We start from the raw sequence: 72,089 nt of genomic DNA on the forward strand, positions 1-72,089 counted from the left end.
AGAATAGAGGGTACCTTTCCCATTCAGGAGACCAATGGGGACACAAAAATGAAGAATATAAGCCCTTCAGCCCTACCTCATTTCCATGGTCTGACTACAGAAGATCCTGACACCTTCTTGTTTGAGTTTGTTGTCATCTATCGAACTTATGACTATGCTAAAGAAGAGAAAAAATTGAGATTGTTCCCTTCTACTCTTAAGGATGAAGCACTGTGCTGGTTCATGGGATTACCTGGCAATAGCATCACAACTTGGGCTCAGATGCAGTAAGCATTTAACAACAAGTATCGAGACTATTATATGTCAAAAGATACCAAAGAATAAATCTTCCAAATGACCATAACAAGTGATGAGTCCCTGGAAGACTATGAAAAGAGGTTCCAGCTCAGTTACAAAAGGGTCAGGTGTACACTTGACCTTGACTCTCTAAATTTGGTCATACTTAGGGGAATTCAGGAAGACCTTTTAGACACCCTCCATCTAATAGCCGAGGGAGACATCTACCAACTATCCTATGAGGACATAAAGATTGTTTTTAGAAACCATTCTGGAGCAGCTAGAAAGAAAGATAGGGGGAGCTAACCCATAGCCAGTACCTCTTCCTCCAACTCATCCATTAAAGGAGAAATTGGAAACATGATGGAAGACTTCAAGAGTGAGATGTTGCAGAGTCTTTCCATGCAAATGGATACCTTACATATCAAAAGAAAACAAGAGGAAGCAGAAAGGGCTTTGGCCACTTTTTGCCCTAGATGCACTAGGAGGCATCCTAGGAATGAATGCCCATTGAACTCTGTAGAGTTTTGTTCAGTCTATGAAGAAAATCATTCTACAGATAAGTGCCCTTGCTTGACCAAACTTAAAGTTGTATACCAAGGGGCCGAAGGAGTCATTGAAAAGCTCTATTACATAAACCAAAGGAGGCCACTTGGGCCTAGACCATACCAACAAGGGATGCAAGGGACATCTTAGGCATACTACAACCCCAAACAAGTCAACTCTATACCTTCTTGGGGCCCCCCTGCTCATCCTTCCTGGTCCATGCCTCCTCCTTGGTCCTTCACATCTCAATATCATGCCCAACTAGCCGCCCATTCATTTCAATCCTATGCTCAGCCACAACCTCAGTGGAATCCATCTCATCAGGGGTGGTGGCCCCAATACAACTCTCTTCCCGCACTTTTGCCTTCACCACCTGCCCAGCCACAATCGTTACCTTCTGCTCCACCAAAGCAACCCCAAATGCCTGCCCAGCCAAATCCGAACCCAAACAATACACAGGCTCAGCAAGTGTATAGTGGGGAACCATCATGCCCAACTTATGCTATGGAGATTCAAGAAATTCACTTGAGATCTAGGAAAGTCCTCCCAGATAGCTAGCCGCCACCCAGGGAGGTTGAGGAAGATAAAGAGGAAAGCGAAGCTAAAGCAAATCCACCCTTTCCTGAGATACTATTCATGATAGTCCAGCCTACACCAGAAGAGACTGAACTCCTAGGAGAATTTAAATATTTATGTGTAAAGATACCACTTCTCCAAGCCATAAAAGATGTGCCTATCTACAATAGGTTGATCAAAGAGAAGTTCTTTAGGCATCCAGGAAGGCGCAAGAGAGATGCCCCAACCATCAATGTCATAGGACAACTGTCTGACCTGATGTTGGGGTAGATAATCTGTCCAAAATATCTGGACCCTGGAAGCCTGGTAGTTGATGTCCACATCAATGGCACAATGATCCCGCATACCTTGATTGATCTGGGAGCTGCCATTAATGTGATGACAAAGGACACAATGCTCAAACTTAACCTCCAGGGCTCCTTGAGGAAGACCATGACAGTGCTATAGCTAGTAGACCACTCCACAGTGACCCCTGAGGGGATTGTGGAAGATGTGATGGTATCCATTGATTCTTGGGAGTACCCTGTTGATTTCTTAGTTCTCTAGCCAAAGGCAAAGCTCACCGGGTATCCTCTCATTCTGGGAAGACCCTGGTTGGCTACATTAAATTCCTACATCAGCTGTTGAGTTGGGAACATGACCATAAAGAATGGGCACATTTCTAAATAGCTAACATCGTATCCTCCTGCCCAACCCTTGCTTGAACATGATCTACCTCTCTGGTTAGAGGAGGAAGATGAAGATGAAGTTTATTCTACACCACTTTGTGCATTAGAAATCACCATGGGATGAAAACCGCAAGACGAGGATGATATGATTGAAAATTTGATTCAGAATCCACCTCTTAGCGTATCACCATTAGAAGACATAATAAGAGAAACCCAACACAACCCCTCAACTGGTCTCTGTGTGGTTGATCCTACTTCTCTCTATGTCAAAAATATAGAGTTCAGCCCAGAAATAACATTGAAAATCAATTCATCCTTATCCACTTCCCAGGAGAAGGAACTGTGCAACCTACTGAGAAAACATCTAGATGCCTTCGCCTAGAGTTATAAGGAGATGAAGGGAGTGCACCCTTCAGTATGTACTCATCATATATACATCAAGGAAGATTGCAAACCAGTCAGGCAGCCTCAAAGGAGGATGAATCCAACACTTAAAGATATTGTTAAGGAAGAACTGCAGAAATTGCTTGATGCAGGATTCATCTATCCCATCTCTGATAGTGAATGGGTCTCTCCTTTGGTGCTAGTGCCAAAGAAAAATGGTAAGTGGAGAATCTATGTCAACTATCGAGAATTGAAAAAAGCCACTAAAAAGGACCATTTTCCTTTACCTTTCATAGATCAAGTGTTAGACGGTCTGGCAGGGAAAAAGTTTTTCTCCTTCCTAGATGGGTTTAGCAGGTACAATCATATTCAAATCAACCTAGAACACCAAGTTAAGACCACTTTCACTTGTCCCTGGGGTACCTTCGCATACCAGATCCTTCCTTTTGGTTTGTGCAATTCTCCAGCCACTTTCCAAAGAGCGGTATTGAGTATATTTTCTAAACTGGTTCATGATGCAATAGAAATATACATGAATGACTTTACTCCTTATGGTTCTGACGAAGAACACTGAAACCTCATCTTCAGAAATGGTCCCTACTTCAAGGACTCGAGAGGTCTCTACCTGAATAGATGGTCTCCTAACTTCGACCTAGAAATGGACATGCCAAACACTGTCTCGGTCTGGGTTAGCTTGCCCCACCTCCCTCTACATTGTTGGGGAGATGAATTAGTTAAATCCATTGGGAACGCTGTGGGAAAATACATCGACAGATGCGAACCAAAGGATAACATGCATGCTTGCGCAAGGATCTGTGTTGAAGTCGACCTAGGGAAGGGCCTACCGGAAGCCATCAAGATCAAAGTCGACCAATGGACCCATATTCAGCAACCAGACTATGAACAAATCCCATTCAAATGTAAGGTATGCCACGAATATGGTCATTTTTCTAATAGATGTAGTAAGCTTAAAAAAAATGAAATGAATGAAAATGCTGAAGCCAGTTAAGATACATGGGAGAAAGTTAAAAAAAAAAGAAAACAAACTCCAACCAGTCTGGCCCTAAACCAAAGCCTCCCCCTGTTTCTCAAGCCACTCCCCCTCCCCTCCTTCCCATCTTGACTCTACCCTTCCCATCCTCTTCAATCCCCTTCGAATCCCTGGTAGATGAGGACCCTTCCTCCCCCCCTTCTTCTCCCTCAGCCACTGCTCTAGCAGTCATTCACTCCCCTTCTCAGATCCTCCCCTCCCCCCCTCCCACCATAGATCGTATCCTAACAAGAAACAAACTCAAAGAAGCAAGCATCAACTCAGAGCCACCAAAAAAAGCATGCAGGAAATCAAACAAATAAATAAGAGATGAAATAGCAACTAAAGAAATGGCCACGGGCACTCAACAACCAATGGACTCATTTCTGGCCAAGCAAAGAGGAAGTGGGGAAAAGACAAAGGAGAAGAGCGGGGCTCACCAAAAACCCAGTAAGCAATGATTGTGGTCTCTTGGAACAGTAGGGGCCTGGGCTCCCCTCTAAAATCCAACGCAGCCTGGGATATAATCAGTCAAGAGCAGCCAGACTTTTTCCTGATCCAAGAGACCAAAATGTCCAACCAAGACTTTCAAAAAACTACAAAAAGATACAAAAGCTATGCAGGAACAACAACAGACTCTCAGGGTGCCTCAGGAGGAATAGGCACATTGTGGAATAAGAGAAAATGGGACCTTATCAGTCAAAACTCAACTTACTGGTGGGTCAGAACTGACTTCAAAAATAAAACCACAAAAGAAGAATTTACTGTGCTCAACATTTATGCCCCAGATCATTATAGGGACAAAGCATACTGTTGGAATTCTATCAGTTCAGAGCTGCAGACATGTCAAAATAGGAACAAAATTCTGGGTGGTGATCTGAACTTAATAAGAAACATAGAAGAAAAAAGAGGAGGAAAATTCCTTGCTGACCCTTCAAGAGATGCTCTGGAAGAAATAATTGAAACTCACAAGTTCATCGACATCCCCCCATGCAACAGTATATTCACATGGAGAAATAAGAGAGCAGGAACGCACAAGATCAAAGAAAGACTTGACAGTATTTTAATCCATAAAGGTATAGCAGCAGGTTTCTCCTCAATAAAAAGTAAGATAGTCCATGCCATAGCCTCAAATCATAAGCCAGTGGTCTTGATCCTTGATAGAATAGGAAATCTCGGCCCAATCCCTTTTAAATACAATAAAGCATGGGACAGCAAGGAGGACTTCTACAAGATCATCAAAGAAAGTTGGGAGATGGAAGTCTTTGGATCCCCCCACTATGTCTGGGAATCAAAATTAAAATCAGCAAGATCAGTAATCAAAAAGTGGGCAAAAGAGAACGCAACAATAGAGAAAAATAAAAAAATCGAGCTACACAGAAAAATGGAAAAATGGAACCAGGAAAAGGAGGATCAACAAACTTCAAAGGAAGAGCAATCTCAGGAAAACGAAATATTCAGGGAGCTGTACAGGCAGAACAGAGTTGAGGAAGAGGAGCTGAGACAAAAATCGAGGTGCCTCTGGCTCAGTGCGGGAGACAAAAGCACCTCTTTCTTCCACAACAACCTTAAGCTCAGAAGAGCTGGAAATCAAATCGAAAAAATCACTGCTGAGGGTAAAGAATTAAGAGAACAAGAGGAAATCAAAGAAGCTGCCCATAATCACTTCAAATCTCTCTTAACTGCTGACTCCCAGTATATGGACAGTGTGGATTTCCTTCAACCAGTAGAATGTAAAATTAATGAGCAGCAAAACAACGAGCTGGATTAAGAAGTCTCGAAGGAAGAAATCAAAGACACTGTGTACAGTATGCAGCTGGACAAGGCTCCCAGACCTGATGGTTTCACAACTGCATTCTACAGGATTCATTGGGATCTAATAAAAAAAGACTTCATTAGGATGGTCAAAAATATCTTCAAAAAAACCAAGATGGGAGAAAACACAAAAACTTCCCATTTGGTGCTTATCCCTAAGGAACCAAATCCACTCTCCTTTGACTGCTATAGACCCATCTCCCTCTGTAATGTCTCCTACAAAATAGTCACCAAAATCTTGGCAAATAGACTGAAAAAGCTCTTGCCCACTCTCATCTCAGAGAATCAAGGAGGATTTGTCCCTAAAAGACAAATTACGGACAATGTCATTCTAGTCCAAGAAGCAATACACAAAAATTTACATAGAAAGGAAAGAGGTATGATCATCAAACTCGACATGGCAAATCCCTTCGACAGGGTCAATCATCAATTCCTAGCAGCTGTTCTCCAGAAGTTTGGAATATCCAACAAATTTATAAACATCATTATGGAATGCATATCAAACCCTTGGACAGCCCCCCTAATAAATGGTAGGCCCTGTCGCTACTTAAAAAGCTCCAGAGGTTTGAGACAAGGCTGCCCCCTCTCACACTTCCTTTACATCGTCATGGCGGAAACCTTAAGCATACATCTGGAAAACCTAAGGAAGCAAAAGGAGATAACAGGTATAAGCATAGCGAGAGGAATAAAAGAAATAAATCATTCGCTCTTCGCCGATGACACTCTCTTAATAGGAGGAGCCTCAAGCTTAATTGCAAGGAGATTCAAGAGAATCCTGGACTCTTTCCTGGCTGTCTCAGGGGGTTCACTCAACAACAAAAAGTGCAGAATTTACACATGGAATGTCTCACTCCAAGTAATGCAAAGAATCTCTATAATCATGGACATCCCAGTCCAAAGAAACTAGAGCCACTTCTTCTACCTGGGCCTTCCCTTGGCAAAGGAAGTTGTCAAGTCTGAGATTTGGAACAAACAGATTGAAAAAATGAGAGGGCTTCTTCAAAGTTGGGGGTTGTCGTGGCTAAACCTAGCGGGCAGGACCATCCTCATAAAGGCTCTCCTTTCAGCCCTCCCCATTTATCAGTATGCTGTCACTTTGGCCCCAGCTAGTATTCACAAACAATTGGAGTTAATTATGAGAGGCTTTCTCTGGCAGGGAGGGAAACAAGACACAAAAAAATTTAGTTTGGTTCGATGGGAACAGGTGATCCTCCCCTTCGAAAAAGGTGGCCTATCCATCAAAATTCCAAGCCTAACTAACAAAGCGATGGGCTTCAAACTTGTGTGGAGAATGCTAATGGAAAAAGGCAGTTGGTGGGTTGAGGCTCTCAAACAAAAATACTTCAATGGGAAACACTCCAAGGTTCTAACTGATTTTATTGTGGAAAGATCATGCACTCCAGCATGGAGACTCATTAAAATAATCATCCCCAAAATAAAAAACCATATCTCAAAGTCCCCTGGAAAAGGAAAAGACATAAATATCTGGACAGATCGAATTATGGGATCGGAGCCAAGAAACCTACTTTAGTAGTTCAGTCCCCTGAAAACCTGGATGGAGACTAAAAGTATTCATTCCTTATTTGACATCTCGGCTTGGGATCACAACAGTTGGTCTGATTGGAGGGACCTTCCTCTTCCAATCCATCTCAGAAACCAGTGGGCAGATCTGAAGAAAACGCTGATGGGAGCAACTCCAACAAGTAAATACACTCAAGACAGCTTCGTCTGGGACCCAAGCGGTGGAAAGTTCACTGTGAAAGCTGGGTATCAACTCCTCCAATCTAGAAACAATTTAGATAACTGGAATCTCCAGTCAGCAGTGTGGAAGAACGAATGCCTCCCAAAGATAAAAAATTTTGCATGGACCCTCCTCAAAGGGAAGATCCTCACTGCTGAAAATCTCAAAAAAAAGGGATTTAAGGTCCTTCAATTTGCTGCCACTGCTGCTCGGAGGAGGAGAGTAGCCAACATTTATTCCTCGATTGCCCCTTCACTCAACACTGCTGGTCCCAAATTACCAGCCCTTTGAGGCTTCCCAGAGAAAACTTCGATCAGCTCACAACTCTCAACAGAAACTGGGAAAAAAGCTACCCCCATGCAAGAAAAGGCAAAGCCAACATTACTCGATTATGGAAATGCATCCCTTCTGCTCTATGTTGGCAAATTTGGCTCTCCAGGAACAATTGCATCTTCAAAAACCAGAAACCTAACCCAGCTCGCACTCTAGCCAAAACTCTGGGTCTAGTAGCAGAAATGATAAGTGCCAACACTGTATTAAATACCGACCACTCCAATTGGCAAAAAGCTGAGGAAGAATGGTACAATAAATTGTAGTTGGTCTACTCAAAGGAAAAATAGTCCCCAGCAAAGTCAGGTAAAGGAAAAAAAAAAATGGAAACTCAAGGGAACTCAACAAGAAATAGACCAGTGGATTCACGAGCAAAAGAGCTTCACTCTCCAGTTCGATGGCACTTCTAAAAACAACCCCGACCAAGAAGGGGTAGGGTGAATAATCACAGATCAAATTGGGCAAGTCATCACCACTTATGAATGGGGATTGGGAAATATGACAAATAACATGGTAGAGGCCTATAAACTTCTCTCAGGTACCTGCATCCTGAGAAAACTTCAAGCCAAAAATCCAGTCATAATTGGCGACTCAGCAATAGTGATTGCAGCTATGGTTTCAAGGGGTGACTTTAAAAATCAGGCCCTCAACAAAATCAAGCATAGGATCAAGGACAATTCTAATCAACTGGGGACCATCCAATTCAAACATGTCATGAGAAACCACAATGGCAAGGCAGATTCTCTAGCCAATAGCGCAGCCACCAGACCCTTTTAGCAGGTCTGTGAGAACAACAAGACTTATGATAAATCAATCCCATAAGATGCCCCTCATCCCTGTCGGGCTCATGATCGAAGGCCCAAAAAGTCATCTCAAAAACAAGTCAGCCTCTCCCTCCATCTCATGCATCTGGATGTCCGATCCCCTCACCTCTGACAACATCCTCTTCCTCATCATACCCTCTGTCAAAGAAATCCTCAGGCTTAAGGAGAATCTGTACCGGACTATGGAATAGAAAGAGTCTTGTGATAATATTACTCAGAAGTTAGGCTCCAGTCATTTCCCAATCCCCAATGGTTGCACAAGAAACCTCAGAAATGACATCCGAGACAGGATTCCCTCTAAGCAGCACGATCCGCATTCAGAGGTCCTGATGCTTGAGTGGGCTTATAAACAGCCCGAGGTCCTTTAGTTCAACCAGTTCAGTGCTTCAGTTGCGCTCTGCTCTCCTGATAAAGGCTCGTGCTCCAGTTTCATCCAGCTTGTGGTTCTCTGGGTTAACAAGTTCAGCACTGCAGTGGTCCCCTGCTTCCTTGTCAAAGGCTCGAAATCGCGTTGTTCGCTCACGGTGCTCATCAGTCGAAGAAGCTCAACAAAGCCTGCTTGGCGAGGTATAGATTGTGTCTGTCGGAATTATATTTTCTTTCACTCTAACATTCCTGTTGTTCTTGTGAATCAACTCCTCTCAACTTTGTTAGCCACTGTCACGCAGATCTCGGTTTCCCATTCCCTCTGCTCCTATCATCGCGCTCTTCCCTCTGCTCCTATCTCCAGAAGCTGTTTTCTCCCTCTCTTTGCCACCCCCAGCATCCCGCCCCCTCCCCGTGGAGTCTCGATCCTCTCTTCTCTGATCTGCTCCCCTCCCTCCAACTCTCTGATCCGCCTACCTCCTTCCTCCAATCTATCAGTCCATCTTTTCTCTCTTCTCTATAGCAATCTAACCAAGCTCTGCCTCAAGATCACCAAGACTTCTCAAGACTCGACAACAATGTCTGAAAACCCTCTGGAATGTGTCATCTCCAACAACAGCTACACCCTCTGCAAGGCGCACTATTTCATGATTGCCCGCTTCATCAAGCACTTCAACGATCTCAAAGAAGAAGTTCATGCAGAGAATAAATCCAAAAAGAAGAAGCTAGAAAAACAAAGGGCGGAAATTGAAGGCTTCAAATAAAAATGCAACCACTTGGAAGAAGCCATCAACCACATTAGATATATGAATCAAAGCATGCAAGGGGAGGCCTCAACAAAGACCAGTGACAAAAAAGAACAGCCGCCTGATGATTTAGTAAACCAATTCTGGTAAAGCCGTCTTATGCATTGTAAATACTGTTTGGTCCTAGGTTAGTTCATACGGCAATATAGCCGTTATGCCTTCCAAGTTTTAAACTTCAAGCCTAGTGAATTGGATCAAGGGATTGTGTGCCCATTTTGGATCAATTCTGCTTCGCTTCCTCTACTATCTGTAACAGAACTTGTCTCTCTGCGAAAGTTTTATAATATATCAGTGTTCGATCGTGTTAGAAAAAAAACATATAAATGTTACTAATCTAAAATTAGTTGAATTTAAATAGTTCTCAAATTTAATTTCAACAAATATTTTTACCACATTAAAATTTTAAATTGGATCAAATTTCAAATATCTATTCCTTTTATTAAAGTCAATATCATTTCTTAAATCTAAGGAAAAAGACTAATTCAACACAAAGAATTGAAACTCTTGCTGTAAAATCTTTTAATTAAATATATGTATGAATCTTTAAAAAGAAAATCATATCCTATAATATGTTAAAATCTTTATAAACATAAATATCTCCAACTCAAAGTTGTCATAATTGAAAATATTAACTTGATGTCTTTTATTAGAATTTTAGTTATCACACTATGTAAAATAAGTCATTAAATATAGTTTTAATATTAAAAAATAATAATATTATTAAATCAAATATTCATATTAATATATTATAATATTAATGTAAATTTAAATTAATATAATATTAACTTTAACCAATATTAAATTTGTTATATTATAATATATTGATATATGAAAAGATATATTAACTTTAGATATATATGGGAGAGAAGAACAAATGAATAGAGTGGATAGAGGTGAAGAATTTGATGAAATAAATTTTGTGCCATTCTTTAGTTATGCTCTAATAATTTTATATAAATATTTCCAAAATAATTTAAAATACCTTATTTTAAAGACAAAGATCGGATTTTTTATTTATTTAATTATATGAAAACAAACTCTGCATTTAAAGATGTTTCCAACCAAAACATTAGTGAAAAAAATATCTGAAATGCCTTATCTTGAACGCAAAGATCGGAAAAAAATATATATATTTACATCAAAACCAATTCTGCTTTTCGATTTTTTAAAACTGAAAATTTGAATTTTCTATGATTGTGAATGATTCGAAGATTAGTGAATAATAAATATTAGTGAAGATCCTTCAAGATTCTATTATTACGAGGCTGAGTTTTACAGTACACGCACTACATTCGAATAAAATATTCACGTGTGCCGCTGACTGTCTGAATTATTGAAACCTCAATATCTTATATAGTAGATATTAGTGTCTATCCGTCAAACTTCTATTATTATACCCTGAATTCCAATAGTATTTACTTGAGCTGTTGATGGTCTTAATCTATGTTTCCAATGCTATAAGGAAAACATAGGATTTTTTTTTTTTTTTTTAAACGGCGTTCTCCAAGAAAATATCAAAAGTGGTCTTAATCTATTTTACCAATGCCATAACGAAAACGAAGGACTTTTGTTTTAAACGAATTTTTGTAGGAAAATATCAAAATCAATTTTTTGGTCTGCGGCATGTTGATAATGTTGGAATAATGTAGAAATGATAATTCTATGATAATGTTGGAATAATGTAGAAATGATAATTCTAGATAGAATTGTGTTTGAGTGTATCTGTTACTAGTTGTGTTTTTTTAATTTGTGTTATGAGTTGGTGATCCGAATTATTTGAATCTAGATTGTCCTAGACGCTGTTTATGTGTGGCTATATAATGTACTCTTTGTCCACCTATAAAATGTACTGGTTGTCCAAGCAATTTGATCAATAAAATTTGGTTTTATTCTTGTGTATACTAGTTGTGTTTTTTTAATTTGTGTTATGAGTTGGTGATCCGAATTATTTGAATCTAGATTGTCCTAGACGCTGTTTATGTGTGCCTATATAATGTACTCTTTGTCCACCTATAAAATGTACTGGTTGTCCAACCAATTTGATCAATAAAATTTGGTTTTATTCTTGTGTATCTCTCTGATTTTCTAATTTAGTATCAAAGCTAAATATGGTGTGAACTAAAAGATCTGTTTTCTAGAGATCTTGGAGGTTTGATTCGGTTGTGGTTAAGCAGTGAATAGGAGTGAAATCTGAGGTGCCCGCATAATTTTGACACAGTGATCTGTTGCGGTGTACTGTTTGTGCACGATCTGGATGTGATCGCTGATCGCAGAGAAGGGCCTCTGGCTGCTGGTGTCATGGCTGTGTGGAGGACAGTGATCGTTTTGTGTACCCTATGTTTAAAAGCCAAGTTGACTGTGAGATGCTGAGGAATTGTCGAATGAACCCTGTGTAAACCCTCGACCGGTAGTCTACATACTAATTGAAAGAGTTCACGACCAAAGTTGCCGTTGAATATTTCACTCTTCAATGTGAAGTAATAGTTTACCTTCTTTTTTCCTTTGAAATTGAAGTCACCTAGTGGTATAAAGATTTCATAAGGAAAGTTTTAAAGTTTTCATAACGAAAGTATTTTTGTGAACGTGTGTTTTTATATGGAGACACAAGGGATTAAAAGGGAAATTGAAGTCACTTAGTGGTATAAAGATTTCATAAGAAAGTTTTAAAGTTTTCATAACGAAAGTATTTTTATGAACGTGAGTTTTTATATGGAGACATAAGGGATTAAAAAAAAATATATGGTAAAAATATTTTGGGTGAAAATAATTCGTATCAAGTTTGTATTTGGAAAAAAAATTGGGTTTTTGGTAAAAAAGAGAAATAAAGAGTATTTTTTCTCTTTGATTTTTATTTGAAGCAATATTAGAGTTTTGTTTTTTAGATCCCGTGTATTTGGTTTTGGATCTAGTGAATTTGGATGTAGATTTGGTAAATTTGGGTGTAGATCTAGTGGATTTGGGTACATTTTGCTGATTGGAGACAATTTTTTTGTCATTATGTCAATTTTTTTGGCTGAAACTGATTTAAATGATTCCACAAGGCTTGATGGAGGAAATTATGCAAATTGGAATTTCAAGGTATTAACAGTTTTGGAGCGAAATAATTTGTGGCCCATAGTGAGTGGGGCAGAGCCCAAACCCACTGTTGCTACAACTATTCTAGATTGGGAAAAAAGGGGAAAAAACCAAAGGTGTTGCTACGAATGTCAATTAAGGACAACATCATTCCTCATATTCGGGATTGTAAAATGTCTAAAGAAACATGGGATGTTCTCAAAAGCCTGTATGGAACAGCTAATACTAATAAGATTTTGTTCTTGAAGACCAAGCTTTGGTCAGTTAAAATGGAGGCCAATGAAAGTATAAGCAATTTCATTTCCCGTGTCAAAGAGCTAAGTGATAAGTTAGGAGACATTGGTGAAAAGGTGTCCAATACTGACTTGGTCACTATCACATTAAATGGCTTAGTGCAAGATTATCAAATATTTGTTTCAAGTCTTTCAGCTAGAGAGAAGCCTCCTACTTTTAATGAATTGACAAGTATTCTTCTACAAGAGGAAGAGAGGATGAAGAACTTCAATTTGGGCTCAAACTGTTCAGATTTGGCATTGGTAACCAAGGGTAAGAAACCATACAAAAGCACGCCATGGGACAAAAGAAAAGGGGGAAGTTTCAATCAAAGCAAAAAGGTATGGCACAATCTAAATTTCAACTTCATGATAAAAGAAATGATGATTGTTAACACTGTGGCAAACCTAGACATCATGCTAAATATTGTTATAAAAGGAAATATAATGAGTCTAAACAGAGGAATAAAAGGCATAATGGGATTTTTGTGGACAAAGACACCTCAATCAATGATGGATATAAAAATCTCAAATTGTTTGTTTCTGATGTTGCATTGTCTGCTAAGACTGATGATGTGAATGCTTGGTTCATTGATTATGGTGCATCACTTCATATGTCTTGTAATAAGGAGTGGTTTGAACATCATGAGAACATTTATGGCACATGTGTTTATCTCGGAGATAACAGATCCCTTCAAGTTCAAGGATATGGAATAATAGGTATGATGTTACCTAATGGAAAAGAGAGACAGATCCATGATGTGATGTATGTTCTTGGCATTAAAAAGAATTTCATTTTTGTTTCTACTATTGTTGATTAAGATCTAAAGGTGGAATTTGTCAAATCACATTGTGCTATTAAATATATCCAAGATCGCTACAAGGTTATTGCCACAGGTATTAGAGTTGGAGGTTTGTATAAGTTGAATGTTACTAGGATAGGGTATCAAGCATTGACATCTACAACAATGTCAATAGAAAGGTTATGGCATCAAAGGTATGGGCATTTAAATCACAATGATTTAATGTTACTTCAAAGAAAAACAATGGTTGAAGGTCTTCCTATTATGAAGAATAATCATGTTGAATGTGAAGCATGGGCACTTTGCAAGCAACATTGAGAGGAATTTCTTGTAGATGAAGAAAAAAGGCAAAGAGAAATACTTGAATTAATTCATATTGATGTATGTGGACCTATGAAAAATAGATCTCTTGGAGGAGCATTGTACTTTCTTATTTTTGTTGATGATAGATATAGATACACTTGGGTCTATTTCATAAGAAAGAAAAGTGGTGTTTTTGAGTACATTAAGACATTCAAAAACATGGTGGACAAACAAACTGAGAAAGACATCAAAATTCTCAGATCTGATCACGGGGGAGAATACAAATCAAGAGCTTTTAATCAATATTGCAAAAGTCATGGGATTCTACAACAATTTGTAGTGCCTCATACACCTCAACAAAATGGAGTTGCTGAGAGGAATAATAGAACACCAGTGGAATGTGCACAGAGCATGCTTCAAGGTAAAAGTATCTCTAATAGTTTTTGGTCTAAAGCTATTAATACTGTTGTTTATTTGAAAAATAGGATTCCAACCAAAAGTTTAGATCTAAAGACACCTTTTGAAGCATTTTATGGATATAAGCAAAAATTAAATCACTTAAGAGTTTTTGGATGCAAAGCATTCGCACATATTCCAAAAGATAAAAGAAGAAAACTTGATGAAAAATCAATTAAGTGCACATTCATTGGTTATTGTGATGATCAAAAGGTATACAAGTTGTTTGATCCCACTTCACATAGATTGCTTGCAAGCAGGCATGTGGTGTTTCATGAAAATGCAAATGAAGGTGATAAAATGAATAACACATTTCTATGGCATGATATTGATGATTATGTCAAAATAGAAGAAAGTTTTGAATAGTAATAGGAAAAGGTACAAGATGAGGTACGGGTTCAAGAGACGGAAGCATCAAGCAGTCATGACACTCCAAGAAGAGAACAAGAGACTCCACAAAGCAAAAAGAAGTATGAAAGTAGTAAAACACTAAGGAGGTCAACATATCAAATTCAGCTACCTATAAAGTATAAAGATTATGCATTGATGTCTCATGTAATGAATGTTATAGAACCCTCAAGTTATAAAAAAGCTAAAGAATATAAAGAATGGAGACATGCAATGAATGAGGAATACAACTCTATAATGAAGAATGACACATGGGAATTAACAAAATTTCCTAATGATAAAGTTCCCATAGGATGCAAATGGTTGTTCAAACCAAAGTCTAATGTTGATGGTAGTATTGATAAGGGTAAAGCTAGATTGGTTGCAAAAGGCTATTCATAAAAAGAAGGCATTGATTACGAAGGTACTTTTACACCTATAGCTAAAATGAATACAATTAGAATGATGATTGCATTAGATGCAAAAGAAAATTGGAAAGTGCATCATTTAGATATCAAATCAAATTTCTTGAAAGGTGAATTAAAAGAAGAAGTTTATTTGGTTCAACCGGAAGGGTGTGTAAAGAAGTCACATGAGCATCTTGTTTGCACGTTAACGGAAGCTTTTTATGGTTTGAAACAAATACCAAGATCTTGGTATGTGAAAATTTATTCATTCTTTTATGAAAAAGGTTTTGTAAGAAGCAAAAGTAATCCAAACTTGTACATCAAGAGGGATGAAGATGGGTATATTTCCTTAATATCTTTGTATTTTGATGATCCTATCATAACAGGTAGTGCACTTAGGTTCATTGAAGAAATTAAAATTCATTTGTTAGAGGTATTTGAAATTAAGGATCCTTGTGAATTGCATTATTGTTTGGATCTTGAAATTTGGAGGGAATCTGGTAAGACAATCATCACACAGAGAAAATATGAAAAGACAATCCTTGAAAGGTTTCATATGATAGAATATAAACGAGTGTCTACTCCTTTGGAACAAAATGCCAAGTTGTATAATGATGATGGATCTAAAGAAGTGAATGGAAATTTGTATCATCAATTGGTGGGAAGTTTGAACTACATCACCACTACCAGGCCAGATATAGTGTATTTTGTCAGCGTCCTTAGTTAATTTATGGCTAAGCCTTGAAAAAACCATTCGAAAGCAGCAAAGAAAGTCCTTCGATATTTGAAGGGAACACTTTATTTTGGTATTTTTTTTATACTGATGAATCTGATGTTGAGTTGGCAGGTTTTTTTTATTCAGATTGTGCTGGAAATACTGATGATAGAGGATCAACCTCTAGATATGTGTTCAATTTAGGATCGAGGGTCACATCATGGAGCAGCAAGAAACAACCAACTGTCTCTTTGTCATCCACAAAAGTTGAATACAAAGCCTTGAGCAATGCAACATGTGAAGCTATTTGATTAAGGAGGATTCTTGAAGATGTTGGAGAAAAACAAAGAGGACCAACAAGCATCAAATGTGATAAAGAGAGTTCCATGACACTAGAAAATAATCCAATTTATCATGCCATAACTAAACATATTGAATTCCAACATCATTTTGGAGGGGAAAAGATACAATCAAATGAGATTCATTGAGTCTATTGTAATAAAAGTGAGAATGTAGTTGACATGTCTACCAATCCTCTTGGAAGGATGAACTTTGAAATATGTAGACAAGAACTAGGCATTGTTGAAAATCCATTTGTCCATTGAGGGGGGGTTTTGGAATAATGTGGAAATGATATGTCTAGATAGAGTTGAAGAGATGTGTTCTCGTAGTTAGTGTTTGAGTTTATCTTTCATGAGTTGTGTCTTCATAGTTTGTGTTGTGAGTTGGTGATCCAAATTATTTGCATCTAGATTGTCCTAGAAGTTGTCCATGTGTGCCTATATAATGCATTGGTTGTCTAAATAGTTTGATCAACAAGATTTGGTTTTATTCGTGTGCATCTCTATGATTTTCTAATTGTAAAGGGTTTTCCTAAATTTGAAGGACATTTTTATTTTAATATTATATTTTTTTAAAGAAAAACACCCCTATTTTTTCTACTTCAAAGATTATTGAGGGAGACATTGCATTTAGTGACACTTCTTGGATATGACCATGGTGTAGCTAGATATATATATATATATATATATATATATTATTTCATAACCTCGATTGGGGTGGAGGACTTTGAAATCTGTAATGAGGGCCAACAGGGAGTAATTCCATGTGAAGGACAATTTTTGCATTAGAGAGGTGGCTAGGATAGCTGTTGAATGGGTTGTGAACCTTCGAGAAAGTTTTTGCCTGTTATAAGGATAGTTCCTTGCCATTTTTTATTCTTTTGCCTTCTAGTTATGGGATATAGTGCCAGTGGTGCAAACATCATAGAGTATGCATGCATTATCACCCTGTGCATGCTCTCTTGTCTAAGAACTTCAATTTGAGTAGTTGTTGTTGGAGGTTAGGGAGTTGATCGTTTCTTTACCTGTGCTACATGTCGCTTCATTTGGAACCCTTGAGCTAAGTCAATAACAATCTTCTCTAGCGATTGGTTGTCCGAGCTGACGAGAATTGAAGTGGCCTTTTGGTTCGAGGTGCATAACAATTAGATGGACCTGGGCTTGTGGGGAAGGAATTTGGGAAGATTTCTGGGCTTTTTTGTCTACATTTGTATTTTCCTAGCCCTTCTCGTGGCAATGCATTTTGGTTGTGCTCCATTTACTTGCTTTCAGGTGAATTTTGGGTTTGGTGTATGCATAAAAAAATATGTGTCTGACTCTCAACATTTGGAGGTTGGAAAATTATTCTGTGTGGGTCATCAGTGCATGAGGGTCTTCCTTGGTTTGGGTGGCCTCCGCTTAGGGGTGGCTTTGCTACTCTAGTTGAGCTAGGGAACTCCTGCTGGTGTAAGGTGGTGGTTGTGTAGTCTTATTGGAGTGATGGCATCTTTCCTCGACTGCAAACTTAGACAGTAAATCCCATGTCAATTAAAGTAGACTATCCTTAGAGTGGGTGCTTGGGTGCGAGTTTTGACATGATGAGGCAAAGGGGACATGCCTAGCGAGGAGTATGGCCCCATGGTCTTTCAAGGGGTAGAGGTGACTAGGCGAGTGTGGAAAAAGCTACAGTGGTGAGTGGATTTAGTTGATGTTTTGGAACATCGTCAGACCCACTCCGCTGGCCATCTGGTCCAACCTGACACTTTGTAGTCCCTAAACTTGCAAATTCAACTTATCTTGACTACGTTGGAGTACATGGGTGGACAACACCTTCACAACTGGAATGAATTCGTTGCATTCCTCAATGATCCTCAACAAAATCAATGGGACATCCTTGATCACTTGGATTCTTTCTAGCAAGTTCATAGGCATACAAATGACCACTTACATGGGTGGACAACACCCTCACAGCTAGAATGAATTCATTGCATTCCTCAATGATCTTCAACAAAATCAATGGGACATCCTTGATCGCTTGGATTCTTTGTAGCGAGTTTATAGGCATACAAATGACCACTTAGATGACTCTGGTAGATGTGGAGTTCCATGGCCATTAATATTTTTATCATCCTATTCCTCTGGGTGCTAGTCAAACACCAAATTCTCCTCCAATCTTGTGATGTTGGTTGGCTATTTGTTTGTTTTGTGTGTTTTTTTGGCTATCTACATGACTAATTTATGGTCCTTTTGTAAAGCTTGGTGAATTTTCCTTAGATTTTGCATTGCTCTCCTGGCCAACAAATATGGCTTGGTTGAGGCTGGGAGAGCAAAGATCTTTCTTTATATCAAATGCAATATCTTGACAAATTAATAGACTTTTTTGAGTGACAAACAAAATAATATATTTATTTTATTATTATTTAATTAATTATTTTGAATGTAAATAATCTTAGAAAAATTATATAATGAAATTTATTAAAATAATTTTAAAATTTTAATCACGTATTTAAGTTTTAGGTGATTAATCTATTTATTTGTATATAAGAAAGAGAATAGAATAACTAGTTATAAATAATATTAAGTCTTTTTTTTGTTGACTAGCGAAATTGGCAATGGTGGTGGTATTGTACTCGCGTTACACGGGGTCGAATCCCATCGGCTACCACTATAACCTCTAGGAGGAACCACCCAGCCCGTAAGAACGACCCTTGGTTAAGATGAGACTCGAACTCGTGACCTGCACAGCAACACGGACAACTTAGCAGATCGTCCGTTGGCCACGAGACCAAACCTCTGCGGGAAAATAGTATTAAGTCTTATTTTAACACCAAAAGAAATATTTATTCTAGAAGAAATTCATCTTGGGAATAAAGATTTACTTAGGCTAGGAAGTGAGGTGCTTGGTGAAGGTGTAGCAAATTACATTGTTCACAATAAGTGACAACTTTTGGGACTTGGCCAAGTTGTATTGTGAATTAATGAAAACTATTATGTGAAAGTGGAAGAGGTGGACATAAGAGAAAATAGATGGCAAGGGAAGATACCACTTGAGGGCTCAGGGATTTGCTTAAGATAATTAAATGAATGAGAAATTGCAGGGTTTGAGAATGATTCTCTTTAAAGAAGAATAGAGATTGGATCCCGCAAATATAGGTTACACTGAATCACATCAATTTAGATACCTCTTAGTGGTGGAAATTTATTTGCAAGTGAAGATAATCATGGAGAAAGGAGAAAGTCTTCGTAGAAAAGTTTGAAGAGCAACTATGAAATATTTTTATAACTAGATGAGACACAAAGGAAGATAATCAATATGGACAAGAAGATAAACATATTGATCAAACACTAGGTAGCATTAAGTTAACTAAATCAAAAGCGTAAATTGATCCATGTAAAACCATTTAGGTAGATCCATGTGAAACCATTTGGATAGATTCCCCTGCAACCTAATACATATATTTTTAAAAAATTTTATTTTATTTTATTTATTATATTATAAACATAACCAATCATATAAGGTGGTACATCCATCAATCCTAAATAATAATATAAAAATAACATTTACATATTTTTAGCACATTATGAAAAAATAATAATAATAAATAAATAAATAAATCTTATAATTAAAAAAAAAAAAAAAAAACTCCTTATTGGTTTGATTTCCCTACCCATATTGTTATCTTTTACCTTTTCACATCATATAATACAAATTACCCAACTTTATATATTTACCTACTTCTATTTTATATATAAAATCATATATTACTTTTAATTGCAATTTAAAGTAATATATGATTTTATAATGTTATCTTTTCTTAATTTCATATAACGACCAATCATTACATACATAAAAGTTGATGTTCAAAAAAACGATCACTTATAATATTTAAAGTTAGTATAATTATAAATAAAAAATAAATATATCAATAATTTTAATGGTATTAAATCAATCACTTATAGGAATTAAAGTTAGTTTAATTATAAATAAAAATAATATATATTAATAATTTTAATTGGTATTAGCAATTAATTATTAAAGTTTTTATTGGCAATGGATTTTTTTGGTGTTGGAGCAATGAACCCTAATTCCCTGAACGTCGTCTCCCTTCCTTTGGTCGTCGCCTGGCCTCTGCTCGACCCTAACGTTGACGGAGGCGCGCGTTTCAGCCACAGGGCGCTGGTTCTTCCCTTAAACGGTGATCTGCAGGTATTTCATCATCTTCTGAGCGCCCCCCTCTCTTCTTTAGCTTCCGTTCGGGTTTCTGGGGTTGCCAGATTGCGGCCCTCTGTGGCTGCTTCTGGCACCCGTCGCCCCCCTCAGACTGCAAACGTGATGGCTAAGGATGATCAGGCGGATTATTCTCACGCTTCTCCTCAGATGGCGGCTAATGGGAAGACATTCTGTGATCCGGAAGGTTGCTCAACCTTATTATTACCTCCTCTGTCCCCCCAGAATAGCCAAAACTCTGGTTTTAATCTTCAGAATCCCCTCAGAACCCTGGATCTATCTGGATGGTCCATATGGAGGCTTGATGGAGCGGGATGCATCGACAGTCTCAATGACGATGGAATACCCCCACCATCTCCTCTCATGCCCCTGCGGCAGGTTCAGAAAAAGAATGCCCAGCAAAGCTCCTGCCTCCTCTCGTCTCAGATCTGCAGAGGAAAGAGGAACTCTGATCTTTTTGTCTCGTTTCAGATCCAAATCAAGCTCATCTCTGGCAAAACTCTGCTACAATGGGTGAACTCTTCGGATCTAGTGCAGGACCTCAAGCATGCTCTGGATCTCAAGTTGGGGATCCCCTCGGCAGCTCAACGACTTCTCCACGAAGGTAAACAACTTGAGGATCTCTACCCTCTTTCTTTTTACAGCATTAAGAGAAATGCTTCCATTATTATTGCCCTTCGTCTGAGAGGGGGAGCTGTAGGACAATCATCCTCAGCCAAGGCATTTTCATACAAAGATGCAGTCCATGCACAGAAGCAGGAAAAAACAGTTCCACCAGTTCAGGCTCCCAAACCTTTTCTGGTGGACAAACTGGAGGAAACCCCCTCCATTGAAATCGGGCATCCAACGTTGGATGAGCAAACCCAAAAGTATGCAGAGCATGGAATTATATGCAGGTTCAATGGGCTATGGCCACGCACAGCAGACCTCTACCAGTGGATTCACTCTAACTGGACCAACAATTGTCAGGTTCTGTTATGCTCAAAGGGCTTTTTCATTACAGTGTTTGCTTTTGATGAGGACTACCAAAGAGCTTTAAAAGCAGGGCCATGGTTTTGGGGCTCAGCAGGTTTATTCCTCACCCCCTGGTTCCCAGACTTCGATCCATCTACAGCAATCATCACCAAGCTCCCAATCTGGGTCAGACTTCCTAATCTCCCGGCCCACCTATGGCACTTTGCAGTATTCCAAGGGATAGGTAATTCTCTAGGTCGCTTTCTAGACATAGACACGTCTAGAGGGGAAAAGGGCCTATACACCTTTGCCAGAATCTGTGCAGAAATAGACATGAGCAAAGGTCTCCCTGACAAGATCAATCTCAAGATTGGAGACTTCCACTGGACTCAGAACTTGGATTACGAGAACACAGCCTTCCGCTGCCGCAACTACCATCACACAGGGCACCTTCAGAGCTCTTGTCCCTCGATGCCTGCCCGAAAGAAGAAAGCCAATCATAAGCAGAAATCCAAACGCTGGAAGCCTCATGACCCTCCCCCCATGGACGATTTTGATTTCAGCTCGGATGAAGAGGAGGGGAATGAGGAGGGAGTAGATGCAAAGATGGCACAGGATCCACCCTCGGCTGAGCCCGAAAACTTGTCCGTCCAGCCATTCTCTCATAAAAGAATTCATGAATCTTCTACCTCGGATTCGGATAAGGAAAACTCTCAGTCTGCCCAGCTCGGTTTGCAAACCATGCCAGCTCAACAATGCCCGCCTGAATGGATCAAAGTTGGTAAAAAGAAAGGGAAAAAGTGCCGAATAGTTGACTCTTCCCATGTTGGGTAGAATCCTATGCTACGCTTTCACTCCCTGGTTCTTCTAGTTACTTCTTGCTCAGCTCTACTCTCTTCTCTCTTCTTCTAGGAGCCGAGGTGGATAGCCTATCCTTTCCGGCTACCTGTGTTCTTGCTTCTCCTGGCTGTAACTTCCTGCTGTACTATACTTTCTATCAATAGATTTAATCTTTACCGAGAAAAAAAAAAATTAATTGTATTAAATTTTTAATATTGTATTTATTTTATAAAATTTAATTCCCTTTATCATAATTGTTTTTTATATTAAGATTTAGACTTTAAAAAATTATTATTAAAGAAATTAAAATATAAAATTGGATTTATTTTTTTGTATTTAGGATTTTCTTTGTAGATTTTTTTTTACACTTCAATATTAAATTTGATCAGTTGTTTTAAAGTTTGACATTCAATTTTTCACTTTTAATGTAATATATTATTTTGATAACTTTTTTAAAATTGTATTTTTACATTTTACAATTTTTTCTTAGCTATGAAATTTTATATTTTTATTATAATTTTTTTATAATTTTTATTTTTTTTTAAATATAAAAATAAAATTTAAATAATTTTTTTTTTTTTTTGTATTTTTCAATGTTACTAATTTTTTTTTTTTTTTTTTTTCAATGTTACTAAATTTTTTTTTCATTTCACAAAGAACGAAGGTCGGTCCAGCAACCGCCACCACCCTATCCCATTGCTACACTACCAATTAACCACTGGAGCCAAAGTAGGTACTCTCCATACCTGAATACGCCGAACACCCCAGAGAACGTAGCTCCACAAGCAATGGAAGCCTACTCCTTCCCTGCACCTCACACCCTCCCCAACACACCGCTAGAGCTCTTTGCCCACAAAAACCAGGTTTACCAACTCACCATGCCTTCCAACCACCAGCCCATCACCTTCCTCCAAACACAAATGCAAACACAGATGCAAATACTCCTAAAATATTGTACTATATTTTGTTTTGGATAAAATATATTTTTTTTTTTTTGTATTTTTCAATGTTACTAAATTTTTTTTTTTTTTTTTGTATTTTTCAATGTTAAATAAAGAAAATTTAATTTCAATAAAATTTAATCATCACTATTATTATGAATTGAAAATTAAAAATATTCCCTCACAGATTTATGTTGTATTACTACATTTGTATAATTACTAAATAATTACAAAATCAATATTACTACATCACACGTATGTGGACATGTTCATGTTGATGGGGCATGGGAAGTAAAAACACAAGGAGAGGATCAGAAGGTCAAAGGAAAAGAGGGGAAGTAGGTGGTGAAGAGAGCAAGGCCACATAAGGAAAGAGGAGCAAATGGCAAGAGGCGAGAAATAGCGGTGTAGTTAAAGAGAGTAGCAGTGGGGAGAAGGCAACCAAGTGGCTAAATTAGAGAGCAAAGGGAGAAGTTGGAAGTAACTACCTCTACATGCATGAGAGTAATAGGGGCGGGATCCCTATTCCAGAACTTCATAAGCGCCTGGACGGATCCCTTACGTTACAGTAACAAGTTCTTGCGACGGATCATAAATACAAATTTGAAGCAAACTCGCCATTAACATTTTTCATACTGATAAAATCACTCTACAAATCACAAAATCAACAAACCATTAGAACACAGATATCGCATAGACCCCACACTTGCGAACAAAGGAGTTTGACTTATTCGATTCCTTTCCCTCGGATTATAGAAACTAGAAAATTAATGTGAGGCGTTAGACTTTGGAAAATATGTAAGCAGATGAACCACCTCGCGCATGGTGGGTTTTCGGACACTTTGCTTTTTTATGCAGAGTAGGGCCACGAAGAATATATGCATAGCTTCCTCCATACGAACATTGGAGAGCCTTGGATCTATAATCCTCCAAACTTCTTCTTTGGAGGATTTAGTTATCATCTTCGCCCACCTTGCGATGTTCATGCCCTCTTCAAATTCACAATCGCCTACTGACTTCTTTCTCGCAATAAGTTCAAGAAGAACCACATCGAAGCTGTATACATCGCTTTTCTCGTCCACTTTCAAAGTGTACACATATTCTGGATTTAACGTCAAAGGAAATGGCAGTGATGAAATCAATACTTCTTTAAAACCCACCCCAAAAAAAATATCAAATCCAATAACAAGTCATAATCCTTCTCTTAATAATTATGCCATAAGGCATTACCTCTGAAATCAACTATCCTACCTGCCTCCGTGTCATAATCTGTACCATTAAATATTTTGTTAGACGATTGAGTTAAGATCCTCCGTCGATTTGAATTGCATGACGGTTGCTAGCTTTCCCAACTGTATAAACTACTCTGCTTTGTGAGTCATACCTGAGTCATACCGCTCTGGATAGTTACTGCTGGTGAGTCAAGCGTGTCCGTTGCAACTGCTCTGGATAGTTACTCTGGCCGGTGGAACTTATGCGCTCGGGCTTGTTGCATGTACTCAGTGTGCTTGAGATGGGCAATTTTTCAGAAAGAAAAGAAGGCATTCGAGACTACCTTGTTTGTATCTGTAGGCTGTCTCGATGTTGGAGGGAAATTTATAATCTTCCCCGAGGTGGATGTCCTCTCCCACGATCCTGATGCTCTCCAGGTCCCTCTGATTGTGTAGTTAGGCAGTACGGATAGGAAATCCATCTCTCTGGTTCAGTAATTGACTACTTGACTTCGAGGCCCGTAGATTTCAGAGCTCTTGTCTAATGATGCTGTGCTATCTTAATACGATGTGAATGCTAAGAAATCCAGACTGCGTAAAGAAACCCTGAATGAAGAAGCCGAGAAAATCTGCACCACTATTCTTTCCTGTCGGACCACTTAGTGGGGTTGCGTTATTTGGTTTGAAGAAAAATCAGTTGTGGATGAATAGAATTTTGTGCATTTTTAATTTTCAATTTCGCTAGACTTTTGTGCTTTTTCAACTTTTAATTTGGCTGGGTTGACTTTTTTAATTATAAATTCCAGGACAAGTTTTCACAAATTTATCCTTCTTCGGCATCAACCCAACAGCTTATTCTCTAAATTCCATTTCGCTAGAATTTTGTGCTTTTTCGACTTTTAATTTTGCTGCACTGACTTTTTATTATAAATTCAAGGACAAGTTTTCACAAATTTAGCCTTCTTCAGCATCAACCCAGCAGCGTACTCTCTAAATTCCTTCCTTTTTTGCTCTGTGATGTTGTTTTAGACTATTTTGTTTTATTCGCTGGATATTTATTTTAAATTCCTTCCTTTTTTGCTCTGTGATGTTGTTTTAGAATATTTTGTTTTATTCGCTGGATATTTATTTTAGATTATTGGACAATATTTAATTACTTGAAAAAGAGTTTTTAAGAAGGCTCATTTTGGTGGATTATTTGGCAGCTGATGCTTGTCATTTTTTAGAAGTATGGTTTTATTTAAATTTTATTTTTATTATTAAAAAATAATTAATCTTATTTTACAACTCAATATGAAGGAGAGGTGTGATTATATTTAGTAGTCACGCAGGAGATCCATCTCTCTGGTTTAGTAATTGACGACTTGACTTCGAGGCCCGTAGCTTTTTTAATTTCTAATTTGACTAAAATTTTGTGCTTTTTTAACTTCTAATTTGGCTGGACTGACTTTTTTATTATAAATTCCAGGACAAGTTCTCACAAATTTAGCGCAGGTGACCTCCACTAAAATACTAAAATTGAAATTAGACATGTATAAATTTTTCTTACCAGTTTTCTCCGATAAAAATATAATTTTATCACTAATATAAATAGTATTTTATTGTGTGGCCTTGCAAAGTCAACTTTACTTTAGGGTATTTCAAAAGGTATTTTTATGAAGTACTAATGAGAATTAGGTAAAGAGAATATATATAGAAGTTTTACAGATAACAATTTGATTGCATGATGTATATGGAACTTCAATCAAATTAAAAAGCAGTTTTGTTGCACTTTAAATGTTATGTTTGAGATGCATAATTTTTCATGTGACACCATAATTTTTTCTAACACTGGCAATATTAATGGCACAACATTATACATAGTAATTGAATTGTAATTGAATTTGGAAAGGCCTTGGGTATGATTCCTCTGATATAGATTGTAAATCAGTGTCACCATGTGTAGTGTATAGTCAAATAGGTCTATGCTTCAATCCCAAGTATTGTGGAATGCAAAATAGACCAAATCCATTATGTGAAGATCATCAAGTCCATTTGGGATCTGAAGCCATTATGTAATCTTTGAGGCTTTTCTTTGTTGTTTTTTTATATGACTACCATAGGCATAATCACAGACAATGCATTTGATTTTGAGGTAGAATTTTTTCGAGGATATGAGGTTTTTTAACTCCTAAATTTGGGTGTAGTAAGTGCTATGACATATAAAAAAATGTGATTTCTCTTATTATTCTTGATCCTCTTACTGAGAAGCAGCTCATCCATCGGCATCCTATGACCCCAGAATCTACGAGCAATCAATGATTCATAAAAAATATATCCCCTTAAGACCCATAGTTATGCCTTACGACATTTCCTTTGCAACATCTGATGCAAATGCTAGAATATCGAACTACTTAAGCTATACATTATCCTTACTATATATATATATATATATATATATATATATATATATATATAAAGTAATATAAAGCTCAATGTGTGTAGACATTTAAATGTTGGCTCAATTAATAATAAAAAATTAAAGCTGAAGTCAATTTTTTATATTTTGATTTTATTATTAACCTTTGAATAGGCTTTGTTACCATACTATGGGCCAATACCATGGCTTATCAATACCACATGCCCAAGAACCATAACTCATTTCACAATCAAAATATTTTATAATAATATGACACAATTCTTAACTATGGATATTCACCCCCATTTTACCATGGATATTATTAACATGTAAATATGCTTTGTTACAATACCTTGGACCAATACGATGGCTTATCAATACCACATGCACAAAAAACATAACTTATTCCACAATCAAAATGTTGTATAAACATTTTATTTTAGTTTAATTTTATAACATTTTTTTAATTAAATCTAAAAGGAAAAAGGTTATCATTACTTTTGACATATATATAAACCCTATATCCTCATGACTACTAAAAAAATTCCCTTAGAAACTCGATCAAGGTTTCAATAAAATAGAAAATGAGAATACTTTTATATATAAAGATGTGAAATATATGTAATATAAATAATACTACTAAGAACCAACATAGATCCATCTTAACTAAGGAACCGAGGATGAGAGCAAACAAATTAACTAACAATAATAGAGGAAAGACAGTACATGATTGTTTTAAGTTTTTCTTTATTGTATTTTCTTTGACATGATTGATCCAAAATATAGGTTTAATATTTTACAACCAATTGATTTTTTTTTTAGATACTTTCTTAAACATAATAACATGGAATCAAATTTAAGAAAGGGAGGAAGGGAGAGAGAGAAGGAGGGAGATAGTGAAAAAGATGGAGCGCGAAGAGAGAGAGAGGAAGACAAAGAGGAGGGGAGAGAGAGAAGGAGAGAGGGAGAGAGAGAGAGAGACGAAGTTGGAGGGGGACAGAGAGGGAGGAAAGAACAAAGGCATAGAGAGATAGAGGTGGATAAAGAGAGAGAGTGACAAGTGATAGATGGGGAGAGGTTGAGGGAGAGTGGAGGGAAAAGAGAGAGGAGGATAGGAGAGAGATAGGGAGAGAAGGGGAAGAGAGAGAGAGAGGGAGGCACTGAGATGGAGGGGAGAGAGAGAAGGAGAGGGAGGAAGATAGTGAAATAGTTAGAGGGAAGAAAGAGAGAGAGAGAGAGATGGGGGGGGGTAGAGGGAGGAGGGAGAGAATGACAAAGAGAGATAACTCAATAGAGAGAGAGAGAGAGAGAGGGAAGAGGGAGACGAGAGTGAGAGGGAGAGGAGAGAGATAGGGAGAGGGAGAGAGAGAAGGGGAAGAGAGAGAGGGGGAGAGGAAGAGAGAGGGAGAGAGATAGATATGAAGAGAGAGTGAGTATTTTTGGGGGGTGCGATAGAGAGATGGAATAAGAAAGAGACACATAGATACAAATATAGGTATTATATAGTATTATAGATGGGGAGAGGGTGAGGGAGAGTGGAGGGAAAAGAGAGAGGAGGATAGGAGAGAGATAGGGAGAGAAGGGGGAGAGAGAGAGAGGGAGGCACTGAGATGGAGGGGAGAGAGAGAAGGAGAGAGGGAGGAAGATAGTGACATAGTTAGAGGGAAGAAAGAGGGAGAGAGATGGGGGGGGGAGATAGAGGGAGGAGGGAGAGAATGAAAAAGAGAGATAACTCAATAGAGAGAGAGAGAGAGAGAGAGAGAGAGAGAGAGAGAGGGAAGAGGGAGACGAGAGTGAGAGAGAGAGAGGGAAGAGGGAGACGAGAGTGAGAGGGAGAGGAGAGGGAGAGGGAGAGGGAGAGGGAGAGAGAGAAGGGGAAGAGAGAGAGGGGGAGAGGAAGAGAGAGGGAGAGAGATAGATATGAAGAGAGAGTGAGTATTTTTGGGGGGTGCGATAGAGAGATGGAATAAGAAAGAGACACATAGATACAAATATAGGTATTATATAGTATTATATAACCAACCTAGATCCATCTCAAGAGTGATAAAATCTCTCAAGGTAAAACCTTTCCTCAAGTTTTGCATTCAAAAAAGAGGTTTGCAGATTAAGAGATTTGATCCCTCTCGACGCTTGATAGATCCGGGGTTAAAATGGATCTAAGTTGGTATTTATAGTTGTTATATTAATCATATTATTTATATGATATAGTTTGAATAGATTTAATATTCAAAATTATGTATTTATTTGAGATTAGAAGTTAAAATTTAAAGAGAATAAAATATGTGCACTTTTATAGATTTTAATAGCCAAATTGTTACATTAAAGAGATCCTTTATTTCATGTATGGTAAGATAATACACAAATATTTGAGTTCATCAATTAAAACTAAAATATTATATATTATTACTATTATTATTTAGTTTTTGATTATGTGTGTGTGTTTTTTTTTTCAAATTGTTTTTAAGTTTTAATTTAGTAAATTCTTAAAAATATGATTTTTGTAATTTAATATTTTAATTTTTTAACAATGATATTAAAATATTAGAATTTATATTTATTTATTAAATACAATATTTATAACTACAAATATATTATACTATTCTATATTTAATATAATGTATAATTACCTGCATAGATGTATGTTAATTATGAGTCTATCCACCATAATGGGTTGTTGGAAAGTGTGGCAAGGAGGGTGGGGGGAAGGCTAGCCACCCCGTCATCACCCTGGGGATCAAGAGGATATGTTGTGGCAAACCGACCCCATGCACTAACACATGTTCATGACTTATGATTATGTAGAGCATTAAACCGGAAAAATTTGCGACCGCCTTATTTTCCCAATGTTGTTGGAGAAGCTCTAATGTTATTTGTACCCTTTGTTGTACCATTGGGATGCTTGTAGAATTTTCTTCCCCTACGTCGACACTTTTCGTACGTAGATTGAGGAAGGTCGAATCCATCCTAGTCTCGCCTTCCATTACTCATTTTATGTTGCTGGTTGGACACTCTACAAACCTCAACTATCCACATTAATGAATGCAGTTGGTTTGCGCACTTGTAAGATTTTTTACTTAAGACCCTTCCCGGTGTTCCAGGTGGTATTATAGTTGTAATGTTGTCATTTTGGTTTTCTGGTTGAAGAAATTGACTTTGACCCTCCAACTAGTGACGATGAATTGTTGTATCTTGTAGGGAGGTTACCTAGCATTTATCCATTTCTAGGAGGGTTCTCTATTACATAGTTATGCTTCTGTCACTTCCCTATAGTTCCCTTGGTTTTTGTTGTACTTGACACCTCCCCTAAATCTGCCCCCCTTTACTAACTCATGATGGTCTCCCCTTGACCTTTAGTCCCTCGCCCTTCTCCTGTCTCCCAAGTCTCATCTAACTCGAAACTTACTTCTCTCTATTATGATGTCATGGTAATGCATGAGCCCAATGCATGGCTTTGGAGGCCAAGGCACTAATGATAGGCCTTAAGCCCAATCTCAAGCTCAAGAAACAAAATATCGTTACCATTCATCCCCCACCCCAAAAAAATGAGGATGAAATTTGGTTACTCAAAGCTCAGGGAGTTCGTGACAAGAACACCCAATCTAAATTTGAGATTTAGGCTGATGTTATTGATTAGGTTCTAGACCCTGGACACACTAGGGGTTATAGGAATCAATAAGTCCACTCCATTACTTTGTAATAGTAGATGAAAACAATGTTGGGCCACGTCATCGAAGAGAAGCATGAAGTGACCATAATGAAATCATTGTGCACTTCAACAATATTCAACAGGTCTCAAAGAATCTACACTCTTGAATAGTCAACCTCTTTGCTTAGTTGGCGCATATAGAGATTCATATTTAATGTGGGAGACATACTTCACTAGGTTCGAACACACCCCTACAACTTCTTTCCAGGAAGCTCAGGTTCACTATAATTTTATGCTTACGTTTTATGAATTCTACAGTTTCCTATGTGTACAATTATGGTCTCGCATTTATTAGTTATTATTTTGTAATATTTATGTTGGCATTGCAACATCTATCATGGTCTAGATATAGTTATGTTGCAACTATGATATTGGTAAGTTTAATATATAAAAGGACTCTGCAATATATTTACCATCGTTTCTATGGCTTCCCTTACAATAGGCCACAACATTAAGATTGATTTTTTATATCATTGAATTATGAATCAATTAAATCCAAAAATTAACAAAAAAATGAAAAAGAACTTCACCCTATCCATTTTCAAAAATCTAAAACTTGGAGAAAGGTTTGTATCTCAAGAAATTTGATTCTTCTTACATTTGAAATATCTATCATGCCTTAACTCCATGTTGATAATGGAAGGAATTAGACATGTCCTTCATGTTGATCAACATACTAATAAAATTTTATAATCATGAAAAAAAGTTTTTATTTCCATTTATTCTATGTAATATACATAGTTGACAATAAAATAGTTTACTCAACATGGATATTGAGGCACATTATTCGCATTTTTATTATCAGTGGTATATTTTTAAGTACACATCCCCCTCACACCCCCCTCATATTGAAAAGTAAAATGCTTATAATATTTTAGCTAATGTGTATATTGAAATATTTTATTTATACCACATATTAAAAAAGAAAATTGTTATTAATATTTTTGAAATGACACATATTAGCTAAATAATGAAAATTAAATAAATTATACATGTTATTGACGAGAGGGCTCATGTGTCAACACCATATTGAATAGTGAAGGAATTATATATCTAAAAAATATATATATAGATGGAATTAAAAACTTTTTACTTTCAAATGCTTTATATAAGATATAAAATTAAGGTAAAAATTGAAATAATTTATTTATATCTCATATTAGTTTTATTTTTATTTTTTATTTTTTAATATAAGTACTATTTTAGTGTTTTTAAATACCTCTCAACATCATAAATAATTATAATATTCTTATACCAAATATAACGTGTAACTATATTAATAAGAAATTAATTATATAATAGGATATTTATTATATTAAGCATGGTGTAGTCTTCCATGTGAGGATTATATAAATTGTGGACTTGGGGTTTTTACATCTGACGATTATGTTGTCCAACTATGGTGAAATCAGATTGAAACTCATGAACTTCAAATCTTCAGTGCAAAACACTCATAATTGAGCCAATCTGTTCTCCACCTGAATATGCATGTAGAGTAATAAATGTTGGAGAAACTAATTCCAACCACCTGCTAAGTGTCAATCCATGTGTCATAATCAATTTGAGTTCTATCTAGTTCGGTTTAGTTTGAGTTGAATCTCACTCAAGTCATTAATTATTGTTCTCCTATGTAATCTATTTAGTTGTTGATAACATTGAGAAGAGAATTCTACTCCACGTTTTTTAAACTTAACATGGTATCAAAGCCTAGTCTGCATAACTCATTGAGAGCAACAAAGAGAAGAGGCGAGGTTGTAGAAGACTCCTTAAGAGAGCAACAATGTGAGCGAAGTGAGAGGAGCACTCAATTCTGTTGAAGTGTAGAGATCAAGAGCTCTAGCATGAGAACGAAGAAGGTTTCCCCTGTCAAGAAGCCTACTGGTGTTGTGAAGCCATTGAAGGGTGGGTATAAAGAATGTTGGGCAATTGACATTGTCTAATTGATTGGTGGCACTTGGTATGTTGGCATTAATGTCAACCGGACTAGCATTGAGGCATATTCCAGGTAGAGCGTTTGAAACCATGTTTTAGGTAGAAAATGGGCTCAAAGACTGCATCAAACCTTCTCCACTAGAAAGTTCTTTGAAAAATATTTCCAATGGTATGTGGAAGTCCATGAATGGATCTCGGGATCAAAAGTTATTGTCAACCAAAGTAAGGATATTGAAGTCCTAAAAGCAGCCCGAATTTCATAACCAGAGGGGAAGGCCGAAATTTCAGAGAGTCGGAGTTTCAGAGGTAGGAGTCTTGAGACCTCGGAGGATTGCAAGCTCATGATGTCGGAAGGGCTGAATTTCAGAGGCCAAATTTTGGAACCAGGAAGCAAGTCACAATTCAAAATGTCGGAGAGTTAGAAATTTTAGAACCTTGGAAAGATGGAACATCAGAACCCTTCGAAAATTCAAAGTTTTGAGATTTCATAGCTCCTTACAAATTGCATTTCTTTGAAAATCGCCGAGGGTTGTGGGGAGTGATAAATACAAAGGAAACCATTTGCAAACCAAGGACCGAGTAGCTCCTTACAAATTGCATTTCTTTGAAAATCGCCGAGGGTTGTGGGGAATGATAAATACAAAGGAAAACATTTGAAAAATAAGGACCGAGGGACCCTTTCTCTTTCCTCTGATAGAACACATGACAACAACTGATTGGCCCTTAGGAGCTGACAGTGGCAGATGACATCAACATGATGTGGCAGTACATAGGACATGTGGTAGTTAGAATCAACATTATTGGGTGGCCTAATTGGGAAAATCTGGGTGACGTGTGTCACCAATAAGGCGACACAACATGGAAATGATGATGAGAGCATAACATTATCTTAGAGGTTGGAATATTGGAGGCCGGGATTTCGTAACTCCTTTACAATTGTAATTGTGAAAAAATTACAATGCGAGGGGCTTCCGATGTTGATTAACACTTGGTTGTGGAGACCAAAAGAACCAGGGCATAGAGAAGGCTTAGCACCTAAGTGCTATGGAGCATATTAGAGGTTGGAGATTTCATAGCTCTGCTATAATTGAATTTTGAGAAAAGTTCTGATGCCTGGGAGCTCCAATGTTGGTGGCACTTGTTAGTGGAAGCCCAAAGAACCAAGGGATGAGAGCAAATACACAAGGAGATAGGCCCCTAGTGGGTCTTGAAGGGCTTAACACCTAAGTGTTGTGCTGTCGATCACATCTCTCGGTCCCATGGAGGGAAAACAAGAAGGGGCTAAGAAAAAGGGGCTAAAGGCCAATCAAGATCTCGTAATATCGTAAGCTTATGTTAATAAAAAGTTATGATATGCGGGAGCTCCAAAATTGTAATACAGAGGAGTATGAAGCCACCGATCACAACACCCAATCCCGTGGAGGAAATACAATGAGAGGTTAAGCTAAAGGGGCTAAAGGCCAATCAAAATCCCGCGATTTCATAAGGTCACTGTAATAAAAGTTACAAAATGAGGAACGACAATATTGCAACATAGAAGAAGTCAAAGATGTATGAGTTGACAACTAAGGAGTAAATGCGTTCAGGAGAGTTGGTCGCTGGAATAAATGGTGACTGTCAAGATCGCTAGAGAAGTGTGTTGGGCCTATCTCAAAGTTGAAATAAGCTACCTCTGATCTCCTATGCATGCCTCATTGATTTAAATGAAGAACAAAGAAGCCATGCCGAAGTACCTGTCAAGCTCTGTGAGCCATTAATAAGAATGGAGAGCCTTGTTGGAGTGTGTAGGTTGACTGAGGATTTATTTCTCAACATGGAAACTCTCAGGAGCCCATTTCCAATGTTTAATGTGGCTAAAGAGATTAGGATGTTTGATGTAACAACAACATGGAAAACCATGTAGGAGTACTCTTGGGCAACATGAATGATAAGTTAATGGTCAACAAAGAGAGAGCATCGTTTCTAGCACTAGAGATGAACAAAATAGAGGAGCACAATTGAGCAAAGTGGGGGATACAATATTGTTGTGCAAGCTAAAGAGAGTGGAGTGGAGCATGCGAAAGTTGAGCAAATGGCCCAAGTGATGAACTGAGGCAGAGTGTTGTAGAGAGTTGTGATTAAGAGATGAAGGAAAGATGGAGCAACAAGGAGAAAAGTTCAAATAAAAGGGGCAGAGTGGGCCAGTGCTACTGTGTAAGGCCAAGAGTTCCTGTGGAAGCGCAGAGGGCCAAGAGCAGAAGTATGATACTGCAATGAATCAGATTTGTATTTCTCTGTATATGTAATTGCCCTTATTTTCAGTTTGAAAATTGTATGAAAGGTAGAACAGTGGTTAGAGCAAGTGGTGGCCTACATTCATAAGAGGTTGGTGCCTCTTGGAAAGTAGGTGCTTTCTATCTTAAGGGGGTCGGTGCCTCCTGTGAGTGGGTGCTCACAAACAAATTGATGTAATTAAGTAGGTGCTTAATTTACATCATAATAACAAACAAATTGGTGGTTTTTTTCTCTTTGGTTTTCCACGTAAAATTCTCTGTCTCAATATGTGTATATTGCTCATGTGATAAATTGTATGTATATGTGAATGCCTTATCTTGCTGATCATTTATATTATGTATGAAAACTCTCACAAGTCACTGACGATAGTGAAATTAATTTTTATTTTATTCTGGTTAGGAGCATTAATAATGCAATTGTGAAAGTTGAAAAGTCGCGTTAGTTTCAACTCCTTACATTGTTTTCACTCTAACACGCGTTTTTTTCAATGCACAAAGTGTTAGCGTAAATTACACAAAAAAACCAATTTTTCGCAGTGTTGAGGGTCGTTCGCAAAAGCCCGCAGCCACCATTTTATGTCAAAAACCAAATGTTCCATTAAGTCAAAGGCAAGGATGTTTTGTCGCCATCAATTCTTTCACATAGAGTCAAATGTATTTACGCATATGTTTTGTGAAATACTTAAGATATGCCCTCATGAAATATTTGTGAAATGTGAAGTGCTTATGACTTGTGGTGAGTTTCTTTTTTTTCTACATGCAAAATCAAGTTTTTTTTTATTATTATTATTAATGGGTGTTGTTGAAATTTTAAATAGCTTGTGAAAGGGCTTATGTAATTTCTTTAATAAGGGTGTGTGCGATTTCTTAAAAGGACTCCGAGCGTAGTGTTTAAGAAATGCTCATATAGTATTTTTTTAAAAGGGATTCGTTTAGAGATCCTTTTAAAGATGGCCTATTAAAATGAGAAACAACAAAATGTACGACGGTAAAGAAACACACTTTACCTAACTCTATACTAGACCAAGTTGAACTTAACTATTTCCTATGTGTCGGAATATCCTAACAACTTCACATGGTTGATAAGGTTGGGATCACTACCAGTAAGAATAAGATCATCAACATAAAGAACAAGGATGATAAGAGAGTTGCCCACTTTCTTGGTGTAGACAGTATTGTCAAAATAACACCGAGAAAAGCCAGATTCTAAAAGAAATTTGAAATGACAGACTTAGGACACTTACACTATTTTCTCGGTCTTCAAGTCTTGCAATCCAAGGAAGGTATTTCCCTTTCCCAGTCCAAGTATGCTTGTGATATTCTTCGTCATTTTCACATGGAAGACTGTAAGCCAGCTCCTTCTCCCTTTCAGTCTGGAGTCAAACTTTCAGTCTCTTGTACTTCTCCTGAAGTTGATGCTACCTTATACCGTCAACTTGTAGGAAAACTCTTGTATTTAACCCATACTCGTCCTGATCTTTCCTTTGCTGTTGGCCTTGTTGCTCATTTTATGCAAAACCCCCGTGAAAGTCATTGGAAAGCAGCCAAAAGAATACTTCGTTATGTTCGAGGTATAGTACAGTTTGGGATTCATTACAGTGCCAAAGCAGCTCCTCTATTAGTTGGTTTCACTGATTCTGATTGGGCTGGTGACCCTGATGATCGGAAGTCTACTGCCGGTTATGTCTTCACTCTTGGTTCAAGACCTATTACATGGGCTTGTAAGAAACAAGCTGCCATTTCTCTTTCGTCAGCAGAAGCAGAGTATTGTGGTGCCGTGGAAGCTAGTAAGGAAGCCTTGTGGCTTCGTCAGATCCTATCAGAGTTTGGCTTTGAGCAGCAGCATCCAACCACACTTTGGTGTGATAATCAAAGTGCCATTCGGCTATGCAAAGATCTAGTCCAGCATCAGCGCAACAACCACATTGAACTACACATGCACTTCATCAGAAAGCTCATTCATGACCATGTTCTTGAAGTGCAATATTGTTCAACAGATGATCAGGTTGCAAACATCTTCACAAAGGCTCTCACAGAGGCGAAGTTCACTAAACTTCGATATATGCTTGGAGTTCAGGAAGTTGTCACTAAGGGGGGATAGGCTCTAGTGCCTCCTTACTTCTCCTATTGTGTCATATTTGTAAATCCTTCAATCCTATCCCAAGTTGTTCTTAAGGGGGGATGTTAGGATATTCCGACACATAGGAAATAGTTAAGTTCAACTTGGTCTAGTATAGAGTTAGGTAAAGTGTGTTTCTTTACCGTCGTACATTTTGTAACTTACAATCCGACGGTCACGATATATAGTGATCCGACGGTTCACTCTCTCCTCGGTATTACCGACACTTGATCCGTTGCTTGACACCCGATTGGTCCATGAGTTCTATTTAAAGCGCATGGAGGGTCATTGTTCGGGTAATCCGTGCATGAGAGAAGCTTATGTAAATTTTCATTCTTTGATTAATAAATTGCATGTAGTACCCACGTTGGGACAGGCCGTGGACTGTTTCCCTCTTTGAGGGTTTTAACCATGTCAAAAATACTGGTGTATTGATCTGTGATCTGGTTGTGAGCGGTGTCCTTTTGGTGTTCTTTCTGAGGAACTTACCCTGTAAATTCCTACAATTGTAACATGTTTTTAAAAGTAGTTTGTAAATATTTTTGTGAAAGCGTTGTTTTTTGAGAAAATTTGAAGATTTGTTTATTTAGTAGAGAAGCCATCATATAGGTGTAACTGCTATGTCTGTAAGACAATTTTCCTATTGAGCCTGATCAATTAACACTCAACAAATAGGAAAATCCAAGAGGCTAAGATAGTCAAATCAACAACAAGAGTTGTTTCAGATTTATTTGAACGAGTTGGAAGACAAAAGGAAAAAAGAATGCCTTTGTATTAAACTGCATAAAATAATACATAGATAACAACATTCTTCCCCTCATTGCAGATGCAAAGACAACCAAGGAGGCTTGGATACCCTGGAGAGGAATTTTGGTGTTGGGGGGAGTATTCAAGTTGAAAATGAAGGTGGACTTATACTTGCATATTTACAAAAATATTTTGGTAAATCCCACTTCAAAGTGGACCACGATGATGATGCTCTGCTAAGAAGCAAAGAAAGAGCACATAAATGCTTGTGAATCCCACTACGCTCAACCACAGTGGATGATGACTGTGAAGAATTTGCAGAAGAAGTAGAGAAAGAGAACACATATGCTCTTGAATCCCACTGTGCACAACCCAAGTAGATGACGATTTGGTGAATACATCGACAGTGCTTGCTAATGACAATAAAGCTATAATTGGAGCAACCAGTGTTATGGTGAATCGAACAATTCAATTTTCTGATGTTCAATTTGATGAATACTAGTTGGCTAATGATGAATGGTTGCATATGATGCAACAAAAACATTTTATTGATAAACTACTATTTGGTGAGAAAAGTGCACTTGGGTCTGAAAACCAAGCGAAAGAAAACCTCTTTGAAGAAGTAGAAGTTAGTAAAGAAGTGGAAGCGATAGAGGATGAGAAGGTAGCACAAGGAGAGAAAAATATCATTGCAGAGAATAAAGAGCATAAATGGTTCTGCACATGTTTTTAAACATAACATTGATTTCTATTGTGCAAGTAAACAAGACAATTATGAAAAAGAACTAAAGTTTCTTGAAGCATGGCTTGAAACACCACATATTGATGAAGTCTTCATAGAAGTTGTAGTAATGAATGTTGAAAACAGAATGGGAATTGTAGAAAATGAAAATGTTAATGGAACTTTCATGTATTGGAACCCTGAAGAGATAAAATTTTATTCTCATCTTATGTTGCAACAAATTGATGCTCAAAATATTAGTGATGAAGAGCACAAAATTGAATATGACATGTGACAATAGTTCACATACACAAAGTTTTTTGAAGAAATAAATGATATGCATGGAAAACCTAGAACAATGGAAGAGTTGCACCAACAAATTAATAAATTTAAATTTGAAGCCTACAATGAAAAGACAAATCTGAAACAATTCAGAGGATACATGATTTGGAAGAAAAGAAAAAGAAAAGAAAATATAAGTGATGTCATTTTTTTTAATTGAAAGCCTAGCTACGAATTAGACCAACAAACATCTTAGTTTAAATTTATGTGGTTGTAATTAAGGGGAATTGTTAGAGAAACTAATTCCAACCACTTGCTAGGTGTCAATCTAGGTGTCATAATTAGTTTGAGTTCAATCCAGTTTGGTTTAGTTCTAGTTAAGTCTCACTCCAATCATTAATTATTGTTGTCTCTTATGCGTCTCCTATGTAATCTATTTAGTCATTGATAATATTGAGAAGAGAATTTTGCTCCACGTTTTTTAAACTTAACAATAAAAATTATCATATAACATAAATCAAAGCCCTATGGTTCATGTATGGTTATGTATTTCTCATACACGATTTTATATCTCATGTTTTGAAATCACATAAATTAAGGGTTTTCAAGCATATAATTATTTCATATATTAGTGAAGTCAAATTTATGCACTTTTGCAAATCGTTTATGCTATACAAAAACCCCAACACACACACACACAGATGTGCAAACAAAAAATTAAATAACAATGTGGGGAGACACCATTGACATTGAAATTAATTAATTAGCAATAACAAAGTGTGTGGGAAGCCAACATTTAGAAGGAATTGTTGTTTCAATAATAATAATTCAATGTGCTTAACAAAGGAGAATCAAATCATATATTTTTTAAAAATATATTAGTATAGATTTATTTTAAATATAGATGGATGGGAATCAATTTGAAGTGCAAACATTTTTTAAAATGTAAAATTTTAAAAAAATTACACTAAAATAATTTGATTCTCTCAAATTTTAATGGATTCAAGATAAGAGATATATATTCTGCCTCAACAAGAAATAATTACTTCTCCATTTTAAAACACACCAAAAATATTTTAACCATATAAAATAAGTTGTTTATAATTATTTTATAGAATGGATATATCATTAACATTATAATATTTTATTTAATATTAGCATTGTTATCTATATATATATATATATATATATATATATATATATATATATATATAATCAACATAAATCTATTTTAATTTTGGATTTACTAAGTAAAAGCATAGAGGATCAAATCTCTCAATATAAAAATATTATTTTAAATGCAAAACTTGGTTCCTCTCACTATTTGGTATATCCAAATTAATATGGATCTATATTCTTAATTCTGCGAATGATGGATATGAATGACAATTTTTATTTACATGGTAAAATGGATCTAAAGTTGTAGCTATTATTTATATTCTATACATATTTGACATATTTATATATAAATCATTCTTATTTCTAATTATATTTATTAAGTTGTTATATGTTTATTATGATTTTTTATTATGAGAAATTAGTTTAATTTTTATTTGTAAAAGAAAAATAACAATATAGCAAGTTAAATTAATTTGATTTATTTTTTATTATTAATTTTTACTTTTCATTGGTATTTTAGTTAAGACTATGTCATATTATTATTATTATTTGATCCAATCCTTGATTTTATGAGATATTACACCCATTTGGATACAATTATTTTAGTTTAGATATCTATTGAAATATTTTATTAAAAGTTATATATATATATATATATATATATATATATATATATATATAGTTGATATTGAAATAATCTTTTTTTTTGTGAATGTAAATTTGTATTGCCTCATAAATTCAAAACATTAGAGTACATCTACCACCTATGCATGCATTACCAAGTTCGTCAAAGGAAGTCTCAATCTGCTACTAAGGAAACTAGATATTTTGACCATATTCTGAGTAAACATTAATATAAGTACACAAATAACTGATGAAATTTAGCGAGCCTATTAACTACAGAATTAAAAAGGAAAATATCACAATAGTACATAATATAAGATTAATATTCTAAAGAAGTCACTTGTGCAGGATCTTTGGCACATGAACCTGAAGGAGTTGGAGGCTTAGGCTCACACTAGAGGTGGCTCTCCAAGTGAGCTAGTTGGGCATCTTGAATTTCCAGGCATGAACGTTGGAATATTTGTGCACACTTGATGTCATTCAGGGTAGAAAAAATATCATACTTCTCCTCTTGTTTCTCCTTTAGTACTATGGGATGAAAGCATGGAGTTGGGTTACACTTTTTGGTGAAAGAGGGCATGTTTGGGTGGAAAACACAATGGCTTGATCGAGCCTTTTTTAAGTGCTTGATCAAGCTCCTTATGCGCTAAGAAGGAAGCTCGATCGAGGGTTAAAAACTAACCCTTGATCAAGCTATAACACTCAACGGAGCTATAGATCTCGATCGAGCCCTATGTTTTAATATATACTGCTGTCGTGGTCTGCGCGCGCCATTTTCACAGACCGTAGGAGCTCGACTGAGAGTTTGAGAGTAGATCGACCAAGAATATTGGAGCTCGATCGAGCAATGGAGCGTTAAAATCAATCTCGCCAACCACCCCACCAATATCACAGAGGCTCAAATGAAGGTAGGTAACATATCCTTTGTCTTTATTATTATTGTTTTTTTTGCAAAATGTAACAAGTTAATTTAAAAAAAAAAACAACAACAACAACAACAACAACCATGTACAAAAACGATGAAAACCAATTAATTAAAAAAAACAACCATACAAAAACCACGAAAAGTACAAAAAAACCCTTCAAAAAAGCTTAGAGAATCACAAAACCAACCAAGAAAACCATAAAAAAACCCTTCAAAACAACTTAGAAAACCATAAAAAAACTCTTCAAAACAACCTAGAAAAAACTTCGAAACCACCAAAAAAACTATAATTTAGGCTTTAAATTTGTTTCTTAGTTGCAATGTTTTATTTATTAAATGCATATTTTCTGATTTTGAATTGTAAAAACATTTCTTTTCTAGTTATTTTAGGTTTTAAAGTTTTTCTTTAGCAATTTTGTGAAATAAATTTTCAATTTTTTTATTTTTTATTTTTTGTTATTTAGGATGCATTTTAAATTTCTATCGAATTTGACTAAAAATATACCCCAAAAATCTCCAAAACAGATTACAACGAAACTATAACCAATAAATATGTAAATTAGGAACTTGAGATTGACATGATAAATATGGTTACAACGAAACTATAACCAATAAATATGTAAATTAGGCACTTGAGATTGACATGATAAATATGGTTATAAGATTTTATTTTATTATTTTCAATTTAAATTAATTTATATTTTAAATATTTTTTAATAATAAATATACTTACGATTCTATTTTAAAAAATAAAATATCAATCTTTAAAGTTAAAAATCTTAAAAGAGAAAATTATATATATATATATATATATATATATATATATATATATATATATATATATATATATATATATCATGTTACAACATAACCATAACTATAGTTCATAACATAATTACTATATAATTATATATATTTAACGAAATTATAATTTATCTATAACATCACATAGCTATATATTATAGTTCTTGATAACATAACATAGTTCTAGAACTATTTAGTTCATAACATAAAACTCTATAATTATTTAATATGTATAACATAAAGTTATTTAACATCACACACACATATAACACAACATGTAACATAACTATAATTATTTCATAACTATTTAACTATATAATTATATAAATATAACTATATATAATTAACTAGATTATAAAGTTATATATATATAGTTGTTTGCCGAGAGGACCTAGTAGCCCATATCACACGTAACTACTAGTAAACCTATGGGAGACCTACGATCTGTCCAGCTCCTCATAGGTACCGGGCTTTCTCCTAGGGGATTACATAGGATTTGAACCCAAGACTTCAGGTTTGATGAGACTTCATTTTTTGGCCATTGTCAATTGCGCTACCCCTAGCGGACTATAGTTATATATATATATATATTATTTATAACATAACATAAAATTAGTTCACACACACACACATCATAACTCAATTATATAACTAGATATATAATTTAAATATTACACTATAACATTATATATATATATATATATATATATATATATATATATATATATATATATATATATATATATATATATATATATATATATATATATTATAACATAAAGTTACTTGACATAATATATATATAGATAGATAGTGTAACATAACATAGTGTAGCATGTATATTGTGCATAACTATATATATATAAGTTCATGTTTCAACAATGCATCATTAATAGATACGTTAAATCCATCATGAAAAGTGCATTTTTTCTAGTGAATAAAAGCATTTACTCGTTTCTAATTTGTACTATATTGTTTCATTATGTAGTGTGTTGTACAAGAAACATTGTCTTCATGTGCTTGCACCTAGTACATGTCATGTGTCAAAGTCAAACATTAAGAACGTAAAGTATATTGTAGTATTTGGTTGGCATGAAATTTTATTAGTTTTGTAAATAGGTTTATTTCAATTTTTTACATATATATTTACATATTTATGTGCTATGAATAAAATGAATTATTTAGAGATGAGAAAAAGTGTGAGGGTAGATTTGATTGCTTCTTTTGATTGTGTTTTCATGGAACTAAATGTACTTTGGTTGATAAATGATAAAAAAATAGACTTTAAAGTTTAAGACTTCAGGCTAGATTATTCTGCTTGAGTTTAGAAATAGTTTTTTTGTCAACATTTTTTTCTTGGATTAGTTTATATGTATTATATGTAATATGTTGAGGCATCCCATATACATGCCCCAACTACAGGCCATTGTAGTGCGAGAGGTTCTATTATATGTTGTCAAGTTCGTGATAGATCACGTAGCCCACCGAGAGTTCATGTTCCCTTCATATATCATGCGTTTGACGCTAGTCAAAGTGTTAGAGGCAATGTTTCTATGTCTATTGATGACCATGCTACATCCAGTGGACCTTCTTTGCCCATTTCGGGTACACCTCCTGCATTTTTAAATCCTTTTTAAGCTTTATGTGTTCATGTCTTAAAATTAGCTTTAATTTTTAAATTTTCTTCAACTAATGCATTTGAATTTAATGTATATGTTATTATGCTTCTAGTTTGTTAATTATATATATGTTAAACTACGTTTATGATTTACAAGTCCTTATCAGGTCGAAGTTGAGGATCAGAGTGCAGCATCGATCCCTTCGTGGGATGATGCTACAACTAAGATCACATTAGAGGATGTTACACCCATCTTACATTGATCACAAGCGAGATAGAGAATATCCCTTCCAATTCGTTGACTCATCTTGCATTGTATTTGATGCTGAATAGCATTACTAGGTTGATCGAGACATATTAGAGGTTGAGCCAACATAACCGCTTATTACAGTTCATACATAGGGTCAGGAGGCATGAGGTTAGAGGCTCAAATTCTTAGGAGGTTGTGAAAGAGGCCACCTAGGACATTGATGTTCATGGGGAGTTGTTCAACATCACTACGGATCTCCCTACTAGACATAAATGTCTGATCCCATTGAAATATTTTAGTAATGTTCATGCAACCCCTTTCATATATGATATATTCATTGAAGCTTGGGGAAAGTTCTCCAATCATGACTAGGTCGTCGTTTATTTTTCTAAGAATTTATATGCAAAATTTTTGCTACATATGAAACCGAATTACACTGATATCAGATCTCATTTTTATGGTACCGACATGGGACATACATATGAGCATGAGGGGAAATGTAGGGACCCTCGGCATGTACCACCGCCTCCGAGATTCTTGCTACTATCGTCTCAGAGCTTGGTATTACTGACAGAGCTAGATTAATTGTCGCAACTTGGTGGTGAGACATGGGAGACTATTGCAGAAAACATGCAGGCATCATTGGCCAATGCACATGTTGCATTGGATGGAGACATTAGGAGACCACCACCACTGCCTCGTGAACCACCCATGCCCTTATATGATGATGCATTTCTCATGATTTTACCCTTTGACCAACTTTTGAAACATACATGTATGTATTGCAATGCCATTCGTGAGACTTGAAGGGTACATGGCATGTGTGACACAAACCATGTACATATATATACAAAACTTTTGACTCTTATTGTCAAATTATGCATAATTATTTATATTGAAATTTCCATTTCCTATTAGATTACATTTATATTAATAAGTTCATGATAAAATGTACACATGTACTAGCTACATGCATGAGTTTATTAGGTCATCCGAGGGGGAAATTGATCAGCCAGGGCATCCTCGACCAAAGCATGTTACCATGGATTCTCCTTCACTTCCAACCCACATTATATGTTCATTAATGTGGAGGAAAGTCAGTATGTACAACCACATGGACCAGCAATTGAGGTAACTTTTTTATTCTTATGATTTAAAAATTTCATTTTTCTAAGTTACATAAATATGCTAATTAATTTGTAGACTAATTATAATTTGTCCTTGACATTGTGTATATAGGCCCATATGTAGAGTGTCATTGATGCCACTGTTATGTGGAGACATGAGTGAGATTCTGGGTTTAGAGGAGGTGCATCGATGTTGGGTTTAGAGGAACTGGCGACGCAGGTGCATTGGTGTAGGCCCTAATCATTGAGCCATAGGAAGGGGAGCACCAAACCCAAATTCATGATCATACCCCCATCACATTTGACTTGCATTTGGACTTGACTAAGGTTAATAGATTCATGTATGTGTAATTAAAATGTGGTTCAATATAATTTATTTCCATATTTATTTGTACAAATAATGGCCTAATTAGTTTGAATTTGAATATGTTATATTGCAGTACCAACTTATGGGCACTTACTTTGCACGACAAAACTCACAATATAGGAGTTCTGTTGGTACTTAGAGTGTCACAATTTGTATATTTTTAGGCTCATTTCATATGGCATATTCAATACAAATTTTGTATATTTTCATACATGGACAATTTATGGATGCACATCATGGACATTATTTTATTTTATGGATTCTTATTATTTTAGTTTATGGATGTTCATGTGATATTTGTAATTTGTATATATTTTCATATGAATAGTTTATTGATACATGTATTCACTATTTCAATTTATGGATTTGTATTAATCTTGTTCATGTATGCTCATTAATTTTTGAAATTTATGGTTCTATTAAAATTATTTCACTAATTTAATAATTTCTCTATATACTATAACTTTTATCAGTAAAATATATGTTCAATTTTGATTTCCAATTTCATAGACTAAGACAAGAAGTGACAATCTTAAGTTATGATGCATGTCACTTTGACACTTAAAATGAATTAAAATATGTCTGTATCAATTTAACATTAAACATGGAAAACATTTCAATCATGCTTCATATTGGCTTGTAGAAAGTGTCTTTTAGTGCAATCAACATGTATGTTATTACAATTCAATTTTAAAAATAAATTATTTGAATTATAAAGTCATTCGTATTATCATATATATATATATGATTTTTTTTGTGAGCCACCCATATACCATTGCATGGACAACTTTTTTAAGTATTTCAATCAATTTCTTATCTTAAGATTCAATTGAAAAACACAAATATGATTGAAATAAGTTTTATTCAATTTTTCATATTAAAAGATGTCATGTAGACAATAAATAGGTTTTATTCAATATTATTTATTTTGAGATTATCTACAAGAGCTTAGTCATAACATGATATAAGTCAATCATATTGAAATTTAATATATAGGTCAAACAACAATATATGGCAACATTTCTATAATTTTATATAATGTTATCAACTTTCCTAAATTTACAAGTAGTTATCCCAGTATTTAAATCAATTCCTTATGATGGAGATTTAAGTTTTATTCAATTTTTAAAAACTCATATATGATTGAAATAAGTTATATATTCAATTTTAAAAGATGTGAATGTGTAAAAGTTACAAATACAAGTTTTATTCAATTTTATTTTGTTTGAGGTTATCTACAAAATCTCAGTCATAATGAATGTCCTCAATAATTTTTTTATGCTTACACTAAAATAAATGCATCTAATTCAAGAAATAAAATAGGATGAGAAATCAACATCTACACTAAAATCAATGCATCTAACACAAACAATCAAATAGGTTTATAAATCAACATTTACACTGAAATCAATGCATCTAATGCTGCAATCAATCAAATAAGATTAGAAATTAACATTTACATTGAAATCAATGCATATAGTGTTAGAAATCAAATAGGATTAGGAATCAACATCTACATTGAAATCACTGGATCTAATGTAATCTCAATCAAACAATATTATAAATTAACATATTTAATGGAATGAATGCATCTAATGCAAGCAATGAAATAGAATTATAAATCAACATATACATAGAAATAAATGCATCTAATTTGCAATAAATCAAATAAGATTAGAGATCAACATCTATACACTGAAATAAATGCATCTAGTGCAAGCAATCTTTTTCCCTTTCTCCCCCCACCCCATCTATATCGCTATCTCCCTCTATCTCTCCTCCTTTGTATCTCTATCTCAGCCCCCTAGAAACACACATTCTCTCTCTTCATATCTATCTATCCATCCCTCCATCCCTCTATCGTTAATTTCTTCCATCTCTCCCCCTTCTATCTATATCTCTATCTCCCTTTGTCTCTCCTTCTTCATCTCTCTATATCATCCCGCAAATATACAAATTGTTTATCCACACACACACACACACACATGTGTGTGTGTGTGTGTCTAGGGAAATGGAGAGAGAGAGAGAGAGAGAGAGAGAGAGTGACAAGGGAGATGGAGAGAGAGGGAGAGAGGAGAGTAGGAGGGAAGAGAGATAGAAAGGGAGACTGAAGGAGATAAGGGGAAGAGAGAGAGAGAGAGAGAGAGAGAGAGAGAGAGAGAAAGAGGGGGAGGGGGAGGGGCAGGGGGAGGGAGGGATATATATATATATATATATATATATATATATATATTCCTCCCTCTCCCTCCTCCTCCCCCCCTCTCTCTCTTCCTCTTCTCTACTTCAGTCTCCCTTTCTATCTGTCTTCCCTCCTACTCTCCTCTCTCCCTTTCTCTCCATCTCCCTTGTCACTGCATCTCTCTCTCTCCATTTCCCTTTCTATCTCTCTCCCCATTTATCTCTATATATGTATTTCTTCTTACCTCAGCCTCTCTCCGCTTCCAACTCCATCTCTCTCCCCCTCCCTCTCAAGTCCTCTCTCTCTCCCTTTCTCTCCCACCTCCCTCTGTCTCTCCCCCACGTCACTCACTCACTCACCCTCTCTCTCTTGAGCTTTGTCCTACAACCATAGAAAATTTTAGGGGCGAATGTTCGCCCTTTGGCGAAATTAAGGGGTTTTAAATTTTTAGTGGGCGAATATTTTGTATCATAGTACATTTTTACAAATCACCTCAAATAGCCCACCTTATTTTAAGGGAGAGGGTAAAAAAGGTAAATTTAGCCCTTGAAATTAGGAGTTACAACCTTCCATTCGCCCATTTTCAAAAATAGGTTTTATTTAAGTGAATCCATTCGCCCATTTCCAAGAATAGGTTTTATTTAAGTGAATCCTATGGGCCAAATACCATATTTATAAAAGAGGTATGGTAAATTAATAAAAATATAAATAAATGAAACGTATGGTAAATAAATAAAACATTTTTTATATTTACTCCATAAGTCACCTTATATACATGCAAGGATGTAAACAAATAAAAATATAAGTAAAGTGGAGGTATGGTAAATAAATAAAACGTCTTTTTTATACTTACTCAAAAGGTATGGTAAATAAATAAAAATATAAATAAACTAGACGTATGGTAAATAAATAAAACCTCTTTTTATATTTAGTCCATAACCCTCGTTCTATTTATGAAGGCTCAAGAAAGAGGTTTTATTTAAGTGAATCCTATGGGCCAAATACCATATTTGTAAAAGAGGTATGGTAAATTAATAAAAATATAAATAAACGAGAGGTATGGTAAACAAATAAAACATTTTTTTATATTTACTCCATAAGTCACCTTATATTTACGAACACTCAAAAAATGCCTTATATTTAGGTGAAACCTATGGGCAAAATAATATGAGACAAATAGCATGGACTAGATTGTTATTAATACCATGCAAAAAAACATTATTAAATAAAAATAAAATTGGCACATGGTATTGACCCATGGTATTCACCAAAATGGCACATGGTATTGACCCATGGTATTCACCTGGAATGTAGCCTATTTAAATGGGGAATTAAACCAGCATAGATCCATCTTTACTCTGGATCTACTAACCCCGAGAGGTATCAAATATCGTGATATGCAAACTAGCATAGAGTGAAAAAATATTTGATCCCTCTCAGGGCTTGGTAGATCAAGAGTAAAGATGGATGTTGTAATTTAATGTATGTTAAACATTTTAGCTTGGTTAAAATAAAAATCAACTATTAATTTTATTAATTTTTATAAATTACTAATAGTAATTTTTAAGCTCCAGGTTTATGATAACCCATGGTATTGACTCATGGTAATACCAAGATCTTACAAGATTTTATAATTAAGTAAAATATTAGCCATGCTTGGTGAGAGATTCGCCAAAAAATTATATATAGATATTATATTATTGATAACATCGCCTTCCATTTTTCCTATATACCATGGAGATTCGCCCATTTATTATACATATAAATTTAGGGGGGTTCTTAAAATTTTCCCTGCCTACAACTTTGTTGACTATCTCCCTCCCTCTCTCATTCTCTCTCCCCCTTCTCTCCATCTCTCCTTCTTTGTCTTTATATCTCACCCCCAAACATACACACTCTCTCTCCATCTCTTCCTTGTCACTCCCTCTCTCTCTCTATCCCCACATTTCTCTCTCTATATGTCTTGAACTTCTTCCTTCCTTATATTTTCCTCCAACTCCATTTCTCGAGCTCCCTCTCTTTCTCAGAGACTCTCTCCTCCTCTCCCTCTCTCCATCTTTGTGTCCCCCTCTCTCTCTCTTACCCTTCTCTCCCACTCTCTCTCACTCTATATTTCAAAAAATTAAAAATACTTTAACAATTATATATATATATATATATATATATATATATTGATGTTGTACAAAATCTTTTATCTATATAGATATATATATATATATATATATATATATATATATATATATATATATAAAATACATATTTAAAATGCAAGATTTCAAATGTGTGTTGTACATTCACCTAGAGGGAAAATGATATTTTTCCATGGAAATATTATCTAAAATTTTCCAAAATATTAATGTTCCAACTACCTCCATCAAAGATACATAGAGTGCTTCATGTCTTCCAATTGAAACTGTTTAGGTTTTATTTCTTTAAAGCTAGCTTTAGATTATTATTACTTCAGGATTTTAAAAATATTATATATTTTATTATGTTTGATTTATAAAAAAATTAGGTTAAATGAAATTAACATATATTGAGTCAGCTTGTATGACTCTTTTTGTGTTAATGAATCTTTTGTTGATGCCTATGGCGTATATCAACCACATTTATTAATGTGGTTGTGCTAGTAATATCAATCTCCAGTTTCATTATCCTTCCTTCACTGGATTTAATCCAATAATCATATCAAATATCAAATAGTTGCACGCCTTCACAGTAGATGTATACTTCTACTCTACGTGTAAATTATACAAAACCAAAAAGCTAAAGTTCGAATCCTGGTGCTATGTAGCCAAAGGTGCTTGCAACAGAAGACATGTATTCGGAAGCGCTAGAATGTTGCAGGAACTTGGCTAGCCCAAAATCTGCAACATGGGCTTCAAAGTTGGCATCCACAAGAATATTGTTGGATTTCACGTTGCGATGAAGGATAAGCGGACGACAATCATGGTGGAGATAACACAAACCCTTGGCAACTTCCAATGCAATCTTGTATCTCGTATTCCAATCGGCCAAAGGTTGGCCATTGTTTCCATGAAGTAGCTCTCCCAGGCTTCCATTAGGCATGTATTCATACACCAGAAGATTAGTGTCATGGTTGGAGCAAAATGCCAGCAATTTAACTATGTGTCGGTGGCGGATTTTCCCCAGAGTCTTAATCTCTGTAGAGAAACCATGATCATTTGAAGAGCCTCTTCCATTAATCCCCACAAGTTTCTTCACTGTGACTTGTTGGCCAGTGTGCATTAAGCCTTTGTACACAACCCCCGCCCCTCCTCTACCGATGATGTTCTCTTCATTTAAGCATTCCAAGATGTCATCGCTTCCGAAGTTCAGTTTTTGGAAAGCCATCATCTTCCAGGAATTGGCATCGCCTTCTTTTTTTTACGGATCTGGCCTTAATTATGACAACTCCGATTGCCAACGCCAATAAGCACAAGAAAAGCCCGAGTGCTAACAGGCCTAGGAGAAGTCCAAGCTTGATGTGTTCTCGGACGGTCGATCCTTTGATGAAAGAACTGCAAGGTCACAAGCATGGTCCGCATATGCACGGATTCCCTGCAAAATATCTCGCATCAAATAAGGAAGACAGTGTTGGGAATTTCTGATAATTCCAAACATAAATGAACAAAGAATGATGCTCTATTTTTTATCACAGGATCTTAGCACAGGGAAGCTAAATTTTCTTTCTGAAGAAGAACAAAGTTTTTCACACACATAAAAACTTTGTATTAATTAATAAAACTGCCTGATACAAAAGGATCTTCCTCTTAATAGAGGGAATACATAGGAACACTTCAGTTCCACACAGCAAAAAAATTACTCTGTCTCCCTGCAAACTTTACTCTGTCTCTGCTTTGAAATTTTTACTGCTGTGTGTAAAATTTTCAATACATTTATGCTGCTGCATATTCCATTACAAAAAAAACATTCATGTTGTTCTTCACAATGGCTCCCAGGCCATAATATTTATCCTTCAAAATGGATACAATACAGTCTCTGCACTGCTGTGCATTTCAAAAATAAATCCCTGTGATTCTGCTTGCAAATTTACACTTCTGTGTAAACAAAATTTCATTACATTCGTGCTGCAGCGAATTCCCTTTTTTTCACAATGAACGAACAACCACTAAAACAAAACATTACAATGCCTTTTTACTTTTGCCGTAAAACCAAAAACTACACCCGTGGATAAAAAACTAATAAAATTAAAAACTTACCTACATTTACCAACCCATAGTAAATTTCATTAAATGTTTTACTGGTGGTCAAAATGAAACTTTTACTCCACGTCAATTTCATGTTGCAGGCTTGTACATCAACCATTGAATTATGTGATTTGCGATTTGCGATTTGATCGCATCGCTCAATCGCATTTGGTGCAAAACAGGGTGGAGGCTTGACACATATGGGTGCGATCTGCGATATGGCGATCGAATCGCATCGCAACATCGCATCAGAAGAATTCAAGGGAACAGACAGAGGCAGCGAGCATGGATGCGATTTGCGATCTGCGATTAGATCGCATCGCAAGGGAAAAACAGGCGGTTTTCTGAAATAAATGATGCGGCAGTTGGAATTATAATTTCAACACTCCCCTTTAATTTCAACTGTTGGGTTATCAGTCATACCCAGACATTTCCTCAAAAACTCAAAACTTTTCTGCCCCAATGGTTTGGTCAAAATGTCTGCAACCTGCTTCTGTATTCTGCAGTGTTGTAAAAAAATTTCTCCATTGTTTACCAATTCCCTGATGTAATGAAACTTTGTGTCAATGTGTTTCGTTCTCTTATGAAACACAACATTCTTGGATAATGCAATAGCTGAGCTATTGTCACAAAAATTCACTGTTCCTTTTGCTTGCTCTTGGCATAAACTTCTTAGCATCCTTCTCATCCAAACTGCTTGACATGCTGCTGCTGTAGCTGCCACATATTCTGCCTTTGCTGTAGACAATGCTACAATACGCTGTTTTTTAGACGCCCATGAAATGGCTCCTCAACCCATGTGAAAAACATAACCGGATGTGCTTTTCCGATCATTTACACTTCCAGCCCAATCACTATCAGTGTATCCTATTAAATCTGAACATTCTGAAGCAGTATATAAAATTCCAAAACTTTTAGTACCTTTAGCATACCTCAGAATCCTTTTTGATGCCTGCCAATGTGCTTCTTTTGGCCTCTCCATGAATCTGGAAATCAAACTAACAGCAAACATTATATCCGGCCTAGTTGTAGTCAAATACATGAGGCTGCTAACTATGCTCTTGTACAAACTAGGATCAAAATCCTTGCTGCTATCCTCTTTGCTGAGTTTTAATCCCATCACTATGGGAGTGATTGCTGCTTTGCTCTCCTGCATATTAAATCTTTCCAACACTTCATTAACATATTTTGCTTGTGAGATAAAAATCCCATTTTCACTTTGTTCTACTTCTATTCCTAAGAAGTATCTCAGCAAACCCATGTCAGTCATTTCAAATTCTTCTTTCATGACTGCTTTGAAATTTTTAATAAGATAATCATCATTACCTGTGAAAATAATATCATCAACATATAACGCAACAATTAGTATTTTACCATCCTTTTCTTTGATGTAGAGAGTGGGTTCTCCCTCACACTTTCCAAATCCATTTTCCAGTAGATAGGAATCTATCCTACTATACCACGCTCTTGGTGCTTGCTTCAGCCCATAAAGAGCTTTCTTCAATCTGCACACTTTGTGCTCTTGGCCTTTCTTTTCATAGCCTAGAGGTTGTTCTATGTAAACCTTTTCCATTAACACTCCATTTAGGAATGCTAACTTCACGTCCATTTGGTAAATTTTTCACTTGTTTTGTGCTACTATGGACAGCACTGCTCTCACGGTTTCCATTCTAGCAACCGGTGCAAAAGTTTCTTCATAGTCTCTCCCATACTGCTGCTTGTATCCTTTGACAACAAGTTTTGCCTTGTGTCTTTCTATTTTGCCTTCAGCATTACTCTTGGTCTTGTAGACCCATTTAGCTCCAATGACTTCTTTTCCTTTTGGTAGTTCAACTAAATCCCATGTCTTGTTTCTTTCTATGGCATTGATCTCCTCATCCATAGCTTCTATCCATTTCCTATCCTTAATTGCTTCCTCCAAATGAACAGAATCATCAACATGACAATATAAAGCAAACAAAGAGTTCATACCTTCATTTGTTGCCTCTTGTTCATAAATGTCACTTAAATTTCTGAACTTTTTACCTCTTTCATTTGGTGTACAAGTACTTGAAGAAGCACTTGAGTTTCCTCCTTGTGGTGTGCTTGGAGAAGCACTTTCATTTCTCCTCAAGGGTGTCTCTTGCTGCCCTTGTGTTGGTGCTGCTGTTTGGGGATGTATTTCAGCCATCTCCTCATCATCTTCATCATGTGACAAAGAGGTTTTAACATTCATTGTCTTCTCTATGCTTCCATCCCAAGCTTCCTCCTCAATAAACTGAACATCTCTACTCACAATAAGCTTCTTGGTGGATGGGTTATACAACCTGTAAGCTTTGGATTCCTCGCTGTATCCAATGAAAATACATTTCTCCCCTTTTCTATCCAACTTCTTCCTTAACTGATCTGGAATGTGTGCATAAGCCACACATCCAAAAACTTCCATGTGGGTGACTACTTGCTTTGTCCCACTCCATGCTTCTTCCGGCACTCTGTTCATGACTGCTTTTGTAGGGAATCTATTCAAAATGTATGTTGCACAGTGTACAGCTTCAGCCCAATAATCATTTGGCAAATGATTTGCCTTTAACATGCTCCTCGCCATATCCATGATTGTCCTATTCTTTCTTTCGGCAACACCATTTTGTTGTGGAGTGTACCTAGTGGTAAACTGATTATGAATCCCATTTTCTCTACAAAAACGTAGAAATTCTTTGGAGATATACTCACCTCCTCTATCAGTTCTTAGAACTTTGATATGCAGCCTGCTTTGGTTTTCTACAAGTGCCTTGAAATTGCAAAATCTTTCAAACACTTCACTTTTGTTCTTCAGGAAATAAACCCAAGTTTTTCTAGTAAAATCATCAATAACTGTTAGTATGTAGTGGCTACCTGCAAGTGATGGAGTTTGCATCAGTCCACATAAATTTGAGTGGACAATCTCTAAGGGTGCTTTTGCCCTTATGCTTTTCCCAGATGGAAAACTTTCTCTCCGTTGTTTCCCCTAGATACAACCTTCACAAAGGCTGTCTAGTTTCTCTATCAATGGTAATCCTCTTACCATTCCTTTTTTACTCAACAAGTTAAGACCTCCAAAGTTGAAATTTTCAAATCTCAAGTGCCACAACCAATTTTCATCCTTTGGTTCGCTTTGGAAAGCCTCTTGAGTCACTGCTGCTATTTCTTCTTTATTTTTCAAATCTGCTTTCATCTTGAGAGGGAACAACCTGTTCCTTGTCATCTTCACTTCAGCGATACATTGTTTGTTGGGTGCTCTATCCATGATGGTGCATACATCATCCACAAAGAAAACATTGTACCCCTTTTGAACAAGCTGTCCAATACTTAAGAGATTACATTTCATTCCCGGAACATAATAAACATCTGCTATGGTTTTCTTTTCACCTTTTTTTGTTAAGACTTTTACTTCTCATTTTCCCGTAACAGAAACTTTATTATCAGTCCCTAGTGTGACTTGTGACTTCACACTTTGATCTAACATAGAAAACGGGGCTATGTTTTCTATCATATGGTTACTGCAACCGGAGTCTAGAAACCATACATCTTCACTCTTTTCTTCAGCCATATTACAAGCTAAAAACACATTTTTTTGGCTGATATTTTCTCTAGTGAGATTTGCACTAGTTCTATTATTCATATCATGCTACTTCTTCCTACATTCATTTGCATAATGACCATATTTTTTACAATAATGACATTGGACATTGGATCTATCATACCTTTGTCCTTGAGCATGATGTTGTCCACTTTGTTGACTGCTGCCTTGACCTTGGTTCTGATTTGGATTGCTGCCTCTTCCTTGATCATTTGCTAGACTGTTTCTTCCACCTTTGTTTTGGCTTCTGCCTCTTCCTCTCTTGTTTCCTCTGCCTTGACCTCTTCCTCTTCCAAGGAACATCTGGGTCTTAAAGGCATGCTCTAGAGATGAGTTTTCATTTCTACTCAATCTCTGCTCATGTGTTATCAGTGATGCATGTAGTTCATCAACTGAGAAGTTTGTGAAATCCTTTGTCTCTTCTATGGTGGTGACAATCACATCGAACCTTGAGGGTAGGATCCTCAATAGTTTCTCCACAATCCTCCTTTCTTCAAGAATCTCTCCATGAGACCTTATCTGTGTGACCAGACAAATCACATGTGTGAAGAATGAGTCAAAATTATCTGACTCCTTCCTGCAAAGATTCTCAAAATCTCTCCTCAGTAGCTGTAGTTTTGTTGTCTTCACTTTCTCCATGCCTTGATAGGTTGTCTTGAGAGTTTGCCATGCTTCTTTGGATGTCTTGGCTGCTGCTATCCTTGGAAACACACTCTCATGCACTGCTTGATACAAAAGGCAGAGGACTTTAGAATCCTTCTTCTTATTGCTCTTCAACAGATCTTTCTCTGCCTGAGTTAATCTATTAAACTCATCTTCATCTGCGGGTTCTTCAAAACCATACTCAACAAATTCCCATAAGTCTTGGGAAGCAAGCAAAGCTTTCATGGTTATTGCCTAATAGTCCTAGTTTTTCCCATTAAATTATGGGAGCTGGGTATTATAGATATCCATTCTAGTTCTGGCTCCGGCTATTCTTGCACTCTTAACTATGCTTCAAAATACTTCACTGTGTATTTAGAATAACTGGTTGTCTTCAACAAAAAACTAATCTTGAGAAATACCTTGGATTCTTTGACTGAGTCTTCACTCTCCTGGAGAAGTTGCTGCAGCAAGAAATCCCTCCTTCAGCCTCTTTGACACCTTCAAAGACCCTGGACAAGCTCTGATACCATATTGGGAAGTTTTGATAATTCCAAACAAAAATGAATAGAGAATGATGCTCTGTTTTTTATCACAGGATCTTAGCACAGGGAAGCTAAATTTTCTTTCTGAAGAAGAACAGAGTTTTTCACACACATAAAAACTTTGTATTAATTAATAAAACTACCTGATACAAAAGAATCTTCCTCTTAACAGAGGGAATACACAGGAACACTTCAGTTCCACACAACAAAAAAATTACTCTGTCTCCTTGCAAACTTTACTCTGTCTCTGCTTTGAAATTTTTTCTGCTGTGTGTAAAATTTTCAATACATTTATGCTGCTGCATATTCCATTACAAAAAAAAATTCGTGTTGTTCTTCACAATGGCTCCTAGGCCATAATATTTATCCTTCAAAACGGATACAATACAGTCTCTGCACTGCTGTGCATTTCAAAAACAAATCCCTCTGATTCTGCTTGCAAATTTACACTTCTGTGTAAACAAAATTTCATTACTTTCGCGCTGCAGCGAATTCCCTTTTTTTCACAATGAACGAAAAGCAACTAAAACAAAACATTACAATGCCTTTTTACTTTTGCCGTAAAAACCAAAAACTACACCCGTGGATAAAAAACTAATAAAATTAAAAACTTACCTACATTTACCAACCCATAGTAAATTTCATTAAATGTTTTACTGGCGGTCAAAATAAAACTTTTACTCCACGTCAATTTCATGTTGCAGCCCTGTACATCAACCATTGAATTATGCAATTTTCCATTTGGGATTTGATCGCATCGCTCAATCGCATTCGATGCAAAACAGGGTCGAGGCTTGACACATATGGGTGCGATCTGTGATATGGCGATCGAGTCGCATCGCAACATCGCATCGGAAGAATTCAAGGGAATAGATGGAGGCAGCGGGCATGGATGTGATTTGCGATCTGCGATTAGATCGCATCCAAGGGAAAAACAGGCGATTTTCTGAAATAAACGACGCGGCAGTTGGAATTATAATTTCAACAAACAGACCCTCTCGAACACGGCCCCGAGAAGTTATTGTAAGAGAAATCCGCAGAGCTCAAGTTAGGCATGTTCTCAAATTCTGTAGGGATGCTCTCTTTTAAGCGATTTCTTGATACATTGAGAGAGTTCAGATTGTGCATCCTGGTGATTTCCACTGGGATGGGACCAGCTAACTCGTTCTGGCTAAGATCAATGTCTTTTAAAACACTACACTTGCTAATTTACTTAGGAATCATACCAGAAAACCTGTTGTTACTCATATGGATTATAGAAATATTCTTCAGTTGGCCAATCTCTGGCGGAATATTAAGTGTTAACTGATTTTCACTGATCAAAAGTGTCTGCAAAGAAGATAATTTATCGATAGATAAAGGAAGAGAGCCATTCAGCCTGTTATTGGAAATTTTCATTAGCTTTAGCATGGACGATATATTATTAATTTCCTCTGGTATGCTCCCACTAAGATAATTGTTGTGCAGTTGGATCTTAGTCAGCGCGGACAAATATACCAAGCCCACAGGTATCGAAGCATTCAAACGATTTTGATCATGCGGACCCAAACCAGAGAATTGCACGTGCCCAGAGACTTGGGAATGGGGCCGACGAATAAATTATCGAATCTCATCAATGACTTCAGTTTTCCACCTTTGCAGAGATTCGGAGCGATGGAACCAGTCAGTTTGTTGGAAGAAACATCCACTTCTGGAAACTTTCCACTTACGCCCAGTTGCTCAGGCAAGGGACCTATGAAATTGTCTACCAAAGACGCAAAATCTGCAGATCTTGCCAGTCCCTAATGAAGGATGGAATAGCACCATGTAATCTGTTCCCAAACAGATTCAATTGTCTCAACTTTTTTAGGTTCGTGAGTTCCAAGGGTATTTCTCCAGAGAGATTGTTCTTGCATAGATCCATGGATTTTAACCTCCGAAGATGGCCTAGCTCAGGGGCGGATAGGGCCACTGAGGTTATTTCTATATAAAAACATCGCATGCAGACTTTTCAGACCGCCAAGCTCCAAAGGAATTGCACCGCTAAGACCACAACTAGTCATATCAAGAAGTACAAGCTTGCTCAAATTTCCTATCTCAGGAGGAATCCCACCATCGAATACTGTATTGTAGCATCCTAAAAGAAACACTTTTAAGTTTCCCAGATTAGCAAGCTCCCGCGGTATTCTTCCACTAAATTTATTTCCAGCCAATGAAAGATACTCTACATTCTTCAGTTTCCCATACTCACAAGGAATGCTGCCCGAGAAGTAATTTCCTGCAAGGGAAAGATGCTTGAGCTTCACGAGATGCTGCAAATCCGGTGGCAATGTCCCTGACATATTGTTGTTATAGACATCGAGGACCTCTAAGTTCCTCAATTTTGACATGTTGGAAGGAAGGCTTGCCAGTGAACATGTTATTGGAGAGATTCAGCAAACGGAGGGCAGATAGATTTGTGATCTGACTCGGGAACGGAACTGAAAGAGACATCGCAGAGAGATTTAGAGCCACTACTCGGCCAATATGGTCACATTGGACGCCAGTCCATGAGCAATGGGTGGTGTGATTGGAAGCTCTCCAGCTATCTAACAGATGATTCCTGTCAACCATTGCTCCTTCCATTGAAATCAGCACCGTGGAATCTCTATGCAATGAAGAATTGTGGATATGAGCAGCAGATGGGTATAGAAACAAACCATTGACAAGGAAAACAAATATTTGCAACCTCATGTTTAACGATGGCAATACTATGTTGTGCTATGGCTCATGAGAATAATGTTAATTCTCACTGCACTACAACTATGGAATCACAGTCAAAATCCATACATATCAACAGCTGTGTCATTGCATAAACGCGTTATGTTTAACATGCAAGCATACCACCTAATATACAGAATTACAGTCCCTGCCTTTCATATGGTCAAGGAATTCACTAAGTCCTGAATCTTCCCTTTATTCAAATTTTCCAACGTCATAAGTGCTTTTCAGTGTTTCCAACGCGATTAAGGGAAATCAATGCTACCGATGAATAGACTGCATTCCCTTTTATATTTGTATTTTTATACAATCATCTCCTCTTTTTCCATGTGGCTGACTTTGATTTAATTTAAAAATAATAATGTGCCGTGTTTAATATCATTTCAGATTATTTTTACAGGATTTGGTTTTGTTTTACCGTTCACATCCTCAACGTACCATTTCAAGATTCCAGAATTCCCTCTGTTAACGCAAAGATGCGAATTAAAAGTCCAAATCAAATTAAAGGAGACATTTAAGTGTGGGGGATTTACGCAGTGCATTATATTAGATATCATTTTTGGGATTCAACTGCGTTAAGTAAGTCATTCAAAGTATGACCATTTCCATGAGAAGTAGTCATAAAGTGACTAATTTCTCATGATTTTTGAATAGTTCACTTAGCACTCATTGCATCGGGTGATGCTCACAGGGGTGAAGAAGTGGGATTGAAACTAGTGAAATGTGGAGAACGAATCACATAGCATCAATCATCACTTCCGGGGCTTGCACCCGGTAACCAGGACTTCCCAGGAGGTCACCCATCCCAGAACTCCTCTGGCTCAAGCGCGCTTAACTGTGGAGTTTTTCCCCACAATCAAGCCCACTTAGCTTGCTACCCCATTTGCAAAACCTTAGCAAGTATTGTGCCTCATGAACCATCCAAGTAGAGATCCCTTGACTCTTTTTGAATTTAAGTGTGGGGGATTTACGCAGTGCATTATATTAGATATCATTTTTGGGATTCAACTGCGTTAAGTAAGTCATTCAAAGTATGACCATTTCCATGAGAAGTAGTCGTAAAGTGACTAATTTCTCATGATTTTTGAATAGTTCACTTAGCACTCATTGCATTGGGTGATGCTCACAGGGGTGAAGAAGTGGGATTGAAACTAGTGAAATGTGGAGAACGAATCACATAGCATCAATCATCACTTCCGGGGCTTGCACCCGGTAACCAGGACTTCCCAGGAGGTCACCCATCCCAGAACTCCTCTGGCTCAAGCGCGCTTAACTGTGGAGTTTTTCCCCACAATCAAGCCCACTTAGCTTGCTACCCCATTTGCAAAACCTTAGCAAGTATTGTGCCTCATGAACCATCCAAGTAGAGATCCCTTGACTCTTTTTGAATTTAAGTGTGGGGGATTTACGCAGTGCATTATATTAGATATCATTTTTGGGATTCAACTGCGTTAAGTAAGTCATTCAAAGTATGACCATTTCCATGAGAAGTAGTCGTAAAGTGACTAATTTCTCATGATTTTTGAATAGTTCACTTAGCACTCATTGCATCGAGTGATGCTCACAGGGGTGAAGAAGTGGGATTGAAACTAGTGAAATGTGGAGAACGAATCACATAGCATCAATCATCACTTCCGGGGCTTGCACCCGGTAACCAGGACTTCCCAGGAGGTCACCCATCCCAGAACTCCTCTGGCTCAAGCACGCTTAACTGTGGAGTTTTTCCCCACAATCAAGCCCACTTAGCTTGCTACCCCATTTGCAAAACCTTAGCAAGTATTGTGCCTCATGAACCATCCAAGTAGAGATCCCTTGACTCTTTTTGAATTTAAGTGTGGGGGATTTACGCAGTGCATTATATTAGATATCATTTTTGGGATTCAACTGCGTTAAGTAAGTCATTCAAAGTAAAGGAGACATTACATACCAAACAAATGTTTGTCACTTGAGTAATCATCAAATACAAATTGGACGAGTTTCTGGTTGGAATAAAGTTTCTAAACAAGGTCACGAACGCGGAAAGAATGAACCATCAAGTGATTCTGATGGTTGCACTATTTTTGTTAGGCTTCTACTAAGTCCCCTGTACACTAGCTTTTTTTGGGTGAAAATTTAGGTTAGATTTAAATTTACTTTATGAAATGATAGTCCTTGGGATATTTTTTATTTTATGTATGGTTGGTTTGGGTTTGCTGATGTAATTTTTGGTATTAAGTTTTACAGCTCCCATGTAATTTTTGGTATTAAGTTTTACAATTGCTATGTACTTTTTGTATTAAGTTTTACAGTTGTCATGTAGTTATGGTAGGAGCTCAGCATTAAATTTATTATGGGTATTGAATTATGTTGCAGTGGTGAGTTTATATAGATTTTTAATTTTGGGTATATTGAATTATTTAATGTTTTATTAATATGCTTTGTATTTTATATATGTGCTTATTGTTTTGTAGGTGATTTCGTTGTTTGATTATTTTGAACACCAATTGATAGTTGAAGTGTTCATTTAGTGCTTTGGTATGAATTTTTCTTTAATTTGATTGGGTTGGAGTTTACATCCTCGCTTGTTCAGTGATCGACATTTAATTATAGTATCTAATTATATTAAAGGTTGCCTATATATGATATATATGGCTGTTGTTTTTCTTTTTTATCTAGTTGAGTGGAGGCTGAAAACGATATTTTTACTTCATCTTTGGTTGTGTGCTTTGTAGATAGTTATTAGTTTTTCTTGCGAGGGCACTTAATGGATTTGCTTATGAAATATAGTGACAATGTTTATTATCTTTGTTTTAGGTTTTTATTATCTTTGTTAGGGTGGGAATTGAATTTATAGCTACCACAAGTATATATTGTATTGTGATTTTCAGGTCCATTGAGTTGTATAGTTCTCTACTAGGTTGAATTTTCATTTGTAGTTTGACTATGTTATAGTTTATCTTGCCAGAGTATTGTTTGGATTTGCTAGAGGTCATCCTTGTTTGTTGTTTTGTGGTCGAGTTAGCATTTTTCTCTACTCGCTTATTGTATTAAAGGTCATGCTATGGCTTGTTCACTAATTGGCATTTATCCATTGTGTTATAGTTTACCTTCTGTCTCAGATAGGGCTCCGCTATTGGTTGGTAGTAACTAGTTCTCAACATGTTGTACATTGGTTTTATGTGGGACATTGAATTTCTACATTATATCGGGTTTGCATTAAATTATGGTTCTACAGTTCTACCATTTAACATTTCATTTCAATAATTGGCATTTAGCACTCTTTGGTTAGCATTTTTCTCTACTATTTAAACATGTAGTCTAAATCATCAAATATTTTGACCCTTCTTTTCTAGGAACTCAAGAAACCTCATATATGTTATTATCAACAAATGGACTTTATTTATATACCTATGGTGAGTACAAGATTTTTTATTACAATAATCTACCTAATATTATAAATACCTTTTAAAAATTTAATCATTCTTTTGTCATTTATTTATTTTGTTATTTCAAGTTCTTATTACTAATACTTCTTTTACAGAAATGAAAATAATAAATATTCATAAATTTTTAAAATTTTGGAAATAAGATACAACACACTAATCAATGCAAAAAATAATTAGATAAAAAGTTATCCCTTCTTTAAAATATTTTGAAACACATTCATAATTATAAATTTAACCAACATAATAAAAAACCAAAATCAATAATCAAAAAACACCTTAAAATCATAAATATATGAACCATTATCAAAACTAATAAACAAGATTGGAGTACTATTAACATTTACAAAATAATACATTAATATGATTTAAATTTAATTTAATTTCACCACATATTACATAGATAATGAAAACAATAAAAATAAAAATTATTATAGCAATATAAAATACAATAAATCCTATGACATATAATCATAGTAAGTCCAACATCTGCTCGGTAAGTAGCTTTTATCATCATTCCTTTTTGAGATATGGTGTTGCTACCTTTCAAATTTCTTAGCTTTCCAATGTGTATTTATATTATTTATATAAATTTATTAGATTATATATTTTAACTAGAGCATTCAAAAAAATTAAATGGTTTCGAAAACCAATCTATAATAATAATAGAAATAGATTTGTAAATTGTCATGAATGTTTTCCTAGAGAATTTGTATGGTAAAAATATATTTAAAAAACCAAAATCATCAATATTAATGTTTATTTTCTCTTTATATTTCTAGATTTCTAGATTATTGTTTATTGTTAATTATTTATGCATGCAAATTAAAATTTATGCATAGAATAGAGAACAACGAAATAAAAATTCAAAAATACATTTCACACTAGATGTAACCTATGAAACCCTTTTGGGAGATAACCGAGTTGGATAGTGAGTTTGTTATGCTCTCTTTCTTTTAATAGAAAATCATTGTAAGTCTAATGAAGTAAGTCATGTGGCCTGTGGGCTACTACAATTTACAGATCCTCTTTGCATCCTCTATCCCCTATGCCTTTAGAATATTTTGCTCATCTATGCAACAAACACGCTAAAAAAGATGAAGCCACTTTTCCTCCTAGTGGCGTCATTATAACATAACCCAATAGCCTACTAGTGGTTAGGTTCGACTTACTCAACTCTTAAGAAAAGCTACAATATTAACTCTTCTAGAGTCTTCTTCATAATAATCACATGGCTAGCCCCTTTTCCATGAATAATGGGGGATTGTGTGGATTCCTCTCAAATTATGGTGGTAAAAACAGGAAGGTCAACTTCTAAGTGGCATAAATTTTGCATACAAACTCTGACTGAGGTGTTTCGTATGTCATTGGAAATGAATTTTTGTTTAGAATATGAACAAAAATTGCACCAAAGAGAAAAAGTTTTACCACAAAAGTATCATTTTATGCCTCAAAATGCTCACGAAAGGTTTCATTACCCCAATTTTCCAAACTGAATCCCAATGCTAAAAATTGTCCTATGAACCGATTCCTCCACTTTTCCCACTCTAGGAGAATTGATATGGATGAAAAATAATATAGTTATCCAATTCAACTCACACATTCCTATTTTGGGTTGTTTTTGGTTCATAAAAGCTTGTACTAAATGAGGTGAGGAAATTTTTCCTCCACCTTCTCTTAGGTGTACCATTTAGCTTTGCTTGGAAGTTGTCATCTCAACCCAATCTACCAAGGATCATGCTGCTCTTATCTTTGTAGTATTTGACCTATTCTACAAAATTGTATTTTTTGTTAACTCTACATGAGCATCTACTGCCAGATCTTCTACAGAAGGTGGGATATGTTCCTCTTCTTGATCCAATAGTCAACAAATCAATAGTAAACAAACTTTTACCACGAGGTATAAAAATAGATAAATAAGTTTATGTTTTTGGATTTGTTTCCTTCAAAATGATTAGAATTCCCACAATTCATTTCAGTTTGTAGATTATTTACTTAGGATTTTGTCTCACTTTTTTTAGTTCATCTATGAATTTAGATATTATTAAATCATTTGAATCCTCAAATCTATTGTATTGAAATTGAACGAAACTTGTCCCTTTATAAGGATTGAACACAAGGAGGCTAGTAAAATGATAGTGGAAGAAGTTTTCACTGTGTAGAGTGTAAAGCTTTCCTTATAGATGTCGTACTCTAGCTCTTCCATAGAACATCAATCCCAAACAATTAAATCCACATTTGCATAACTTTGCTATGAATTTTTGTATCTCGCATAATGAAAGGTGTCCTCTCATAACTTTGTGCAGAGTTTTTCATTCCATAATGAACCTGACAACTACCAAAACGAGAACTTACCAAAGAATACAGAAAAGAATTTTGGAAAAAAACTATTTGTAACAAGCCTCCTCAACAAGTAATCGAGAATACGTTGCGAACATGTATGTCAACAAACGCATGATGAAAACTTTGTGAATGCAACTACATACACGTTACTTCTTATAACTCCATTAGGTTCTCCACACTAATTTTCATTTATGTTCATGAAAGCTTCATAAAACATATATTTCTCTAAGCATTTGTGAATTTAACACTTTTGTCTAACATTAAATAAATTTGTTTTTAATTTGTGGTTTTTGTAGCATTACGAGTGTGCACAATAATAAACACAAGTGTGCTATGATGTTTTTCACTTTCGTATGCATTCTCTCTTGGAACAGTCTCATGTATATCTTCATGTTGTACAAAGATATAGGTAAAACGATAATGGAAGAAGCTTTCATTGTGAAACGTATGGAGGTTTCCTTATAGACTTGCTACTTTCGCTTTTACATAGCACCTAAATCATGCACAATAAAATCCACTTTCCTCTACAATGAAAGCTTGATCTATATCTCCATATTTCGTATTGTTCTGTCATAATGTTTCATAATTCCACATGGATTCTCCCTTCACAGTTTTGTTTCACAGCTTCCTTCTGCATGATACTAGATTTCTATTTATTAAAGTCACCAAAACCACATCTCATTTCCAAAAACATTAGCGCATCTGTAAAAGCAAAGTTTATTGAGACAAAGAAATCCAATATTGAGTAAAGGAAGCTTCCTTCTCACTAAACACTACGTACTATACTTCCGCACAATGTGTTATTAAGGCGACATGGAGGAAAAATGATTTACTTTATATAGTCCCTACTCCTTAAAAGACTCCTCCACACTGAATTTCTCCACACACCCTTTCTCCTTCCTAAAATAAATTAGTTTTATGCGAAGTGTGGAGGAAGAAATCCTGACATGATATTTCACACATCTTTTCTTCCATAGGTAAAACGATAATGGAAGAAGCTTGCAATAATAAACACAAGTGTGCTATGATGTTTTTCACTTTCGTATGCATTCTCTCTTGGAACAGTCTCATGTATATCTTCATGTTGTACAAAGATATAGGTAAAACGATAATGGAAGAAGCTTTCATTGTGAAAAGTATGGAGGTTTCCTTATAGACTTGCTACTTTCGCTTTTACATAGCACCTAAATCATGCACAATAAAAGCCACTTTCCTCTACGATGAAAGCTTGATCTATATCTCCATATTTCGAATTGTTCTGTCATAATGTTTCATAATTCCACATGGATTCTCCTTTCATAGTTTTGTTTCACAGCTTCCTTCTGCATGATACTAGATTTTTATTTATTAAAGTCACCAAAACCACATCTCATTTCCAAAAACATTAGCGCATCTGTAAAAGCAAAGTTTATTGAGACAAAGAAATCCAATATTGAGTAAAGGAAGCTTCCTTCTCACTAAACACTACATACTATACTTCCGCACAATGTGTTATTAAGGCGACGCGGAGGAAAAATGATTTACTTTATATAGTCCCTGCTCCTTAAAAGACTGCTCCACACTGAATTTCTCCACACACCCTTTCTCCTTCCTAAAATAAATTAGTTTTATGCGAAGTGTGGAGGAAGAAATCTTGACATGATATTTCACACATATATTTCTCTAAGCATTTGTGAATTTAACACTTTTGTCTAACATTAAATAAATTTGTTTTTAATTTGTGGTTTTTGCAGCATTACAAGTGTGCGCAATAATAAACACAAGTGTGCTATGATGTTTTTCACTTTCGTATGCATTCTCTCTTGGAACAGTCTCATGTATATGTTCATGTTGTACAAAGATATAGGTAAAACGATAATGGAAGAAGCTTTCATTGTGAAAAGTATGGAGGTTTCCTTCGAATTGTTCTGTCATAATGTTTCATAATTCCACATGGATTCTCCCTTCATAGTTTTGTTTCACAGCTTCCTTCTGCATGATACTAGATTTTTATTTATTAAAGTCACCGAAACCACATCTCATTTCCAAAAACATTAGCGCATCTATAAAGCTTGATCTATATCTCCATATTTTGAATTGTTCTGTCATAATGTTTCATAATTCCACATGGATTCTCCCTTCATAGTTTTGCTTCACAGCTTCCTTCTGCATGATACTAGATTTTTATTTATTAAAGTCACCAAAACCACATCTCATTTCCAAAAACATTAGCGCATTTGTAAAAGCAAAGTTTATTGAGACAAAGAAATCCAATATTGAGTAAAGGAAGCTTCCTTCTCACTAAACACTACATACTATACTTCCGCACAATGTGTTATTAAGGTGACGCGGAGGAAAAATGATTTACTTTATATAGTCCCTGCTCCTTAAAAGACTCCTCCACACTGAATTTCTCCACACACCCTTTCTCCTTCCTAAAATAAATTAGTTTTATGTGAAGTGTGGAGGAAGAAATCCTGACATGATATTTCACACATATATTTCTCTAAGCATTTGTGAATTTAACACTTTTGTTTAACATTAATTAAATTTGTTTTTAATTTGTGGTTTTTGTAGCATTGCAAGTGTGCGCAATAATAAACACAAGTGTGCTATGATGTTTTTCACTTTCGTATGCATTCTCTCTTGGAACAGTCTCATGTATATCTTCATGTTGTACAAAGATATAGGTAAAACGATAATGAAAGAAGCTTTCATTGTGAAGAGTATGGAGGTTTCCTTCGAATTGTTCTGTCATAATGTTTCGTAATTCCACATGGATTCTCCCTTCATAGTTTTGTTTCACAGCTTCCTTCTGCATGATACTAGATTTTTAGTTATTAAAGTCACCAAAACCACATCTCATTTCCAAAAACATTAGCGCATCTGTAAAAGCAAATTTTATTGAGACAACGAAATCCAATATTGAGTAAAGGAAGCTTCCTTCTCACTAAACACTACATACTATACTTCCGCACAATGTGTTATTAAGGCGACGCGGAGGGAAAATGATTTACTTTATATAGTCCCTGCTCCTTAAAAGACTCCTCCACACTGAATTTCTCCACACACCCTTTCTCCTTCCTAAAATAAATTAGTTTTATTTGAAGTGTGGAGGAAGAAATCCTGACATGATATTTCACACATCTTTTCTTCCACACTTTCTACACACCCATTCTATGGGAAAAAAAAAAGTTGGTGAATGAAAGTATGCACAAATTATTTGTTGAAAATTGGTTGGGTTCTCCACGCTAATTTGCGTTTATGTTCATGAAAGATTCATAATACTTAGATTTCTTTGAGCATTTGTGAATTGACATTTATTGTCCTACATCAAATGAAATATGTTTTTAATTTATAATTGATGTGATAGAGCAAGTGTGCATAATAAAAAACACAATTGTGTTGTGATGTTTCACTTTTCCAAATGCATTCTCCCTCCACATAGTTCTCTTGCATAACTTCCTATCGCAGAAATATGAAAGTAAAACAAAATGTGTAGGTTTCCTTATAGATGTTTTACTCTAACTTTTACATAATGCCTCAATCCCACATAATGAAAACCACCTTCCTCTATGATGAAAACTTGAGCTGTATCTCCATATTTTGAATGTTTATGCCCAAATGTTATGTACTTCCACATGCATTCTCCCTCCACATAGTTCTCCAACAGACCTTCCTTCTACACAATAATAGCTTTTAAATGATTCAAGCCACCAAAACTGCATCTTACTTCAAAACATATTAGCGCATCTGTGAAAGAAAATATTGTTGAGAAAAAGGACTCTTATATTGTGTGAAGGAAGCTTTCTTCGCACTATGCACTTGTATAAGGCTCTTCACATTATCAAATGCACTAAATGCTAGATACCATGCTTCTATAAAGTATTTTATTAAGGCTATGTCTCTTTATTATTCAAAGAATTAGTGCAAATATTTATCCAATTAACACACGCCACTATTAAAGCGACCAAACGCAAGCATGTTGTTCATATCATTTCTAAAAATCAAGACATATACTAATAGAACCAAGGATTATAATATAAATGAGTGTTTATAACATATTATATTATGTAATCATTCCAATGGTAACCTTTAATGCACAAACGGTTGAAAGAATTTAGTACTAGAGCATGCGAGAAAGGACATGTGTGCATGGAAGCAATATATGGAAACACTATGTCAAGACGGATCGTTGCGAAGATGCAGAAACTTGAAGTGTTAGATATCTTTTACGCTGCAAATAAATCCACCCTTGACATTGTAGAATTAATTAATGTGTGGTAGTACTATTAATATTTATACAGCACATCGATATACAGTCATGTCATTGGTCTAGTTCTTAATAACATTTAATCTGATGTATTATGTAATGATTAATTACTACCGACATATCAATAAAACCATATCTATCGATATTTTAAAATAATATTTCTCACATTTATTAGGTGAATCGACCCGTAATCAACACATCATTCAAGTGCTTAATAGCATTTACTATTGTAAACAATTCAAGAATATGGACCTGTCTCTGTAACCAGTATGCCTCATAGCAAATTGAAACGATGTGAATATCTCCTTAATACACTTCTATTTGCATATTTCTTTTGCGCAATGGAAGATTCCTCTGCATCTTCTCCCTCCGCATATGTATAATGATTATTGGTCATAAACATATCAAGAAGAACATAGTTATTGATATTATAAAATAACCTTTTTTCGCAATTTATTTTGTGAATTGACATGTAATCAACACACTTATTAACAAGTATTTGTTATATCAAATTGAAACGATATGCTTCACACACTTCTTATGCACATTGTCTCATTTGTTAGAAACATTTTCGTGATTATCGGATATAAAAGAATAATTGATATGTAATTAGCACATCGCAAAAGCCTAATTGTAGATTAATTGTATGGTTAACATATAACTTCTCAGATATTAATGGTAGGTACTATTGAGATCATAAACATTTGTAGCAGGGTAATGGTAAAATCATTATATATTATACAAATTCAAGTCTATTTAATTTCACTAATGGTTTTTGTTTCTTGATATATAATCTATTTTCCGCTTACTAATTTTTCTATTAATGGTGGAACACAAATTCCCCATTGTTTTAATCAATTAATCTTGCATCCCTGCACTCTGCAAATTGCAATGTGAGACATAATAATTTCATTATTAACCTTAGTTAAGCTTTTAATATTTAGTAAGTCGCGCTTCACAAATTTGGTATGTGCAAATGTATATTGTACACAAAAGTGTAAAAAAGAACAAACAAATGTTTTTCCATGCATATTGCTTTCTGCACATTCTTCTACTTTGTTAGAAAAGAAATTGGTTGTAGAGAAATGTAATGCATGCATTTATTGAATGAATACATAAAATACTATTTTGTAATATTGATTGATTTGTTAAAAAATAATTATTATTATACCATTTCAATTTACTGAAGAAAAAATAAAAATAAATAAAAAATCTTGCATTAACCTCAAAGGGAAATAATAAATATGCAAATCAAGTTAAGCAAATATTTCAAAATTAAGGAAATATTTTTTGGTTTGTGGAAATATTGGGAAAATAATATTTTAGACCCAATGTAGAGCAACGGTTAAATTAGCGGCGATCTCCATTTACGTAGGGTATAGCCAATGAATTAAAGAGGAGCATATAGATAAATGTTAGGTATACAAATCAAACATTGCTTATGTGGAAAAAATGATTATATGTTATTCTGTTATTTTCGAAGTTGATAATGAACTAAGGGGAATGCTTTTATGCTCCGGTTTTAGTATTTTGTGTTATTATTATATGTTATTCTGTAATTTTTATTTTATGGTTTGTAACTATTCAATTAAATAGATTATTTTAGGTCAGGTATCAGTTCATTGCAATGCAAGTTTAAGATGGTTGCTTCTATTATTAGTTGACTAATTGTTTTAGTTAATGTAAAACCTTTTGTTAGTTTAGCCTGTCCATAGGATTATTGTATTCGAGTATTTTATCCTTTTTGGTAAAATACAAGATGCCACTAGAACGAGGTAAAGTGAAGCATAGAGTTGGTCAACTAGCAGATTCAATTCGTTGTCACCAGGACGGAATTGTTCAAGATGATTTTAAGGGAATTTGTTATAGATCTTAGCCTTATCACCAGATCTAATTTTAAGGAATCTTCATTTTATCAATATAACAACCCCGTGTTAAAATTTCATATAATAAAGGTTAAAAATGAAAAATAAGACGAAGGTCATGGCACCTATATTTCATGTTGAATGGTGAGGAAAACATCACAGTGGGAATCAACTTTGGTTTATTAATAGCTAATGAAATTGGAAAAGGCATTGCCAAAGAAAAATAGGCAATAATTGACATTTAATTATTGAAACAAATGAAAATAGGAGAAAAGGGAGATGAAAGGTCACAAATTTGCATGAGAGGAGAATTCAAGGAAAATAGAGGAAAATGAAGAAAATAGAGGCCTCAATGACAAAAAGGATTTTGAAGATGAGTTCTCAAGTCTTTGCGAGTTCAATTTTGGAGCTCTCTTCTATTCTCTCATACTCTTTCACACATAGAGAATTCTTGGAGCACTCTAGCATTGGAGAAAGGAAGGCAAAGGGAGGAAAAGAAAAGAAAAGGAAGGATAAGGAAATCAAAGGAAAAACAACAAAGGTTGGATAAAACAACTTTAGCAAGAGGATTTTTCATGCAACAGGTTGCACGTGTGATTTCCTAGATGAGGTGTGATGGGATTCCTTTCTTTGTTGAGCTTTGGATTGTCAGAAGGTTTTGGAACTAGGTGAGGTGGTCTCAGGAACAAAACCATCGAATAGATTGTAGAGTCCCAAATCAAGTTCTTTTAAGTTTCAACAAACTCCTAGGGTATGCTTTCACTCAATTCATTTCCAGATGCTTCAGATTAAGAAGGTGTTGCATATTTGGGGGAAATTCCTTGACACACTGTTCTTATAAACAATATGAAAGGAAGGCTGCAATTGAACATGTTATTGGAGATATTGAACAAACATAGGGCTTGGCGATTTGATCTGGCTCAGGGACAGGAACAATAACAACAATGTTAATTCTCACTGCGCTACAACTATCGAATCACCCTCAAAATACATATATATCAATAGTTGTG

At 35.7% G+C, this 72,089-nt stretch overlaps 1 pseudogene; it reads right to left on the reverse strand.

The window, feature by feature from the left end:
- Positions 1–23,830: 23,830 nt before the first annotated feature.
- On the reverse strand, positions 23,831–51,706 carry LOC149172728 (leucine-rich repeat receptor-like serine/threonine-protein kinase BAM1 pseudogene; annotated as a pseudogene).
- Positions 51,707–72,089: the final 20,383 nt, after the last annotated feature.

The sequence above is a fragment of the Pinus tabuliformis genome, chromosome 4_2 (genome assembly GCF_031772625.1).
Source record: "Pinus tabuliformis cultivar Carrire ecotype Pingquan chromosome 4_2, CPIR1, whole genome shotgun sequence".
Classification (NCBI taxonomy): domain Eukaryota; kingdom Viridiplantae; phylum Streptophyta; class Pinopsida; order Pinales; family Pinaceae; genus Pinus; species Pinus tabuliformis.